Source organism: Gymnogyps californianus, chromosome 15 (assembly GCF_018139145.2).
Source record: "Gymnogyps californianus isolate 813 chromosome 15, ASM1813914v2, whole genome shotgun sequence".
NCBI classification, from domain to species: Eukaryota; Metazoa; Chordata; class Aves; order Accipitriformes; family Cathartidae; genus Gymnogyps; species Gymnogyps californianus.
The window spans coordinates 16,280,926-16,341,873 of record NC_059485.1 but is presented as its reverse complement, the minus strand read 5'-3'; the positions used below and the strand labels follow the sequence as shown (position 1 = coordinate 16,341,873).

General features: G+C 40.4%; 2 protein-coding genes across 2 annotated transcripts in view; one reads left to right on the top strand and one right to left on the bottom strand.

Moving 5' to 3' along the window:
- Positions 1 to 5,269: 5,269 nt before the first annotated feature.
- On the bottom strand, positions 5,270 to 33,030 carry IL20RB (interleukin 20 receptor subunit beta). Its single transcript, XM_050906008.1, has 7 exons — positions 32,982 to 33,030; positions 15,657 to 15,783; positions 14,749 to 14,939; positions 11,803 to 11,927; positions 8,469 to 8,619; positions 8,000 to 8,145; positions 5,270 to 7,401 (listed from the first exon to the last, which is right to left on the bottom strand). Exons 1-7 carry the CDS (start codon positions 33,028 to 33,030, stop codon positions 7,276 to 7,278), a joined length of 915 nt encoding a protein of 304 aa, XP_050761965.1. The 3' UTR covers positions 5,270 to 7,275.
- Positions 33,031 to 59,655: 26,625 nt separating this feature from the next.
- The window catches only part of RBFOX1 (RNA binding fox-1 homolog 1), a 1,343,363-nt gene continuing 1,342,070 nt past the window's right edge, over positions 59,656 to 60,948 (top strand). The window contains exon 1 of the mRNA XM_050906339.1: positions 59,656 to 59,880. Within this exon, the coding sequence (XP_050762296.1) occupies positions 59,656 to 59,880 (225 nt within the window). The remainder of the gene's footprint in view (positions 59,881 to 60,948) is intronic.

Below are 60,948 nucleotides of genomic sequence, written 5' to 3'. Positions count from 1 at the left end.
GCAGAAATTGTACCCTGTAATGCATTTGGGAGAATAGACTTTACCAGAGCAGAGCAGGAGAGGCTACTTCTGTACAGGGATGGCTTTTTGATGGGGCCAGTATGACTTGCAGAGAATGAGCATACATTCTCTCACTGAAGGCATATTCCAAGCCAATGGATCAAGAGCCCCTAGGCTGTGCTCATGATCTCAAGTAGTGTTGCTGGCTTGGAGACAGATGGAAGCAGGGTAGTGATCCTGAAGGTGAGTGCAAAATTTGGCAACCACAGGAAGGCAGGATAGTCAGGTTGGCTCTAGAAGCTGAAGCTGAATTTTACAAAATACTGCATTCAGTCTACACTGAGACAGAAGCTACAGAACACAGCAGATTTATACATACAGCAAGCAGATTTTAAACATTTCGGTACCAAATCTCAATTTGAGCAGGAGTCTTTCCCCCTGGGAAGACAGCAGAAGACAAAGCAACAAAGGTAAAAATGAAGAGATTGATAGTAAAAGCAAAACAGAGAGGAAAAGATATCTCTCCATGGCAAAGCTAGGTAATTGCATAACTGTTCCAAGTGGAAGAGAAAAGGTCAACAGGCAGATGACAGGCTGGTGCACCGAAAGCTTGTGCCTAGCAGGGGACAATATTTCACAGTGCATTGGAAGGAAAATGAATGATTATGCAAAAGTGACTAAGAAAATGCCAAACTGTATGGACAATATGAGAAGCTGAGAAGGCCTGGGTAAGACTATCCCATAATGACACACAGTGTCATGGTGAGAGACATCCTCTAAACTGCAGGACATTAGAGGTAGCACCAAACTCAGCAGAGTGATGGGAACAATGTCAAAACTAACAATGAAGTTGTACCAGATGGCAGAAGAGGGAGTCAAGGCCAGGACTTGGCAAAAAGAGGGAAAATGTTAGCCATCAGCCTGTCTGGACAGCAGCAGGAGGGATGAGATATATGAGCAACCTGGAGGACGAGCAGCACACCACTTAACAGAGTGAAAGCACAGCAGTGAACAACAGATAGGGATTATACAGTGGGAGGTTGGTTTGAAGACCACAATATGTTAAAAAGTATAGAGCTGCAGCTGGTTTGGATCAAAGACCACTTTCACCAGACTATGTGAACTCCCTGCCCTCAGCATGGGGGCAAAATGAAACAGCAATTGTTCAAAGGAAAAATGCAACAAATCTTCTGGGAACTTAAATGGGAATGAAGTTGCAGGATGGAAAAAGTTCAGCAGTAGCATAAGGACTGCCTGCTCAGCTCGGGAGCCTGGGCTTGTTTCCAGGCTCACGGCTGATCGTGAATACTTACTCTTTCCAACCCCTTCCTTGACTGAGTTTTGGATGGGGAAAAGTCCTTTCTATTCTCAGTTTCCTGCAAGGTCTCAGGTAGGGAACACTTCACGTCTCCACTTGGCCTCTAAGGTTGTGTGCATCTTTGAAGAGATGCCCCTTTTCTCCACCATGTGCTCTACTGGTAGTCTCCAAATCATTCAGGTTTCACAGAAGTCTGTTATTCTGCATATGTTAATATAACCCCCATAACACAAAATGGACTGCATAATTTGATATAGGTATAGAGCATTCGGTTAAAATAGTTCTGTCAAATGCGAATTGTAGAATATTTGTGGTTGGAAGCGCTGTCTAGAGGTCTTTTGATCCAACCCCCCACTCCAAGTTAACTTCAAACCTAGATCAAAACTACCAGGCGCCTTGACAAGTTCAGTATTATGCCCAGTATAATGCAAGAGTGCTTCTGTCCAGACGTAAGGAGACATTTTTTCACCATGAGGACAGCCAAGAAGGTGAACAGGTTGCTGAGACAGGTTGTGCAGTTTCCGGTTTTGGAGATTTCCAAGCCCAGGCTGGATAAAGCCCTGAGCAGCCTGGTCTGACACAAGAGCTGGCCCTGCTCTGAGCAGGAGGTTGGACTAGAGACCTCCTGAGGTCTCTTCCAGCCTGGATTATCTTGGCATCATTTGAGGAGCTATGCACCACAGCTAGTATTCAAATCTCCCACCCACACGCAGGAACTCCAGGCTGAATATTGGAGTAATTTATCCATTTTGTTCCTAACAAACAAACATTCCAAGCACATCTGCTTGTGAACGGTAATCCTACGCTTTCAGGCATAAAGATTCAGCATGGGAACCTTCATAAACTCCTTCACAGTAAGCAAAGTTGTTACAAATTTAGTTTGTTTTTCTGCCATTGCTCTAACTTCTCTGAGAGCTTCTTTGATTCGTGATCATTTGTTGGCCCTGTGGACTCCCTGGTAAGCATCCCATTTCTAGGATCTATTATTAGTTTAGATGTTTGTAGGAAGGTGCATCTCAAATTCTTTTTGTCCTGATTTAGTGTATGTTTACATTTAACCAGACGATAGAAACTGTGATCCATCCTTTTTTCGCATTTGGATGACTTCAGGTTTTTGAAGGATGCCTTATTGCTTTTACTATCATCCCTCACCTTGTTATTTCACCATGCCAACGCTTCTCTGCTCTTCCTAAAGTCTTTTTTGACAGGTGGAATGCATTTACTTTAAGCCTCTGCTGTGTCTTTAAATAGGCCTCATGCTCTTGATTCAGATGTCTGATAAAAACACAAAGGATAATGTAAAAATAAAAAAAAAAATTCAAATGCTGATAATGTCCCAAGGGACAATGAACACACAGTTCCTTCAGCTTGCTTGTGGAGGAGGTTGATAAACCCCCTGGAGTCAGTGGCTGGAGGGCCTGTGTCCAAGACCAGCTCTGATACGGTGCACGCATGTCTCCTGGGATCAGACTGCTGTGAGAGGACTGTGAAAATTCTTACCAGGACCTCCCCTCTGTCAGGAACCGCCTTTGAGCTCAAGCCCTGGCTGTTGGTCACTGCCAGAGCCACGCTGTAGCTCCTTCTGTGCCTGGCCGTGTTTGATGCCCTCGTCCTGGCCCACCAGCCTCATCACTGCAGACTTGTCCAGTGATTGGGCCTGAGCCTGGTCATTGCCCCCAGACCTTCTTGCGTGAGGACTGGGGAAAGTGCGCTTGTTGGGAGATGGCAACCCTTCCCACCTTGGAGCCAGCTCACCTCATCTTGCAGAGCCAGCTCACCTCATCTTGCAGAGCCATCAGTCTCCTCCTGGGTCCATGGTGAGGAATGACAGACTGGGGTGGCACAGCAGACCCTGGTGTGGGCAAAGTTAGCCGTTAACATCGTTAAATACAGCCACACCAGGAAAGTTCAGGCTGGCAGTTTCCTCTTTTCTCTATTTTATTCCAGCGCTGAAGATCTATAAAGCAAGTGCAAGCTCCTGTCAAACCTCGCTCTGGGACTGAAGGCTGTAGGGGTGAACAGGATGTCTTCAGGGTAGAATCACTGCCTGCTGGCCTGCACTGCGAGAGTGTGTCCTTGGCTGTTAATGAAGGTCTGAGTTTGATCCCAAGCAAATCATGAACATTAAACTCCTCAGAAGTAGCCATTTCTGTAGTAATGGCTAAATTATAGCCCATACGCTGAACGAAACCAAATTAGGGCTCCATGTGTAGTATTTATTTGGGCAATTTCACTTAACCTTGCCATCTTCTAATTCCTTTTATATCTTGATTTAGTAATTTCTGAAATTTTTTATAGTTCCATTTATTGAGAAGACCACAAGAGACCTGAACTGAGTAATTTTCTGTTTCTGCAGTTTTGTACTTTAATAGCAATAGAATCATCTGTACATAAACTCTTTTTCAACAATAAACATCTTTATCTGTAGTGGTTTAGATGTTTATTATCTTCGTAGCACTTCATTTCCAGGACACAGTACCACCTTCATAAGAAATTGAATCGATTTGTAGTCAAAGTAGTGATTTTGGTTACTTTTTGAATTTGTAAGGAATAAAGGTAACTTTTAAAGAGACAAAACATACTGTAATAATGCAGAAAATACTTAAAATGGTAATTTATCAAATTAAAGATCTCAGTTTGATTGGACAGTGAAATGCTGGACTGTATATTAATATCAGCCCTTAAAAATTGCCAACAGTAGTATACTTCTAAGGAAATACACTTCACAGGAAAAATTAGGCTATATTCCAGCCAATTTGTGTCATGGAACAGATAATTGAATTCCTTGCTTTCTTGTCAACCCAGTAATATCATGTAACTCTTTTTAAATGTTCATGTAATCAACAGTTTTTATGCTGGTATGCATTTAATAGACTGAATAATTTTTTCTTTGAAAACCAGTCTTATCAGCATTTCTTCTGTTCTTCTGTTCCTACAAAGCCTTCAGGAAAAAGTTGGGTTTTTGGAATCGCATCCCACAGGTTACATGCAGCACAGAAACAAAATTAACTAAAAAGGTGATGCAGTTTTGTGCTTTATTTTCATGCAACATTTTTTGAGGAAAGCAAAAAAGAAGTATATTTTGAAAGAAATGGAGCTGCTTACTACCATAACGGAAAGAAACAGAGCAAAGTTCATCAGTACACATTGCTCTTCGCTACGGTTACTTGTCTGGTCCTTCTTTGAAATGTAGTATCATGGTCGTGGGAGCAAAATCAGTTATCAAAGGCAGCCGTTGCCATGACTGCTAAGGCACCATTAACTCTTGCAATGCATGGAAATGAACTAAAGAGAGTGACTGATAGCAGCTGCCTATGCCAATGCCACCGTGCTACTATGTACATGGATGGCAAAGGAATTGCTCTTGTTCTATACCATGATCTTCAGGCTTAACAAAATGCAGCGCATACGTCAAAGCGAGAAGCTTTCCAGGGACTTTCAATCAGCATCTCAAATTTGGCTTCAAGTCTCCACAGATACCAACTGGAATATCCTGATGCAAATTGAATATGATCTTGCTAAGATGGCAGCAGCACTTAAACAATTCCCTTCCATCTCCCTATTGTAAGAATTTTTTTCAGGTGTTTCTTTTGTTTAACATTGCCTGGGCAGTTTTGTACAACTGTTTAGCCACTTTATTGGCAATGATGAAGGGAAAAAAATCTGTTATTGCAAGTAGGAAAGAAACATATGCTTAATATGCAGCTGGAAAATAATAATTTTTAAAGCCCTTCGCATTCAAATTAACAAGCTTTTTTTCCCCACTGCTTTCCTTGGTATCCCTAAACAATTGCTGGCACTGCCATAACGCAACAATGTCGGGGGGAAGAGATAGGAGGAACTGCTAAGGCTTTTCAGACCTATAGCCATGGAATAGACAAGTCCTGTATGGGGACACCCCTGTGGGGCACACTAGAAACCAAGACACTGAACTCATCCAAATCAATGGGAAATAAAAAAAAAGGATAAATGCAAGGCATAGGAGCTCTCTAAACCGGCTTTAGACCAAGGCCTCTGTAATGGGGAGCTATGCACAAGACCTGCTGGGCCCCTCAGCACTTGTCATATCAGCCCATGCACGTGCCCTTCTCCTCTTTGCTCCCAAGTCTTCTCCTTGTCTGGGCCCACCATAGTATGGGTGTTTGCAACTAGGCATTGCTTAATTAACCATCAAAACCCATGAAAATCAACCCTGAGTCTTCAATGCTCAGACTTGCACAGATTTTCTCACCATATAATTAGCTACAGAGTCAGCAGCACCAATTTTACTATTTAATACCAAAGCATGTTATCCTAATATTGTCCAGACAGAAGCTAGCAAGACAGGAATAAAACAAGCAACTGGGCTGCAACACGACAGTGAGGCGCTAGCCGAGGACTGGGGCATGAACAGAGGTATGAATAGTCCTGAGTCACTTCTACTTTTTCACGGTGCTTTGTTGCCACCTGATGGCGCGACACAAGATTGCAAGAATGAAATTTAAAAAGGCGCATTCTTTGAGAGATGTCTTACATTTCATTAGATCCACTGATAGCTTTAAGAAAAAGCTTTTCAGCTCAAAGTCTTTTCATGCCCTGCTAGCACAAGTCTCTGCTCCACAGCTAATAAATTACTTTTCTTCAAAGTGACAGCCATAATTGCAATATATGCAGAACAACTATATTTTATTTGTATTTAGCAGGATTTTCTCTTTGTCTTTTTGCAATTTCCTTCCTTAAGATAATGACAAGATGTCTGGAAGATAATGATGTCATCAGACCTGGAATGGCCACTAACATTGTAATGCTGGGATGCTTGATCCCTCCATCCTGATATTCCCCCACTAGCCACGATAAGCACTCCAGTTGCCCCTCACCCTGGCCCTCCTGACCACAGAAGCAGGTTTGCCTTGTGTGACATAATCAATGTCCTGCTTCAGGTGTGGTGTTGAACCACAGGGATGCCCAGCAGGCACCCTGGACAATCCTGACCACATAATTTGCACACCTTTTTGTCCCCTTTCCCATTTCTCGAGCCTACCTTTCTCTGTCCTTTCCTCAACTTTCTCCACTCCAATCCCCTCTCATTTAAACAATTCACCCCTAATTATCTTTTTCCTAAAGGTCCTAGTTTTCCTTCATGCATATCCAGCTTTCGTATTTTTGACATCCTTGCCTAGGTGATCTTGGCCCTATATAGTATTAACGATGCTGCTGGTCTTGCAAAGCTCTGCTCCCCAAAAGGTTCTCAATGCTCCCTCCAATCATCTTTGAAGTCTGGCTGTTTCTCACATCACTCCCCCCTAAGCACTGCTGAAACCCAGCCATCCCTCACGGGACTGTCTGTAAGTTTTGTTGGCACCATACATTGTTATCTGTCACATGCAGCAAATTATTATGTTGTGTCCAGTCACTGTCAACATCCTTTTCAATGAGTGTAACCTCAGGTCAGGGCCTGCAGCCCTAAAAGCAGTTTTTTCCCTGCTCATTCCAGCTGTTTCAGTCACATAAGCAGCTCTTACTGGCTGCTCAAGTTCTTTTAAAAATACTGAGGCAAAAATACTGAGGCTGAAATGGTTTGGAACTAAGGGACTGGGCTCTACATTTACTGTTCTGGTGAAATCCTGGTGGCTGCAGGGTGGGCTCTGCCTTGGGACCATCGATGTGGCTGACAGAGGTAAAGGGAACATAAGTTAACTCATGTCTGGTCATGGGTATGGATATGAAGGGAAAGTATAGAAACTGGCAGTTGTCACCTGTGACCTTTACTTGCTTTTTATGTAGATGGATGAAGATGCTACAAAGAGGATGAGAAGAGGCCAAATGCTCATCATATGCAACACCTTTGGTTTGCAGCAGCTTTTAGACACAAAGAAAACAATGTTACTTATTGGCACTCTCAGGAAAGTGGCTGGGGCACAATCTGCCAGCTCTGCTTACAAGATCTGTTTCCACAGGCTGTTTTTTTCTGGGGTGGTCTAAAGTGTTTCATGAATCCACAGTCGGAGAACTTCTTCTGAGGGCATCACATGCACCATCAGATCACATTGCTCAGCTTCTTCACTGCCACACAGTATCAGCTGGGTGGGGGGTTCTGATACTTTCTGTAAAACAAATGCACTCACTCAAACACCCTCAGGCTGATGAGCTAGCCTGTCTACTTTTCCTCACAAACGGTTCCTCTCATCCTTCCTGCCACAACTGCCCAGAGACCCAATGCTCAGGAACCCACAGCCACAAAAGCTGCTGCCTGCATTCTCACTTGAACTGGACAGCACATTTAAGCTGCTGACTTAAACATACTCCTCCTGAGTGAGTGAGAAAAGGGGCTGCTTTTGATGATTGGTTTCTCCTCACCAAGGAGTTGAGAAGCTCAGTGCTGGTACCAGGGGACATGGGGCACTGTTGCCAATGACAGCAGCTGTTTTGTTCAGGGAGCAGCTGGTCAGGCAGGGTCAGTCCCTGCCTCCCAAGCTGCTTCCCCAAAAGCACCAGGAGCATCGTCCCTGTTCAGGGCTCTAAGCCGAAGACCGTGACAGCCATGCAGCCAACTCATGTGGGCTGCTTGACCCTGCAGCTCAGCTCATCACACTGGAATGAGGAAGGCTTCCTATGCATGTCTCTGCTTTTTCTGTCTGCCCCATGCTCCTGTGAATACCCAGCACCCTAAAAAACCATAAAGCACAGTAAAAAAAAAGTTACCAGTGTGTCTGGCAGGACAGCAACAGGGCAGCAGGAATACTGAAAGATTTTACTTGTTTTCCAGGTAAGGAAAGGCAGGGTCAAAGCAGCCACAGCAAAGCCAGCAGAGGAGATGAGGGCAGTAACCAGCCACATGGATGTGCCACCTAGAAATAACAGAAGCAGCAAAACTTCTCAGAGAGACTGTGAGGACAAACCACTCAAGGCAGTCAGCCTGCACCCTCTGTGGCTGCTCTTCCCACCCACCCTCGTGAGATCCTTTGTCGGAACACTCCGGGAAAGGATACCAGTGCCAACGTAGGGGGCTGCACTCCTGAGTCTTCCATTTTTACCTCTCCCAAGGAACAAAAGGGCAGCACATTTGCAAACAAGACAGGAGATACTGGGTGGAAACGAAAGGAAGAGCTGCTGGGGTATCCTTCTTGGGCATGACTACACCAGGGGAACGTGAAGGAAGGCTGGCTGTTACCTTGTGCCCTCACGCACTGTGTCTGGCTGAAGCTGCTGCTTCTGTTGATCGCCTCGACGTATGTCTGAGCTTTTACACAATAATCAGGTCCTGCCTCCACGGTGTCCAGGTGAACCACGGAGCTGACCTCTTTCACCACCTTCTGCTGCACCTGCCACAGGCCCAGGAGAGAAAGCATCAGAACACAGGGCAAGGATCTAATTGAGAACAGGAGTCCTAACATGATGCTAGGCCAGACTTTACTGGGAGAAAAGGAAGGAACAGCAGGAGGCATCAGAGAGGACAGTGTGAATGAGAGAGGAAGAAAAGCAGCAAACAAGGAGGCACAGTGGAGTGCAGAATGAGACCACACACGTCTGGAAGGGTAGGAGGGGATGGAAAGAAGGAGCTGTGAACCAGAAGGCATAATTACAATGTTGGGCCACAACACTAGACCATGACCTACTCCCCTGGTGTAAGGGCTTGATGACTAAGGTCTTGACTGATCTGAGTTTTTGCTGGGATACCAAAATCATGCCTGTGCTCGCATGATATGATAGGAGTGCCAGAACCATGCTGTGATAGGGGCGTGAGAGCTGTACCATGACTCTAGAGCACAGAGAGAGGATGGACTGGGCTAGTGAGGAGTGAGTAAATTTTGTGTGTGCAACCGTAACACACTTCAGCAACCCTTAAACAGCATATGAACAACAGTGCATTATTTTCTTGCAGTAAATAAGACTCCATTAACTGCGAGCAAAATGAAGTTGCTATTCCCAGTCTCCCCAGTCATGAGAGGATACAATTAGCTAGTAGCTCCTAATTCTTGCTGTGCTGCAGATGCAAAGCCTGCGCTCACAGAAGGCCTGCGCAGCCTCCAGCATCGCACACATACAGACACCTCCAACAAGCCAGTAGGGCTCTTCCTGGCAGGGTAAGTCCTTATCTCCATCCAAATATCCTTCTCCACAGAAACGTGACCTTGAGGGCCATTAGTTTGAAAAGATTTCAAGGACAAAATCAGGTCAATGACTACCAGCAGAGAACTGGACACGTACTGACCAGCAAGCCTGATGCTTGTGACAGTCCAGTTGGTAGAAATTATTCTGAAGTTTGGAATTAAAGTTTAGGTGATTAATATCATATACTGAAGAAGAGTTAACATTTCATTCATAAAAGGCAATCAGATACAAACCTATATGATTCTTTCTAAGGTGTCAGAAAGCTCATGGACAAGGCTGATCTCGTTTACTTGGATCTCCGAAAGGTAGTCAAGAAGATCTGTTTCAAAAGCCTATTAAGTTAACAGCCATGAGATAAAAAGGCATCGGAGCTCTGAGTGCACTAACCAGGCTGCAATGGCCCTGACCAGCCCTGCCTGGCCTCTCCATCTTCACCCTCCTGTCCATGGCCCAGGAGCCCCATTTAAGCTCAGCCTAGGACCTTCAGTCCCAGTCTAAGCTATGCTGGAGGTGTGCCTGTCTCCAGGATGGACCTTGGACCTATGTTGTATGTAGCTTATCTCCTGGATGGACCCTTGTTAAGTACATTGCAGCCTTGTCCTCCAGCCCTGTCTCTAGTCCTATCTCCTTTTTGCTCCTGGCTGGGGTCTCCTGTACAGACCCTGGGCCTGGTTCATCACTTGCCTTGTCTGGGCTGCTGATGGACCCTGTTACCAGTACCTGGTTCTGCCCACTGTGGTCAGACCCTGTGGGTCTGTGCGTCATTGGGGAGGGCACTGCTTGCACTGAGATCACCCTTGGCTCCTGGCTTGCCTGCTCATAGTGAGCAGCCCTGCTCCTGCTGCTTCCTGATAGAAGAAAGAGTTTTGTATGGTTAAATTGCTAATCCTTTCTCAGAGTGGAAGGAAGTCATGGTGACTTCCCATGCAGATCTGTGCTCACCTCCGTATTGCTACAGATGATCAGGAAGAAAAATGAAAACCAATACATGCTAATGATGCTAAAAAACCACTTCAAAATAATAAAGATGACAGTCAACTGTGAAAAACTGCAGGAGGATCTTCTAATACAATGACAAATGAAATTCAACACAGATAAATGTGAAATGATGCTCATGAGAATTTTTCCCCTTCATTTTTACAGTCAGTGACTGGACCTTAAGTCAAGCATCCCCCCTCAGAAACAGGAACTTGGGGTTCAGGTTTCATGGAATAGTCAGCCTGTGGTAGTCACTCATGTTAACAATTGCTGGGAAAAGAAGAGTGTGAAGACTTGTCTTGTTTTATGGTGCTAACCCACAGTGCTCCTGCACCTTGAACTGTGCAGATTTACTCCCTGTCCACCTTGGTAAAGGCAAAAATAGCTGGAAGGGCTTCCACGGGGAACAACTAAGTAGTCTGGGAGTCCTTGGCCTGGAAAAAGATACACGATATAAAACTATTTGAGTGGTGGGGAAAGTGAGAAGGGAATAACTGTTCTCTCTCTTTCCTCCCCCCCAGCTAAACCAAGATTGACACTGCACAATAGTTAAGCTGCAGAACTCCTGACTACAGGAAGTTGTACATGCTAAAAGTTTACATAGCTTGAAAACCAGAACAGATAAATTAATGGAACAAAAATTCATCAAGGGCTATTAATGATACCATTTCTGGCTCAGGAATTTCCTGCAGCTGTGTCTCTGAAATCTCAGAAAATAATGTAAGTGTAATTACACACAGGCTCTCTCCTTATTATCTTCCTCGGTCATCTCTGTTGCTGACTGGCAGAGAGAAGATACTGGGTTTGATGGTTCCATGGTCTGACTTTATATGGCTGCTTTCACACTTTTAGGTTCTTAGGTGCTATGGAAGCACCAAGTTCCCAGGAGAAAAAAGAAAAAAAAAAGATGTCTAGTGAAAACAGAAGGACCTGAATGGAACATAAATTGTCACTGCTTCAGTATTACCCAGGTGTAAGCAATGCCTTCAACTAAGCAAGTTACAGCTCACTGTCACAGGCAAGCTGTTTTACAAAAAACTCCTGAGAAAACTTTGTCAGCACCTCAGTGTGACACCTTAATCTTGGTTTGAATAAACCAAATGATGTTCAGAGAAGAAAGTCAGCATAAACACCTTCAGTTCCTGACTTGTGGTTTCTTTCAATAGTTGAGGTTCCTTGGGGGACTCCTCTTCCCAGAGAAGGAAATGTGGAAAGAACAGACAAGCTTCTCCATGGGGGGAAGAGCAACCCACTGGTATATGGAGAGGAATATGGCACACACTGACTCCAAGCAGGTCCTCCAGTCTCACAGCAGGAGCTTGGACTGACAAACAGGCCCTGGGCAATGTCTGTATGCTTTCACTCTAAGTATGTGGGCTCTCTGTTATTGCCCAAAACCCGAGGGTAAAACTCACCCTACTCTCCTGGCCCTTCTTCCAATAGAGAACACAGAACTGAAAGGCAGGCCCCATGTCTTCCAGCTCCACTAGTAAATGATACCCATCTGCTATGACCTTCATCAGAGGTGGAGTCAGGGAAGCTGCCAACACAGAGAGAGCACCATTATCACATCAGAGGCGACCCTTAAAAACTGTCTTCCTTCTCCCAGCTAGGAGAGGAAGAGAAGCCGCCCTCATGAGCACAGTAACATTAATCTGGAATAACAGCTGGTTGCGTCAGTGGGGCAGAAACTTCTCTCTGCTCTACCTCCCAGTATGTCTAGATACAGTAGCAGACTTTGAGCAGGAGGAGGACCATGACTGGCATTGAAAACAGGATTTTAGCAATAGCTGAGTTGCACAGAACTTGAAAGGTTTTGAATTTTCTCCAGTGGAGAAAGTGTCTGGCCTGAGGGTCCCGTGTGATCAACAGCAGCAGAACCAGCTGGACGACCAGAAGTTGAGACACCAGATCAGGCCAGTTCTTCTGCTCCTGGGCATTAGCTTAGCACTAACATACAGAACAGGAGCTGTGAAACCACTACTTCTCTATGGGAATTTTGGCAGTTATTCAAGGGTGAAGGAAAAAGCAATATGAGCCTCAGGATAACTCTGGCAGTTCACATGAATCCTGATTTTCTTTTAGTATCTACATGGTTTTAGACAGACCTGGGCTGATGACCTGCTGTGACTTAAGTTTTTGTAAATGTATGCAAGTAAATCTGTAGGTGATTCGCTTCATGCTTACTTTGATATTCAAAGCTTGGTTCGGTCTGGGATTCTGCTGTGAGGAGTATTAATGAAACAATCAGAATCTATCAAGCATGGATGAAACTACACACTGTACATTTGTGAATTGGGAATCAAGGCAGTACAGAGACCATATTTGCACTACTTATCTATGCCATTCTTTACCATTCTGTTGTAGCTGAAACTGGTTTCAACCTCCTTGCTTTCAAGAAAGGACGGAGAGCAATGTATAACCACATACAGAAGAGATGTTCTTAATAGAATTTGCTCTTACATCCAGTGAATTGCCATTAATACTGAGCAATATGAAAACATAAAATCCAAGTATGTTCATGATGAGTGTGCCACGAATGGGAAGCCTGGAAAACTACTTTATACTTTCAAATTAAAAGCTGAGAATCTGTGTAACACGATGTCTCAAAACAAAAAAGTGATAACATCATTTGGAGGTTAAAAACAAATATTGGGCTAATGTATTAACAAATGGACATTGCAAGATGCAACTACTAACCAAAGAGGAGCATTTATGTTTATCTCTGTGCTGGCAGACAGGATACCAACTAACTATTTGAATTTTGATAAATGAAGAAGTAAGACTGACTAAATTACTAGTTTTAGGAAGATCTTTTAAAAGTGTTTTCCATGTGTTATCATACTTTATGTGTATCTACACCTAAGGCTTTGACACTGGAGCTATTTCATCTAGAAGTACTGTGGGCTGTACTGATGCCCTGTCTATGAACCACATACAGAACCTGTGGGCTGTGCTTTGAATTTCTTAGTTCCTCTCAGACTCAATGCCAGGTTTCCTAAGAGATGTGAAAGCAGACAAGGGAAAGTGAGCAGTAAAAATGCATAAGGACAAGAACCTATAGTCACTTTTCTTTCTCCTTTAAACATTTGTCCATATATGCACATTCACATTGCAGCCCGTTGCAAGCTGTATCCTCTGAACTTTCACAGTTTAGCCAGAGGATCGTATTGAGGTCTCTAAGACACAGGACCAAGCTGTCAAATACTTCACTGTACCATGAGAAAGTTGCTGCTTTTCTTTGTGAAGAGAGTCAAGCTGAGGAATGTCCTTCCCGTATCTCTGCCTGACAGCGTGGTCTGTGGCTCGACTCTGTGCAACCATAGTTGCTGGAAAAGGGAAGGATTTTTCATCTAAAGCACTATCTAGAAAACACTTCCACACCAAGAGACACACTCACCAACTTAGCTGGCACTTCTGATGGTGTGGCTTTGACTAAGTGCTCTGTATGAGTGAGGACTGCTCACTCATGAAGTAGTAGTTAACTTCCAATGACTGATGAAGGTTTAAGATTGGGTCAACTCTGGTCTCAAACAGGCAATTTCTTCCCTGGCTAAAACTGATGATCGCTGCCCATCCCAGACTGAGAGTTGCACTCTAACAGTGACCTCAACAGAGGTTTTCCACCACAGTTTTTATTGCTGAAAGCAGTTGACTACATAGCAGAGGTAATTATTCCAGATAAATAGTATGCTAATTTTAGGCTGCAACATGATCCTTGGGTTGAGCTGGGCCTCAAGCTTTGCAGGAGTTGGAAGGATATGGAGGAAATACTCCGCATTGCTAGGACTGCAGTAATGCTACGGTTTCCATTTTTCTTTCCTATTCTGAGGTTACTTCATATATCTGACAACATGGGAGGAGGGAATCGTGTCTGGAAGGGAGCAGGATTTCCAGGACAGCATGAGGCAGATAAGAAGGTGACATGGCTGTTTTCTAGAGTAAGTGCTTCCATAGGATCATGTTCTGGACCCTCAGAAGTGACTAGATGACATGGATTAGACGGGGTATTGACAGCAACCCTGATTGATCAGAACTCTTCGAAATCAGGGGCAAGAGTGGCCAACTTGCAAAAAGAAATGCCTGGAGTCTTCTTACCTATCTTTGAAGCCCTTGAAATTCAAGCCCTGGTAAATTTGGCCCTGCCTCAGGAGGAACTCACGTCCAAGAACACAGCATCGCTGTCTAAGAGTGAAACATCCCAACCCAGCATGAGAGGAGCTGAGAAGCAGGATGTGCTCTGTGTGTTTATGGGCTTTGTGTGACATACACAGTACACAAACATGCATGTGAGCACTCCAACACCAAACTCTGAGAAATTAACACGACCGATGTAGCTTAAGCCAAATAGCAGGACTCACTTGCGATGCGATTGAAGAAACCTTTCAGTGTGCCCCACTCTGATCTTCTAGCACCAACGTCTGCCCTTACACGCAGGTTATAGGCCACAGTGGCTGAGATATCCTCTGTGATGTTACACACTGTAACTGTGATGAGTGAACATTCGCAGATGGGAATCCAGCTTTCATTGGCATACTCTCGTTCATACTCCCTGAGGAGAGAAAAAGAAAGCAGACAGGCAACAGTCTGATAGGAGATATATCTGTGACATAGGCTAAGGCTGCTTGCTAGTTCTTTCCAGCTAAAACCAGTACTGGGATACATTGGGGCTGGAATACCAGGAGTGTATGAAACCAGTATGGGTGTGTTTTAGATCTTATCTAGATAAAATCTCCCAGAGCCAGCTTGTTCATGAGCCAAATGCAGCATGATATTGTAGGAGGTGGGGATTGCCAACGCAGTGTTGATGCATCAAATCCTGCCCACTCACTTGACTTGATCATCCCTGGTAAACTAGTATCACAGTATGACTTTGGAATTCAAGTCATAGCTCAAGATTTATCAGAAACTTCCTGTAATATGTGTTAAATGTTTAAAAGATTAACACTGAATACATATCAAATGTTTTCTCTTTCTTCTTCTAAATAAACTGTTGCTAATCTTCCTAACTTTTGAACTCTTTGGACAGAGGCAGTTTTCATGTGAGCTTAATGCACACCTTGGATTACTCAGGTATCTATTAACCTGTAAACAGTCTCAGAATTGGAGAAAAAGGATTCCCCCCCCTTGTGATCAACAGTGCTGGAGTATCAAATTTCTCTTATGCCTGTGAACTGAATAGTGCTCAAGACATCCAAACAGTGCAGGATTTTAAGTCTAAGTAAACAGTGTTCAAAGAGCAAAGAAGAAGAAAAAAACCAGAAGTTACCCCTGAAACTCAACAGAGTATCTCACAGTTTCTCCCTGGACGATCACAGGACTCCAAGTTAAGAAGTGTTTCATGTTGGTAGAAAGAATAGAGATATTCTGAGGTGCTGGCAACAAAGCATCTTCACCTAAAATTCCCAGCAAAAGAAAAAAAGAAAGAAAGAAAAAAGGTATATGAATGTACTAGGAAAAAAGCTTAGAAGAATAGTGCAAAACTGTATTTTGCATCAGAAATACACTCTTCATTTCACTACTGTCACTTCACTGTTTGAAAGTATTTTACAGAGAAAAAGAAATGACAACCAAAGAGCAAATGACAGAGCAGTTAGGCTGGCACTGCTTACAGAAAGGCAAAGCATGCCTTTTCATTATTTCAGAGTTTTTCATTGTATCAGTAGAACAGTGAGAAAAGGCCAAGCTTTTATAAAGTCATCCAATTTGATTTAATGAAGTCAAGTAACAGACACTCTATTGCACTTTATAGGCTGTTCCAGTGGATGTCATGGTTCAAAATGTGCTATTTCTTTCCAGGCTTGACTGGACACTGTAGAAGATCCTAGCTCTGGTACAGCTTTTTTCATGTTGCAGGATTCTAATAATGTAAGTGCTTGTAGGCTGTAATCAAAGTACCTCTTAATAGAATAAACTTAATCAATAGACTATAAATGAAATTATTACATTACTCTGACATCGTCAAAGCATAAGTATGGGATGGTACCTACAGTGTAGTTAATTTTATCCTATGGCATCTTAATGTAAAATCCTTAGCAGTGTTTGGACCAGAGCACAGAAGGCAGGATTCCCCATGGGCACATCCTGCACTACACTATGGGAACAGACTTCTCTGTTCTGCTACTTTCCAGTCCCAAGAAAATTATGTTCTCTCTGCTCAGCAGGGAATGGTTCCCAAGGAACCACTGGAAGGGAGGAATAGATGGAGCAGTTTCAACCAACCCAGTGGAGCAGTGGTCATTTCAACACTCTCCCAGAAACAAGGTAACTGTTCTGTCACAATACATCTATGTTACCTAAAGATTATTTCCTAACTACTTTTTTCAATTAAATCTATTTCACTTAACAAGTTCTATCTTCCATTAGTCTTTAACTGTCATTAAAAGGGGGTGTCTTCTTTTAAGCTGTGTTTACAAAGTTAACCAGTTAATGTCAGTTGTTCTATGCAGGATCAAAACCAGGTTGACAAGTCCATGAGCAATGTTTTCACGATGATTATTCTTTTAAAGCATTGGAACAACATCAGTCTTCTTTCTGCCCTTAAAATATTCCCTGTATTCACAACTTTATAAAATCACTAATGATGTGGAGAACCTTGATGCCAACACTTTTATGATTCTTTGGCATAAATTATATGGATCTGTTAACATAATGCTTGGCTGTTCTTTAAACTAAAAGTCAGATATCTCTGGGATGAGAAGCTTTCTTCCTTGCCATTTAGACAGTGGAAGAGTCACTGTCTGCCATATCAGCAGTTCTATCACTTCTGGCCAGTTGGGGGTCCATATTAGTGTCAAGGTACTTTTTGTCTTTAAAAAAAAAGTCTTTATTGACCTTCACTCTGCAGCTTAACCACCTATTTGGTCTCTTGTATTCTCCATGCTTCTCAACATTTAGATTGTTTACTACTACTTTTCCTTGTACTCTTGGTTCCCATGTTAATTTTGGGAGTTGGCATACCTAAGTGTGTGAATTACGTAACAGACTTCAGTTACATGATCAGACACTAGTTTTTCCATGTGACTCATGTACACAATGATGTTCCAGGTCTGAACAGGAGTAAACTGCACTGGAGTGTTTCCTAATTTTTAAGTCTTTGACTTTAGTACTTTTTGGATATATTTTTTTTGTATTCAGCAGTACTGAACCCTATCTTATTAAACTGTCTAGAAACCAATTTTAAAAGAAGATGATAGTTCTGAATTGGACTATCTACCTTTTAATGGCCCAAAGATTATTTTATATCTGGCTGAGACCAATCTTCGTTTCCTGGCTATGCTTAGCTTAGTACACTGTTTTCCTGATATGCTGGCAAAACCAGTGACTCTTCTATTGGCACAGTGAGACCTGTCACCTCTCTTCAGCTGAACCACAAAAGTTCGTATACAGACACTAAGGTTTCTTTCTTCCTTTCATTAGGAAAAACTCTGGGCCTAATGTGTATATGTCTATAAAAAAAGTTCACTGATTTAAGTTTCTGTTTGGTATCAATAGATTCAGGATGGGCACAAATTCTGTTACTCATAAGAACTCTTCTCCAAGGAAAATAAGATACATAAAAAGCTAATACTCATCTGTGTTATCTACAGCGCATATTTGCTGATTTTTACGGGGCCACATACCTTATGTGGCAAAGCCATAGCACACAGCAGCTATTCATTCAGTGCCATGGAGTGTTTGCACTTTAGTGTCAGAAAACTAAGTCTCCAGCACTGCAGGTAAGACAGTGGTGGTGGTGGGGTATAGTGTTAGGGACATCTAGTTCACATGAATGGTGCACTAGTTTGGACATCTGCCTTCAGATGAAGGGAACTGCATCCCTAGAGAAAGACACTCTTTACCTTTCATAATCAAAGAATATAGAAACAGATATCTGCGTGGGCATAAGTATACATATATATGTGTGTGTGTGCGTAGCTATTACATGTAAAAATTATAAGATTTTGTGCTTGTAAGGTTAAATAATTAAATTACAAATACACTAAAGTGAAACTTCTGATTCAGCTTTAGCATGTCTCACTTGATTGTATGTAGAGATGTTTGTAACTGCATAACCACGCCCTACTGCAAACACAGCAGACAGCTCTCAGAACTGAATCAAAAAGGTGTAAAGCCAAAACTTGAGATCTTTTCATCCAGTACGCAAATTAAACAGGGTCCCTGAGCAATAAAAGCAATGATGCACTTCCCTGCTTTCTGCCTGGGACCCAGAGCCATGCTGAAACCTGTAGTTTGGAAGAGAGGTTCATGTTCTTCCAAAATACTGTTGATCTAGACATAACATATCCTGTGTCATATCCAAACAAACTATATTCATGGTTTCTCCAATCCATCTGTTGCAACAGCCCACAAAACAATTGTAAGCAAATACATGTGTAACACTGGGAGAAAACACAATTCTAGGTTATATAAACAGGGAAAGCACCGAGTATAAACAGTGAAGTATGTTGTTTCAGTACTAAAATACTCCATTAACTCTAGTCTATGCATTTTGAAGGGAAAAGAAACAACAAGCATACAAAGTGCAGGAGACAACTGGACAGAGAGGCAGGCAGGACCCAGAAGGCTGTTAGCCCGGGGCTGCATACCACTTCCATTTGATTTTGCATTCACAAGCAATATGTAAATAGCCTCACAGGAAAAGCCAAAATACAGTCTTTCAAGCCAGGGTACTGACTCTTACCCTAACGTCTCCAGTCATGCCAAAGAAAAGACATGTCCAGATTTTCTCTGTAAATAGCATTTTTGCCTCCTACCCTATCAGCTGTATATTCCATTTCTTTTGTTACACAAAGAATGGATTTCCATTTAGAATGGTGATAACTTCTCTGGTTTAACATTTTTCTCCTCTTTGCATTAAAGAATCTACAATTAAAAAACCCCAACATTTTCATGATCAAGTCCAGTACATTTGTCTGTCTTACTTTCCAGTTTAAAATGCCTTAAATAAACCCTAATAAAATTCCATTGCTCTGGGATAGATTTTGATACCATTCTTTCTCTGTGAATATAGAACACAATAATATTTCGTTACTACTACTTTATCATTACTTGTTACTTCATCACTACTATCACCACTACTTACTGTTAAATGTAAGTGAACACTGCAAAAATATTAATAAAATTACCTCTTTATTCTTAATAGCCTCTCCTTTCAGGGGCTCAGCAAACAAAAGAAGAAACAGTAACTCCAGAATCAGTGTTGCATAGTGTTCAGAAGTGCTTTACCTCATCTGTGCTTCTTCTGGCATGCCCCTTAAAATTTTATATACAGGGCTGAGAAATCCTTCCTTACTGCTGTGCTAATAAGCATTGTCTTTTAACGTCCAAGCATTGTACCATTTAATATCCTTTTTCTAATCTGGAGGGCAACAATGTCACCAGCTTCTTATATCTTCGAGCATGATCTGCCTTTCCGCATTTAAGGAAATTTCAGTGAAGGGGAATCTGACAAGGGAATTCTGAACTCTAAATATTAGTGACAAGAAAATAGAGTAATGTCTGTAACACCCCAAAAAGCTAAAGGGATTTCTTTGTAAGCTAAATGATGAAAATGAAAGCCATACGTCTTTAACTCCTAGAAACATAGCATTTTAGACAACAATAATAAACAATGCTAAACAATCTCTTTGGCTATAACTCTAACGTGAAGGCTCTGGGAACATCCTCATTTCCTGATTGCACAAACTGACTGCAAAAGGCAAGACCCTAGTACATACCCCCTTGCCTGTTTTTCTCCCCAGCAACCCAGGATACAAAATCTGGACTCCCATGCTAGTCAGGAACACGCTGTCTTCTAATCTGGTGTCTGCTCTGCACAACCGCAGGGCCAGATTTAGACATAAACATTCAATCAAAAAATGTTCTTTGCTCAAAAAGGCGACTAGGACACAAATTTTCATACTTCAGGTCAAGGCCAAGAGAATGGGGGATGCAGTGTAAGTTATCCCACCCCTCTCTCCTACTGTCGGTCACAGTGTAGAAGACAAAATTGGATGAGTATGCAGCTGAGCAAGGCTGGCAGTCACTACACACACAGGCAACATGGCTCCTGTGTGGAAACATCACACAACTGGCTAGGCTTTAAACAAAAATACAGTAAAAATAACCCCAAATTTCTTTAAAGAATAGTTGCCCAGCTTTGCCATCTTTTAAAAAAAAGATTTGTCATAATGTTCCCTATTCCACAGAATAAACTTTCAGAGCATATGAAACTTGATGCTGAGTCAGTGGTTTTCATACCTAGCAACTAAAATCTATAAATAATGAGCCAAAGTATTTTGCTGGCCAAGGAAGCTAAAAAATTATTTTTTCTGAGGCAGAGAACAAAACTGAGCAAGACAACCTAAATTCAGGAGCTAAGATGGCACATTTAGAAAGACAGAACTGAGCAAAATCCGAGCACACTGGCAAGCCACGTTTGTTTTCTAGAGGACTGGCCATCACAAAAACACTGAAGTGTAGTCAGGAGATCTGAGGCCAAACTCCTTCTAGGAGATGTGTTTGGAGCCTAGCATTTACTTGGAGAAGCAGATTACAAATTGCACAATCTCCTTCCAGGGTAAAGGAGACCCTCAGTGAACATTTTTGAGCTCTTAATTACACTTTATACCCTTCCTCTCTGACCTTGCATCCACTCCACAGGCAGGGCACCCCCTGTGCTCAAAGAGATCAGCATTAAAAGAGGACTTGAAAGTTTAGCTTCTCACAGAACAGCAAAAGAGCAGAGACAAATACAGTATTAGTAAGTTAATTTCCTTCAAACTGAAACTCCCCTTTAGATTTCAGAATTGACTTGCAGAACATAGAATTTATGGATTGTCTTTTTCATTTGCTTATTCTAATATTAATTTTAGACAAAGAATTAAAATTCAAGATCACCTGACCTCATATTATTTGGCTTAAGTTTTGTAGAGGCATGTTTAACAAAAGGACAAAAGACTTTTTCTTTCTCACCACCCCTTCGTCTTCTGACTTAAGTCAACTGAAGATATTTTAGCCATTTACCTGTGAGATTTGGTGCAATTAGAGCGCTGAGGAAGAAGCAGAAGAGTTTTAGTGACATTTTGCTCACGCTTGTTGCCTTTTCCCACATTCATACCCTGTCACACAGCTCAGAAATTTCCCTTCCTAGACAGGGAGCCCTATCTGAGCCAGCCATGATGCGAGCGAAGCGGAGACTCCAGGGGAATGTTGCAAACACCGCTCCTCTGCCTGTCTGTGCCAATGCCAAAGACATACATGCATTGTTTGTAAGGGTGTAGTTACAGGGAGTGCCCAGGTAATCTGATGCCAGCATTTCTTTACAGGTTTGTGCAACTGCTCAACTAGACGGCATAACTCTGTTTCACTTAGTTAGCAATTGTATGTATTAAACAAAGACATTATAAGGGGGAAACGGGATTCATTGGATATTTCCATATAGTTTATATAGCTGTAAATGCTCATTTTTCTGCTCAGCCCCCAAACTAGATAAATCCTAATGCTTCCAAGCACCAGGAAAGTTCCCCAGTATTACTAAGGTATGTCTATAATCACAGACCTTGCACAAAGGACTGGTGAAGGACTGTGTGCCTCTGGGCTGGCAGAAGGGAGTTTTGTGCTCCAATTTATCTTCAAATACTATTTTTACAGCAGCTGTGTTGGGTGTGTACTGAGGAGAACATTCTGTTTTCAGATCTGATTTGGTACTGGCACAGGTATCCCAAGGTTTTTCCATCTTCCAAGGTCCATTGCTCTCCACCTCGCTTCTTGAGCGAAGGCAGGCTCTTCAGCTAGATGCAGCTCTGAGACCTTCTTAGAAACCCAAACCGCCTGCTGGCTCCAAGGCTGCAGCAGCAGCTACCTTTGTGCTTGTGAGGCTGGTTTCTTCAGAGGCCAAGGGAAAGACAAAGTTTAGGTGGAAGCTTTTTATGTTCTGCAAAAGGCCATTTAAATTAAATTAAATTCTAACTGTACAGGTAACGGGGAAAAAAGCCAAATCCTCCCACATGCTTTTAGCTCTGATGAAAGTAAGTATTGGAAACCTCTCCTCTAAAGCCTCTTCTTCCTCCTGACAGTTTGTCACCTTAGAAAGAGCTTTTGTCTTCAAAAATTATTTCCTTTCTGATACCTTTTAATAGCAAAGACATGCCTACTGTTTTCAGTGGTGAACTAAAGGGATCTGTCAAAACATGTTTAGTCCATGTTTTCTGAGGAAAGAAAGGATTTTTTTAAATTTATTTATGAAAGAATAAAATTAATATTCAGTTACTCACAGGTCTCCAGATTCTCAAACATGCAGGAACAGCACAAGCAGCTACACCCCAAAGTTTGCTCCTTCCTTCCATCCCTCTTTCTTTCACTTCTTTCCTTTCTTGTTTCCTTCCTTTGCCCTCCCTTTCCTTTCCTCCTTTCTTTGTTCTTTCTGTCCTCTTTCCTCCATCCTTCCTTCAATTCCTTTCTTCCTCCATTCCTCCCTCCCTTCATCCCTTCCTTCCTTCTCCTCCTTCTCTCCATCTTTGGGACACACTGAAAGGCACATGCTTCTGTATGTTTCCCAAACATGGGAATGTTTTCCTTCCATGGTAGAAGGATGTTCTCTGAAAGTATTTCATAGCTTTCAGGTAAACTTTTATCTTCTTGCTCTTCATTATCCCAGTCTCCTACTATTTTTATCAAACATCTGTACTGAGAACCAAAAGGTGGGTATTATGGTGAGTGACTTCATTATTGCTGTGAAATGCATGCAATGTCCAAGAGGAAAACAGATGTGTTTAACAGTATTAGCAATAAGATACTATGCTTTTGCTGGGAAGCAAAATAAGTATTTGCAGAAGAAAGGCAAAATTGAATCATCAGTTGAAAAAAAATTTGTTCTTTTGTTGTACCAAGAAGGTATAAGGCAAACCTGAGTTTTGAACTATCATTCAGTTAGGCCTGGGTAGCATATCTGATTCTTCACTGGTTTATATCTTGTGGTGCCATAAACATGTGGATGTATACACTCTGATTAAATATTCAGACATGAGTTGAGAAGTATCTCAAAACCCACATGATCTGTAATGAATTATGCCTCATACCATTCACTTTATTACTGAAACAGATGCACAGAAAAGCATTCACATAGAGTTTGCAAGAAATTTATTGGGATCAGGTACACAGCTAGATGTTTTCCTTTCCAAAGATTTCTTGCTCTCTGTGAGCCAGTCAGCCTCCTTTTCAAAGGTGGGGAAAATGAATACAGCCCCATATCACAGTTAATCAGTTATGAGCAATAAAAGAGGTAGAGTGAGTCTGCCATAATAATAAGGATTGCAACTGCCTTGAGTTATCAGCAAGACTCTAAAATGAAAATTATAATAATATTATACTGTATTTCCTTCCTTGATTATAGCCACCTAAGGCACAACATAAGCACAGAAATGGATTTGTGGGGCATCTAAAGAAAACTTGGGGTGGAAGCTGAAGGTAGTGCATATACAGGGTTAAGTTGTGCAAAACAGGAGGCTTGGGTAGAAGTGATTATTCAGATTACAGCAACAGTAGAATAAAAGTGACAAAATACCTTCTGAGATTTTCCCTTATTTTGAAATGCTGTATGGAAGTATTTGGCTTGAAAGAGATATAAGTACTCTTTCAATTTTACTGGTTTGCTTTCAGAATTTTATCAGTTTTACAGGTCATTTTGAACTTGATGAAACAAATGTTTTGATAACGTTTCCTTCACAATTATGGTTACATTAATGTTTCTGTGAAATATTTTTATATTAAGCATGTATTTCTAAAGATAAAAGTTATTAAGCATGTATTTCTAAAGATAAACATCTGTCTGATCAACTTTGGTTTGTAATGCTTGCCTTGTATTTCAAGTAATTCAGGCCAGTATTTACGCCAGTAAGCCTGGATGTAGAGACCTGATTCAGTTTTTTCTTGCTCGCAGATTTGTGATCTTGGATAAGCAACCTGATTTTTCATCAGAAAACAGAGCACTGGACTTAGTTAAAGCAACAACTTAAGGAGCTAAGAAAAAACACTGAGAAAAAGATTAAAAATTCACAGAAGTAGTCAGTCAGAACTGGAACCAGATCAGCAAGAAACTACAGGTAATTTCCAATAGTTGCCTACTTTGGAGATATTCTGGATTATTTTTGCTTATACAAATCAATGCAAAATGTTGCAAAACTATTTGGATGGCCAGTTTAGCACAGTTTACCATCAGCATCACAATCATTGGCTCAGGAGATGGACAGAAATGGGATTCTGTTCCATCAAATTTGACTAATATAATTTTGATGATACTCAAAATCTACATCCAGAAAAAAAAGAGACTTTACAGCCCTTTACATGCTGTTTCAAGTCAGCCACCAGCTTAACCTTGCCAGGAAATAGTGGAAATTGATTTATTAATACTTGAGTAGACTTGGCTTTGCAAGTGAAGATCAGCAAAAGAAAAAGACATACTGAGAAACTGTGGAATTTGCCATAGAGTTTTAACAATTTTTGTAGCAGCTCATGAGGAAAAAAGCTGCCACTACTGGGAAAAGGAAAAATTGACTGCCCTAGGGCCTGTGAATATAGTTCTGTTTCTAATATGTGTGACTGAACCCGGGAATTCTAAAATAGGTCATGACATTTGCCAAACATATTTGCAACAATGATCATTCACTTTGTAAAACGGAGGAAATCAGCAGTAATGCAAAAGGTAAGGAAAACATTTCCATTATTTGCTACTATTCTGAAAAAAAAAATTGCTCAAATCCTAGGACATTTACAAACATAAGGCTTGCTGATAGATATGTCAACATTTCCTAAGGGAATACCCAATTTAGAAGGATATCAAAGCAAAATATGTTAATCTGATTGGTTTGTTTACATTCTTAGTAAATCAGAGCAAGTTTAGCTGTGAGGCTAGTTATTATGTGTAACAGATTTGCTAGGTGAGTGGAAATCACAGAACTGGTTAAGAAAGCTTGAGAAAAACCAAGTGTGCTGGGGAAGAAGTAGTTACCAAGTTGACCTATGCAATTAGTTGCAGGAAGAGCTAATATATATGAAATAGGCACTTACTCAGAAACGGGTTTGAAATGTGCGCTGCTAGAACTTGAGAGGGAATTACTGATCACCAAAGAGATAATTGCTAAGAATACTTGCTTTGATTTCCTTATGATAGCAAACATATATGAAGGCCCAGTCGGTATCTTACAAATTCTTTCTGAGGAAAATCCTTTTAAAGATGTGCATCAGGTAAAACAAGAAGTTGACAGACTATTTTCAGTAATGAATGGTCCTGCATCTGGGGACAGACTTTTGGGACTATTGCCACTGTGGTAGCCAAGAATAGTGTTCCAGCAAAAGATATAGAGGGATAGCTTCTATATAACTTGGAGTTTAAGGCAAGTCTTTTCTGTATCTAAAGCAATGATGACAGTGACCTGTTCTCTCTGCTTGGCTTTTTCGGATAAGATGCAAAGTGTGAACTGGAAGGCCTTGTTAAAACTTGCCAAATGAAATAAGTTTAAGGGAAAAAGGGAGGAACACGTGCTTCCAGAGTGCCTTCTGGGTTTGTTGTGACACAGAACTGAACACTCAAGTTGCTACAATGTAAGGAAGCAGAGTGGTCTGGCTAGGAAAGTGTTCCCTTTAGAGAACAGGTCACACTGCCCTGGTGAAGTGTATCATTGATACTGTAGGAAGCCAGATTATTAAGTAGTCTCCTCACCATTTATCAGTAAAAAAGAGACAAGAGGTCGGAGAAATGGACGGAGAAATGCACAGACTGCCACCTTAGTCCTGGAACATACATTTAGGCAAAAAATACATAGCTACACTGGTTCTCATGTGAATTATAGAAAATTATTTGAAATTAATTTATGGCTCTTATCACTTACTGCAAATAAGCAATACTGTGGAAGCCATACCTAATTCAATGTGGGTTGTTCACATGTGGTTATTTACAAGGAAAATGGATTGAAGGAACAGAAAAGAGAAGACCCAGGTGACAATTTTTAAAGAAAGCTTTCAGTCATATTTGACAAGCAAGCGGACAGGGTTTTATGTAACTACCTATCACAGCCTCTATTATACTTAGATATCCTGGTGGATGCCAAAACATTTGAATAACTGATTTACATATGTTTTGTGGTAAGCTTAAGCTGCTAATCTGTGGCAGAACCTAAATAAATGTGAATAGTGTAGAAAGAGGTAATTTATCTGGACCCAATCACCAAGGAAGAAATTCCCTCTGATTAGAAGAAGACTTGAAGCCTTGCAAAAACTGACCAACATGTTTGTAGATTGTCTATCTTGTGCAGACTTCTGCAGGACTTGTTAATGCAGAACATTTGTTTTAAGAATTTACAAACATTGTAAAACCAGTACATGGGATAGCAGGGAGAGGAAAACCATATTTTGGGAAGCAGTGTGTGGCTATCATTCTCAGGATTGGAAACATTTCTAGCAACTGCTCTTATTTCAGCTTCCTCGTAATTCAAAATCAGTTTCTTATTAGAGACATGACTATCTGCAATGCTGTTGAAAAGTAGCTTAAGAGTTAGCTGAGCTGGTTGTGAATACAGTCATTCTGATCCTGCAACTACTTTGTTGGTCAATGCAAAGCTCAGTGTGGACTAACATAGCCGAGCCTCAGCATAAACAAGCTGCTGAGCTTCCTGCTGCTGGTAAATAAGCTATACTGATCTGGCTGAATCAGGTGTCTCTACACTGCACTTCAGTGGCATACCAACTACTGCTGTTGTCTATGAGTTGGGAACAAGGCTGACAGAAGAAAATAAATTACTAGAGGGAGAAGTACTATATTAAAGCACAATTTTAAGTTCTTCAAAGAGAAATTATAGCACTACCTGAAAGAAAGTCCTGGCTGTGGTTAAATCTATAAAACATTTTCAAAGCTCTTTATAGGGAAGAAGTTTGGTCAGGACAGACAATACATCCCTGAAATAGCCCTTTAAATTCAGGAGTCTTGAAGGATAACTTTAGTACATGGCTGGAAAAGCTGCAGTGCTGTGCTGTCACAGCTGCTTATGGGCTTGGGCATACATGTAATATGAGGCTTTCTCCAAACTGGGACACTAATTGCAAATATTGCCTTAAGTGGGAAAACAAAGAATTAAGTGCTCAATGAAATGAGTGGACTCAGGAACAGATAGTTATGTCCTGTTTTCCTGTAATTAGTCAAATAGCAAAACTATCTGTTTTATCCATCCGACTCTCTCCCAAGACTCTCTTCTCTACTCTTTCAATGCTTCCAATTATGTAGGTATTAATTTACTCCTTCCATTGAATGCACAGACAAGTGCAAGAGCTGCTGGTACTCAAAACGACATTAGCTGAATGTCTGATTTTCTCCTTTGGTCTTTCAACAAGCATTTTCTCTACGAGTGTTAGAGACCCAGTATGGGACACAGGATGGACTCTCAGGAGTTTACACATCAGTAGATATGTGTTGACCATTTCTTCTCTCAGGGCTCTGCAGAAGTTTTCCTAAAAACTGCATCAGAAGGAACCTATGTCTTTTAAAATAGAAAAACTGTGAACTATTGTACTGGTTACTAGACCTGGTTGTTCACTCTGTGCTGACAGACAGACCATGGCTTGGATTGTGCTGCTGAATAAGTGATGCCTTATGTTCCTGCCCCTGTGGCTCCTAAGGTCAGGAAGGCAGCTGCTTGTGGTGTTACAGCATGCCAGCTAGAAGAGCTTCATAGCTTCACTATGAAGTAGGAAACAGGGACTTTGAAGGAGCAAGTACCTCTTGCTCATGGTTCAAAGCAAAACCACAAATGAATGATCTCAGCTTCATAAAAGAATGGTGAGATAACTGAGTGAAAAATTAAGGGAAATAATAGTTCTATCTAATCCTTGCAATTTGATTAGTACAATGCACTGCTTTGGTCTGATTCTCAAACAGGTTGGAATTTATTTAATTATTAAGTGTTTTGTCATGATATGCAGAAGAGCTGACTTTCAAGGAAGACCCTCAAAACAAAAATTTATGCTGTTAAAATCCCTGTGGTAATCTATTACAGAAAACAGCTTTTTACCCCTTTACAGATATTACATTACAGTATACAAAAGAATGGGGATAGAAAGAAGGGGAAATTAACTGTGAATCACAGAGAGGGTAACAGCATATGCTAAGTGTTAATGGGGTCAACAAGACAATAAAGGGTCAACAGGATTTAGGAATTGCTTCAGTGGCCACTAAATGTCACTGTTGCTCCACAAAATGGCTGTAGGCACCTTATTTTGTCAAAGATGACTTCTGAAGACCAAAACCCTTTGGAAGCTATAACACACACTTGTGAATGTATTTCTGTTACTTCTGGATGAAACTTATCCCCAACTAATGCAACTAAGAAAGAATATTAATTTTAGAAAAACAGGTACTTTGTTAACACTGTCCACAAGATTAAAAAAGGGAGCCTTTTTTTTTTTTCTTAAAACCCCTTGATTTCTGGTATGTTTTCTAGAATCAAATAGAGCAAATCTAGTGTATTAAAAAAATCCCCCCCCTTCAGTAGAAGAGAAGCAAAATAAGCCAAATTGCAGTATTAAAAGCCTCCTGGAGTTCAGAAATATATGTAAGCATTCGGCTAAGGGACAATTCTTATTATAAATCATGTTTCTTTTCTTACTCATCTCTTTTTTTGAATCTGTGAGCACGAGGAAGTGAATGAGCATAGGCAATATACATAAAATTATTATCTTCAAGTTAGCGGAACTGACCTTAATAAAATTTAAAATACAGTTCTGTCTTATGCTTCTGTTCAAGAAGCCTGCTAATTTTCTTAACATTTGCATGGAAGATAAGTTCAGGCAACCTTCACTTAACTTTGAGCAAAGCTTGAATTTCTAAGAGCCAAAGTGTCAGTTTGCACAGATCATTGGTCTATTTCAAAATAGCCTTAGCCACTTTGAATCATTAATGAAAGGATCACATTTTCTTCTCTGAAGGTACAGGGAACCATGCTGGCACAGAGAAATGTTTTGACATGCTCTCAATAAATTTAGACTAGATACAGACTCTAAAGTTTTATGATTTCTCTGGTCATCTTATGTTTAACATATCTCAGTTCTAAACTACTGCCTTTGATTGCGCCACACCTCTTTCCTATGGTTCAAAATAGAAAGAACCAGAAAGGGGACTCTTATGTACTTCCTTCTAGGTAGCTTCAGCTTTTGTCCCAACAGAAATTATTTTATATGCAGCCAGATTCTCATCTCAAATAATTCCATTGCATTCAATGGTCCAAAAGTGAAATCCCTTCTCATTTTTACTGTTCTGAGTGACAGCAGCAGTTGATTCTGTGAAACTCCAATGTCAAGATGCAGAACTGAAACTACCAGTGTTTTATTTCCCTTTTAAAATTAGGCTAACAACATGGATTTTTAAAAAATGTAATCCTCATCATTATGAATAATCATCTATCTACAGATTATACTGACTTACAAACAGAATTTACATTTTTCTGATGAAAGGCCTCAGGTGATATCTAAGTGAACCTGCTAAAACAATACATGATAAAGAAACATCACTGAATTTATAAAGTTCACTGTTCTAAGGACTTGGAGAAACTATAGACCTTCAAAATGCTTTTACTTGGAAAATTTCTTTTCACAGCTTAAGATGTCTAAAGTGCCTAGACTTCTAGAAATGCAGTAAAACACAGACCAAAATGTATCCTTCTAATGTCTTCCACTGTAATCTATTATCCAAGGCCTTCATGCATACTACATCATCAGAGCAATGCTCTTTGATGACTACTGAGTTCTTTTATAAATTATTCATACATCTTCTTATATCACCTACTGTGGCATCAGCCAGGGACAAACAAATATTACAAACATGGCACCAATAAAAAAGAATGCATAATCAGTCTCTAAAAATTCTTTATATTCTGCCAAGTCCTGCACATCGCTGTAGAATACTAACAGATACTGGATCCCCCTAGTTTGAAGGTTCTCTTTCACAAAAAACATGTTGCTAAATATTATTTGACAAACCGCAGTCCATTTTCTACTTCCATAGATGTGATTGATTCCTTTTGAACACAGAGGTTTGGGGGGGGGTTTTTTGTATTTTAATATTAGATTTAAAAAAAAATCTTACAAACAGTTTAATTCTTGTTACTGATGAATAACAGAGACTTTGAAACACAGGGGGAACAGCAAAGCACACAAAAGCTTGAAGGAAAGAAAAACATGCATGCTGATGCCATTACTACTGCATTTTCACTAGGGTGAATGAATTAAGAGGAAGATAGAGAAATGTGGATGTTGTGAAAAAGTACTCCAGTATGTTGATATTGCTTTATTAGTACAGATTCCATTCTGTATTTCTTTCATCAGAAGGACAGACACTCAAACAGCCTTGGTTCTATACTGTATGTTCATTCCTGGTCTACATGTTGGAACCTGGATATCAGAAGAAATATTCAGTAAAGCTGCAAAGATTTTGGAGAGCAGTTTAGAACTATCTCAAATATTGGAGAAATGGTCTAAAAAAAAAAAGAAAAAATGAAGTAGGGGTGAGTACAAGATAAAGGTCACTATTAGTCAGTTGCACAGCTAGAAGATGGAAAAAATTGATTACTTTGCAGCTCCCCACTAGATCTACACCATCAGTCACCAAAGTGCAAGCAATAATCCTTGACTTGGGGCTACCACAATAAAGCAAGTTCAGGAGTGACACAATTAACAAGGGTCACAGACAAACAATTAGGGATTGCATAGATGTCCTGTCCTGCAGCTACTGAGCCATCTTCATGTCCCAACACAATTTCTGAACACAACTATAGCCATTGTTTGTGTAATAAGCACAAATTCACTGTTCTGGATGTCAACAACATGAGGAGGATTTTCAGGACAGGTCAACGAGAAGAGTCAGAGAATGAAAAATATTACAGGGCAGGAAACAGAGCAGCATTTCCAATGTTTTGTTTAGAAGGGGTTAATGCCCAGATCTCATCCCTTTATTATACCATCGCTGAAGTTTCTTTTCTGCTACCATCTGAGGTAATGAGCACAGTAGATCAGATGACATACAGTAGTTTAGAGTTAACCTTCCTGTGGTAAACACATCTGTTTGAAAATTGTTCCTTCCTTCTTTACCTTTTGAAAATGTAGTACTTTTCTGACTCAAGAGATGGGAATGGATGCTTTCTATCGATTTCTACAATCTAACATGATCTGTTCCTCATTAAGGATTGAGCAGTAAGGTATAGAGATAGGAGAACGTAGACTCATTCATTTATTCCTCTACTGAAGTAACATATGCTATCCTTTGTAGCTCCTACAACCTTCACTTACTAGTGCAAATCATTTCTTGTGCTTTATCTTCATTCTTTTAATTAGCCCAACCTAAGAATTCCCCTGGAATTCATAATCTCTTTCCTATTGCCCTACCTAAGTTAAAGTTGTTCTCAGTAACCCAGAACTTAAATGATTCCTTTTTTTTTTTAAAAGGAAATTAAACTCTGCAGACCCAAACAGCAAAGAAATGAGGCTTGTGAGGAGAACAGAACTGGAGATAAGAGCAAACAAGACTGCAAGGACAGCTTTGATTTGCTCTAAAGCTCTTCTGTAATTGCTGCTCCCCTAGAGTCCCTGCACACATTTTACAAGAGTGTGGGACTAGGTTTGAACGTGTTTGACTACCATACTCCAGCAACAGCAAAAACACTGCCTGTATCACCAGTGCAACCAAGTTCACCAACCTTCCCCCAAAGGTGAACAGATGTTCAGCTCTGCCATGGACAGGTATGCCAGAGACCCCTGGGGTACCCCCCAACTTGCAAACTGCACTGTCAGTATCCTGCAGATCCTAGGGCTTTTATTATCTTCCAAAGGCACAGTATTTTTGAACATCTAAATTGAAACAAAAAAGGTTGTCTGCCTCTTTTCCCCTATAAATAATGTTTTCTTTTAGTTCCTGTTGCTGCTTGTCTTTATGAAAGATTTCATTCTTGGTTTTTCCTTTGATTCATATATGTAATGATGTATAAGCTTGGCTCTTCTTAGCTATTCTTCATTCAGTGAAGACTAAATAAAATGGTGCCAAACCATTAAAACAACTTGAATTTACAAGGTGAGGCACCCCTCTAAATGATCAATGGCTGAGATTTTGATCTACTACCTTTCTTTTCAATATAAAATGACGACTCCATGAATAAATGAAAGGAGTTTCCTTAAAGCTGAAATGCTGCCAGTATACTACAATCATAGAATCCAGGGAGTTTTCTGTAGCAAAGGGTTTTGTGTCACTAAAGCAGACTGTTGTTCTTTCTAAAACCGTAAAGTCTATAAAAGCCCAAGATAGAAATAACTGAAAAACAGTGCAGCTACAAGTGTTAGGAGTCACCTCTCCATTTATAAACATCAGATGACAGATATTTTAGTAGGTCTTAAAAGAAAAACCTGACAGCTGTGCTGTGCTTAACTGAAGTTATATTTTAACTCCATATGGAAATTAGAACAGGTCTGGTGGAAGCTAAAAATGAATAAACAACCCTGTTAGGTTTTGTTTTCTTTAATATTAACTTTTTATCTTTGTTTGTGGTAAAGATGAATATTCTTGCAGTCACAAAAGACCTACTTGTATGTAATTCAGATTTGAACACCTCCAAGAGGAAGGAAGAAACCATGAACTCCAAACTTCAAGCCTCATTAGTGTCATGTGTAATCCTTACTCTGGACATAACAGGCTCATGGCCTTGTTGCATTCAGTGTAGTTATCTATAAAGAGAAGAAGGATGTCAGAAAGCAGAACGAGGAAAACTGTACGGAGTACAACTGAAATTTTATTTTCCCTTAATTGCATAAATTTGTAAATATTCCTTCTCTAAAAAGGCAGCAAACATCGCCAAGTGATCTAGAGTGATCTATACATTGTGTTATCCCTAACATCAGGCATAAATGGCTAAAACAATATGTAGTGTGTAATCTCATTAGTGCTACTGTGAAGCTGACAAATTAATTCCTTTAACACTTTATTCAACTGTGAAATACAACTGTAGGGAATATACTTAAACTGAAGTAAAGCATGTACTAGAAAAGATTTCTGTTTGCAGCGTTGTCTCTGACTAATGAGTCTAAGAAAAGAAGAGTCTAGAAAAGAGGAAAGGAAAGCTAGCTCTCCAGCTATTATCTTCTCCGCAGACTTGACATACACAGGCTCATTATTGCATTATGTTTTATTCAACAAAATCACTTCAATGTTGCAGCTTAAATTGAATTCACTAAAGCATCTTCATCTCTTGCTTAATGTGTCTCAAGTGTCTGCTTGCTGTTTGCATTTTCTTCAGAATTATGGCAGGGAATCTTTGGAAACAGCAAAATTATATGCAATCCACAAAACAATGTGGCTGTAATGGGGTAATCGGCCTTCAGCATAATTAAAGAAACATTCCCTCAAAGTAATTCTGCAAGAGACCTAGAGGCTGTATTGTACAAATCATCCACTTAGTAAAATTCTTTATCTAATTTGCATTTAAAACCTAGTTATGCAAATAGGTTTGCTCAGTGGATCGCAAGAAATGTAATGACTTAAAAAACTACAGTGATTAAACAAACCTGCTTCTTCTCCATAAATCACGGTGTGTAATTCCCTTTTATCTACCTAGAAATATTTCAATTAGTCTGTTACATAAGGTCTTCCGGAAGAGAGGAATTCCTTTGATACATACACATAGTCATGTATGACATCCACTCTGGACATGACAATTCTACTTCTCTGAAGTAAAATAATCCTAAAACATGGGAAAAGGCAAATGCCTTTTGCTTGTCTAATGATTTGTATCAGAGCAGTGGAATTACATTTGCCATTTTGATCTGAAAGCTTGATTCCCAATTTAAACTAAAGCAAATGGCAGTGGAAGGTGATGTGTCAGTGAGAATTAGTAACGCACCATGGAAAAGGCTCATTTTAACAGGGTTCAAGTTCACTTGCAGCAGATGGTAAAGTCCCATTTCTTAGACTAGCTTTAGCCTTGAGTACCAATGCTGGTGTAAGTCTCTAAAAGCAGGACATAAGGTTTGCAAGTTGTATTTGTGTTTTGCTACTGTTCCATAGCTACTAATGCTTCAGTTCACATGACCTTTTCTCAAAACATATTTTGTTTCTTTCATTGTTCATAGTATCTGTACAAACACAGTACTCCTATAGTACTTTAATAGCAGGGATAGTCCACTAAGCCACATCCATCTTTCTCTTGAACACCATTTCAGTACATGATCTACTGCATTTTAGACAAAATAGTGTATGAGGATGAGCAAAGGAGCTATATGAATGTCTCCTTCAGTCAAACTGTTTAATTTATACTAACAAGTAGTCTGTACCTTACTACTCCTGGACACACTATGTTTCAGTCAGAGTATCTCATAGCTAACAAACTCTGGGACTGGAATTTGGGGATTTGTAGCCGTTTAAGCCAGATCTCGAGCTACTTGTTTCAGCTGCCCTGAGACACCGTCTGAACAAATAATTAGTCTCTTCCTTAGAATTATTCAGACACTAGCTGTTAGGTGACCTCAGGTCCAGGCTCAAACTGGGACCCTGTGTCTTAAGCATTGGGAAATCTACCTTCCTTTAAATGTGTCATTGCAGCCACTGCCTCCGCTGTGTTATTGTGCTCGACCCCTTGCTGTTCCTTGACACCATCTTTGAGATGTCTGTCTTTAATAGTCCCAGCCGTAAGGGCATTTACCCAGGAAGTGATGGAGGGAATACCAGGATTTCGGTGTTGCATCTGATGAGTTTACATGCAGTCAGAAAGGATCTGACATATGGGAGTATTTGAGAAGAGAGGATTTTAGTTTCAGTGGAGCTAGATGAGGTTACAAATTGTTAAAAACTTTTAAGACTACTGTTTTGTAGTGATCAAGCACTTGATTGGGTTGCTTTATTGTGATGCTACTGGGAAAAGAGTGTTCCTTTTTCCCTTTGGTTTACCTTCAGAGAATTTCTAAGTTTCTCTGATATTTGTACATTCCCTTTTCCACGCCAGGGTATATACCCTTTATGGTAGTTAGTCTGTAAAACTGAGGTGAAATATCATTATCTACACGTTTTACTAGATTTGCTTTATCTGAGCTTTGATGTCAAGGGAAAATATGGAATAATAAAAAATAACACCAGAACTTATGATAAAATATATGTTAAGTATTAAACTCTCAAACTTGTGGAAGACTACAGCCCCATAATTCCCATCAGTGTTAATTTGCATCACATAACTGTCCCCCAGGCACTATAATTTAGCAGCACATAAAGAACAAAAGTAGAATTCTCTTTTCTCCCCACCTTTCCATTCTCTACCAAGTCTTCAGAGAATGAGTGCTTTCAAAGAAAACCCCAAAAGAGTATGAGGGTTCTCTGGCAGTGCTGGAGGAGGAAGCAAGAAAGAAGCAATGAAAAAAGTGGAAGTGACTCAACCAGATATTAAATCTTGACTTTGGAAACAGGCTAAGAATTCTTATATTTAAATAAGTATAAAATATTAAAGTTCACTTCAGGAGACAGGTCTCTTCCTGTCCTTACTGTGAACTTCTGTCACTCTGTGCCTCTATCCCCATTTATGAGAGGGGGGGTAAATATTTTTAAAGGCTCTGACAAGTATAATGTTTTAGAACTCTCATATGAATTGCCACTGAGTAATATAACAGTATTGACCTGTTTTGCTGTATGAAGTTTTCTGTTCAGTGCAAGTTTCTTACAAACCACCTCCATTCACAAGCGAAACAACTTCATGATAGCAAGCGTTCCCGTACCCCGGGCACCTCGCAAGCCTCGCAGTCCTGTCAGCATGCGGGAGCCACTACCGCTGGCAGCTTCGGCTTCCCAGGCTCCGAACTGCCCGCGGGGACCGCCGGCACGGCCCCGCTCTGGCCCGCCCTTCGGCGAGCCGGCAGCCCGCCGCCCGGTCCCTCCACACGCACCCGGCCCGCCGGCGCCCACAAACCCCCTCACACAGCCCCGCGTACCTCGCAAGCCTCGCGCTCCTCGCGGCAGCGGCAACAGCAGCGGCTCGTCTCGGCTTCCCGCCTTTTAAACCGCCCGCGGCGACCGCCGGCACCGCCCCGCGCTCGCCGCCCAACTCTCGCGAGACCTGCCGCCTGGTCCCTCCACACACGCCGCCCGGGGGCGCGGAAGCCCCTCAGACACTCCGCGGTTACTTCACACGCCTCGCGGTCTTCTCAGTGGGCGTCTTTATTTCAGGGTAGTGCTGCTGGTGTTTTGAGGTGAGGAGGGGAAGAAGTAGAGTTACGAGCTTTCTGCGGGATGAAAAGTTACTCAGCATTTAGTCGTACCTACGAGGGAAGCCTGCAAAAGAAAACACTAGAGAATCTCAGTACAATGCAGAACAGAAACTGTGTTTTGAACATATGGAAATGTAGTTTTTATTCACCCTAAGAACAGCAATCAAATCCTGTATGTTTTCAAAAACAAATGTGTCTGAATTTTTCAGTTCAACTTTGGTATCTAAATTGTAACTGATCGTAAAAATGTCTGTGTGAAAAAGAAAACTTCTGTGTGAAAAGAAAAAACTGTTTCAGCAGAGTGGACAGTGTTCTGTGTGAAAACTTCTGTGTGAAAAAGAAAAATTCTGTGTGAAAAGAAAAATGAAAAGTCTTTCAGCAGAGCAGACAGTGTTCTGCCTTGTGTGTGTTCCTGCGCTTGGATGCTGCAGTGTTGCCTATAATAGAAAAAACGGCCCAAATAACTCGGTGTCTTCAGAGCAGGATTTTGAAAAATAAGAATATGCACAGCCAAACACTGAACAGCAAGAGAGAAATAGGATACAAAATATCTGCAAATTAGCTGGGTGCTATTTATTCCAGGTATTGAATGAGTGAGGAGTCTTGAAAGAAAGTATATGAGAAGTCATTGTCATGAATGGCTGTGTCATCAGCCATGGTCACAGGGACTTGAGTATAATGTGGTTATTTTTCTAGGTCAAGTATTAAACAAAAAATGAGTGTGAAAGCTGCTTTCTTTTTAAATTTTGAAATATTTCAGTATCTCAGAAGCTTTCTCCCTTCTTGTTGAGCTATTTGCCAAGCTTGGTCACAGTTTCAGTCCCCCTGAAATCTAAATGTTTTGACAATTCTGCTATTTGTCAGAGTGTTTCCTAGCTCTAAGATATGTAAATACATTTGTATAGCCACAAGAAATGGCTTTATACAAAAATCAATTAAAAGACTGCTGAAGTTATGTGAAAGGAACATCGGCTATATTTTATTGACTGAGAAAAATGAGATACTGTAGACTATCCCTTCAAATTCCTTGCAACTCCTACAGGATGTGTGAGGGATAGTTGTTGTACAAATGTGAAAGATAGTGTAAGCTCTTTGATTTTTATTTGTTACTGTGTAGTTAAAAAGAGTGTGATTGGGAAGATTTTCTGGTATCCAGGTCCTAGGACTGTCCTCCGATCAAGTTAGATGCTCTGAAAGGAGCAGAACACTGTGTGCCCCTGAGACCTGTGTGTGCTCCCTGGGGTGACATTTCCCTTCCAAAGCGTGGAGCTTCCCACAGGCAGCCAGGCAAGGAGGGAGGGAGGAAGGACAGAGGTGGAGGATCCAGCATGGGGAGATGCCAGAGTGGCAGGCAGACTCCTTGGACTGCAAAACAGGTCCATGACTATGCCTCAGAAGCAATGGAAAGATTTTTCCTATCTGGGAAATACCTTATGGGCTTACTCAATTTGAAAAGCCTGAAAGCTATGGGAGTAGAAGGAAAGACTGAAGTAAAGGATACATCTTCGCAAGAGAAAAATGGGCATCAGAGAATATTATTTTCAAAACCTCATTTATTCTGTTTCAAACCTTCGTGCTGAGTAAAGAGGTAGTAAAGAGATCATTTGTAGTACAGAGCTCGTATACCTCTAGATTAATAGTTTATTTTAATAAATCTATTTTAATAAACCTTTAGTGACTGGTGGCCTTTGGTGTGCTCCCTGCAAAACATGAGGCAGATGCATCTAACAGCATTAGCAATGGTTAATGTTAATATTACTGTGTTCTAAACTTTTTTAAACTTACTCTATCTGTGGAAAATTGCAAATTGCACTATTTTTAATTATAATTTCTTTTAAACAGACCAAACTTAAAGGGGCGACTCTACTGTCACTTTCTCCAATCAGTAACCATTGAGATCAATAAACTCACCTGTGCCAGGATTACCAGTATGGGTGAAATCTGGATTACACCACAGATGTTCCTAAGAAAAATATACAAAATCCTATCATGCACTTTTTAACTACAGTTCAGGTTAGTCCTGGGTTTATTTGTTTTGGGATCAGTGTTTTTCAGGATGTCATCCTAATTCCAAATTATTTCTGTAGTGAATCCAATGTATTCTATTTTTTAATGCAGTTATTGAGTGACAGTAGGTAAATTAACATAATTGGTCTATAGAGTTGACCCACATCACACGTATTGATCTGACTGGAACTGAAGTTTGCCATTTCCTGTTTACCACAGTTCCTCTGGAACAGTCCTGTGGAAAATACTTTTCTTAAAGTTCATGCTATGAAGAAAATAAAACGAATCTCTCTAAGCTGATTTTTCTAGTGTATCTCTCTTTTTCAAGTCTCCAGCCTTTGCAATTCTCTTACTCCACCTTCTCAGACACACGTATTCTTCAGTGATGTGATAGATGGTGTTCTTTCCACAACATGAAACTGTGTGTTTCTGGATCTATTCATCCATTAATTGATTATATTTAGCATTCTTTCATTGGGTTAGTGAGAGCTGGCTACCTGTGTCTGCAAAGGCATAATTTGACAACACTGGAAAAACTACAGTGATAGTCGCTTGAGATAATTTTTCCCTCTTGTCCAAATTGTGTGTGAATTTATTTGGGGTAACTTTAATAATTAAAGTTTTCCTTCAAGAAAAGGTAAAATAAATGAGAAATAACTATTGAAAGAACTATTTTTAATATTAATTCTTCAGGCCAGTTCAGTGAGATGAGAAAATATATAGCTTAACGTAACAGTATAATAGCTGCTGGTTTTATACATTGTTTTATATTCTATAATCCAGCTTTAATTTCTAGAAGTACACTTACCTCGGAGCAATTAAATATTTTTCTTTTAAATTCAGAGTTGAAATGCTTTTGCCTATGTATCTACAAATATGGGTGCCACAACATTTTTTTCCTAAAAAACCCACAAACAGAATACATTGTGAAATGTGTTCATGGAAAACGGTTTCATACTTCCAGAGAAACTGCAGGAACTCAAACTATTAAACCATTTTGGTAGACAAATCAGTCTGCCACTTTCTCCTTGTCCTTACCATGTAAGAGCAATTCAAAGAAACAAACAAACAAAGGAATTTCCTTTGTTTATTTCGTGTTCTTTGATGTGACATATGTTCTCTGTTACCTTAAAAATGTTTCCTGAATGTATTAGAGAAATACATAATTCAAAGGTGAACAAATGTTAGTGAGGTGACAATGGGGCAAATAGCACCATGTTAAAACATCTGATTTCTTCTGGAATGGCTGGTAGCACTACTGGCATAAGCAAAAGGAATAAAAATCATATTGTTCCAACCCTTGATTTTGCTTTCCTTTCTTATCTCAAGATTGCAAGAGATCATGGCAGAGAAGTAGCCAAGTCTGCTTCCACAGTAATAAAATGTTTATATTCTGTGGGGAAGGTATTACACAGGAGGACGTGTCTTGCAAGTACATACAAGAGAACTGGAAAAGGCCCTCTGAAAAAGGATAACGTTTCTTTGAAGGAGTAGCAAAGCTGAGGGAAGAACATCTGTTGGGAATTAGTCACAGTACTGCTGGTTTGTAAAGGAATGAAGCCAGACTTGGCTCAAGATATTGTCGATAGTCAAGAACAGATTGAAAGAGCTATATGCTGCATATAATTCACTATCCTACATACAGTTAAAAAGAAAACCAAGAAACCTGCCCCCCAAAAACCCAGCCCCCGCCCCCCCCCAAAAAAAATTCAAGTGTCAAGCAGAGCTTAAGTTTGAAATGGAGTATCTTACTGAGTTCTACAAAACCTTCTATGAAGAATACTGATGGGTCATTTCTGGGCTATAAATAGGACATATATCAGATTTGCCTTTACACTTGTTACTATCTAAATGTTTACAGTGAAGAATGATCTGGGTAATCCGCAAATCTAACAGCTCACTCATGGAAACTGAGCAGGCTGGACGGGCAAGGAGGCAGGCCAGAAGTACTAGCTAGCTATGCCATCAGCTCTTCTGGCTTCCACTGAAAACTTTGACGAGTTTTTGCAGAATACATAGATTCCACTGATTTGGTACTTTCTTATGAGGAAATAATACTGTTGGAGGTAATATGTGAACAGTCCTAGCCTTTGCTTTTATTCCTTTATTGTCTTACTCAGGCGTTGCCTTTCTTGAAATTGGATTATGTACTGCAGGGAGCAGAGGACATTTGTATTAGAATTACAAACATTCCTGATGCTTAGCTGGGCGTGACAGACCTAATGGGCTAGGTGGCATATGCAAGCCTAACATGCCTACTGAACTTGCAATTTAATTGTGTATTTTGAACTGGCTTACATTAGCATAATACAAATAACAAGTTCTATCCCCACATCTGCTAGCTCCAGATTGGTATACATACTAATTATTTTCTTTAGCTTAAAAAAATTAAAGATATATAAGCCAAGGAAGTTGCAAAAATATTCTAATAGGATGAAGGCATTCTGCTGCTGGCAAGTTCATGTAACTGGCTGTGTTGTACTTGGATGTCAAATGCAGTGAAAAATAGAAAAGTCTTAAACTTTCGTGTCTTTAAGACCTAAAGAGCAGCTCATGAGTCACTCTTACAACTCCTTATTTTTGCAGTGTGCTTCATGTGAAGGAGTCTCATAGTGTACAGTAGAGCAACTTAGGACTGACTAGTTTCACGTGAAACAGAGACTAACTAGCCAGTGCCCTTACGTTGCTGGGCCCTAAGAACAAAATGAGTTACCACATTCAGCAATGGTCTGTGAAACTCCTGAAGAGGTGAGGAATGCCTGATGATATTTGCTTTGAGCTGGGCATAGGAAGGAAGACAAATGAGAAATGAATGGCTCCAGTTACAAGTCTACTACACAAGTCTACTAAGAGCCTACTACAAGAAGAAAGGCTTCAGGGCAGCTTTTCTTATTTGTGTGTCCTGTTCTTCTACTGTGTGTCCTGGCTGTACAAAACCAAAATGTTACTTTGGTTCATGAAGTCCCTGCCATACCCATGTAGTGTTCTGTAGGAAATCTAGGAATAGGACGGCACTGAGTTGGATGTAGGTTTACACATTGGCAAAGGTTTTTTTCCTTTTGTTTGTTTTGTTTTTGTTGGGGTTTTTTTTACAGTTATGTGTCTACTTTGTGTAGGCTTGCGGAGCCTTGTACAACTTTGCAATGCCCTCCTATGGTCAGTCCTGATATACCCAGCAATGATCTGTTTTTCAAAATTCAGCAGTAATAAAAAGTTTTCTGTGGTTTTTGTTGTTGTTGTTGTTGTGGGGTTCTTGTTGTTTTGGTTTTTTTTTTTTGTCCCTGAAACAAAAGGCAGCCTCCTAAAATGTAATAGATATCTTGCTTCCAATTGAACTAGTTTTCTTTCTTCCAGTATACACATACCTGGAACAGGAAATGCAGAATGCTAGATAGGAGCTAATTTAGTATGTAGAAATTGCCACCTCTTTTTAATTAACTATTGATTTGGGGAATTTGTGTACTGAGTTTAATCAAGTGTGATGAGAATAGATAACTTTAGTTTGTTTGAATTTAAGGTATATAAATCTGATGCAGGGCATGTATATCTTAGGAGTGGAACTTCCTGCTAGGAGCAATCAATATCTTCCCTGGAGCCTGGAATTCAAACTGCAACTCCACTTCATTTTACTGGAGTCTCTCAGTTACAAAGTTTTATGTGGCAACAAAGATTTTGACCTTAAAAAAAAATCAGTTTAGCATTACCATCACTGTACGTAACTGGATATGTTCTGGAAATGATGCAGACACTACTTTTCATTGAGAAATGAAAGATGATACTGCCAGTGTTAGCTGAAGCCTGAAGTTTAGCTGTTGAGTGGGGGGAAATTACAGCTGCCTTCAAAGGTGAGAGTTTCTTTGCCTACAGACTATGAACCAGAGTGAGGAAACTATTCTGCTGAGGAAGTAGTTTCCTATAGAAAGATTGGGAGAAAAGGCTTCTCTTACTTTCATTTGAAAATCTCACCAATTATTTCAAGTTAATTATTCTAAAATATTTAAAAGAATCCAATAATAGACTTCATAGGTCTATTTAAAAATGATGCCACAAGAAAACTTCTACCGTCTCATTGCTTTTCTCCACAGTCTCACTGTGAGTACTTTGTCTATATAGCATTAATAAAATGCCTCTTTGCTCTGGTGATACCAGTTATTCCAAGGCCTAATAGGTTACACTATTAAAGTTTCTGATATTCTGAATTTTAATCCTATTAGCTTAGTCCCTGAAGAGTCATCTCCCTCCTTGGTGTGTTCATCCTCCACGTATTTCAAGAAGGTTATTGTTCCCCTCTGTGATTATTTAGTCAAGGTATTACACATTAAGTCTTTAATTGTTTCTTCTGGAGAAATCCCTTTAGCCCAATTTGTGGCTTAAGTATTTGTGCTTATTGACCAAAGTCCATCTTCAGTACAAATGGATGCTTTTACTGCTAGGTAAACAAGCTTTAAATCAACAGGCTAGCTTTCAAATGCTTATACTAAGCTTTTTCTTAGCCCTAACGTTGGCTAGGTTCAGCAACTACCTGATAGTCTCACAATTTTTTGCTTGTTTTTCCATGGTAAAAATCTCAGCTGCTGGCGTTGTGCTCTGTGAGTGGTACCACTGACTACTTTTTTGTTATAGTGTGAAAAGATAAGCCCCTGGAAAAGGACTGCAAGACGATGATTTAATGCCACTAGCTAAAAGAAAAGTATTCTAATTCTTTTCATAGTGGAAGGATTTGGACTTTTGGATAGTCATTTTCCAATATAGTTCTCTGTCTTTTTTCCACCAAAAAAATGAGTATTAAATGTAGTTGACAGTCTGGCCCTCAGCTACTCCTCAAAGTAATAATCAAGTCCATGATATACAACTGAGGTTAATTGTTAAGGAGTGAGTTTTCTGCTTCAGATTTTGAAGCACAAAATGCATTTTGCACTGGCTGGTACAGCTATCAGGACTAACCAGCCTGACTGGAGCTATGGTACTGGTAAAGTGCCTTTAGACTAACAGCATCTGATGTGTCTGGTATCAAACTATGACTATTAAAATCTCTACTAGCTTAATTCTGCAGAACAGGTGCAAGGGAGAAATTCTGCCTTATGCAAGGGACAAACAGGCAAGTTTTTAAGTGGTGTGTAGCGGGGTTAGGAATGTCATAGTTGTTCAGTGTCTATTGGTAGCTCACCCTTTAAATAGAGAGCCATAACTTAACACTGTTGTCACAAATGGGTGTAGAACATGTAGGGGGCAACTTTTTACATGAATGAGAATTAGGCAAATATGTCTTGAAAGTTGAGGGGTGATTTTTTCCTCTTACTCAATCTGTCAGAAATAGATCAGTTTCCAGAGCTGGTGTATGCAGAGCATGCAGCTGTGAATCTGCTTTTATGAGAGAAACAAGAATGAAGGACTGCAACTCCCATTTAAAAAATGCTTTTTCCTTACATTAATATCATTGAATTTGTATAACATATAAAACCAAATAGAAATAGATTGCTGGGGCTGAAAAGAAGCAGCAGGTTGAGCGATGGTTGAGAATTAGCAGTGCGAACTACAATGGCGATTGTTCGTGCTGTGTTACACAGCTAGTATTTGAAATGGTTTAAACCTCTTACTGGTCAGGGTGCCTCATGGCGAGGGACAGATGTGGAAGAAGAGAAGGAACACCCAGTTGTATTACAAAACTTTGGGCTTTAGAAATCTCTTTTCATGACAGGGTGATATGATATACTGCTTGAAATAGCTCTTCTTCAAGTGAGAGATGGGATTAGGTGACCCCAAAGGCTCCTTTTCAACAACCTTTTTGTGTTTTTTTATCAAAATGTCTTAAACTGATACCATTCAAGACACTAATAGTTTTGTATATCTGTAATAAAATAATATTTAAAGATAGGGGAAAAGTAGCAGACCTATCAAAACATTTGATAGAGATAAAATTTAGTTTTTAATATAACCTTACACAGCACTGTTGCCTACGTAGAAAACTGGTTTTTGAGACTTAGATTCTGTTCTTTGCTTTGGTATTTGTCTGGAGTAACTAGCAGGTCAGCCCCTTAACTTATGCCTCAGTTTCTTTACGTACGGATGTCTAGAATAATTGCAGATGGGTTTCAAGAGTCCCCGTGTTTCTATTGATACACAAAAACAGGCATTGTAAAAGTTAGAAGCAAAGAAACTATGTAAGAATGTAAGAAAATCATAGATAAAATACAAGCAGAAATTCACAAAAATTATCCAGAGGTGAATGCATTGTAGTATAATTTGGTGAACTGTATTTGTGCACAACTGTGATATTAAGAGATGGATTTTTATGAATTGAATCACCAGCATACGATGCTGAAATCTTTTCATCTGATCTTGGCAGATCTGCTGGGCCATATCCTTAACAGCACTGAAGGGAGAGTGAAGTTATAGTGGCTATACACATCTATAGTCTCTCAGAACAGATGATCTTTGAGGAAAATCATGCAAGGAGGTGCTATATAGTGAGAGCAAGTATGGTGAGATCTGTCTCTTTCAGCATGTAAACATTATAATTGTATTAAATACTTTAATGAAAAAAACCCTATTTAACTGTAAAAGCTGAAATGTGGAGCATTCATTCTTCATTAAAAGATTTTGAGTAATAGCTTTCAACTTGATACCTAAACTTAATGGTTTCCCTAGGTGGTTCAGAAGTGATCAATCAAAACATAATAGCTAATGCTGTGCATGTGTTATTCTAGCTGCTGTAGAAGCCAGCATTATTATTAAATTTAATGGCTTCTCTCCAGGGCTTCAAATTCTATGGCATTTAATTACTTCCTTGTGTGGTTTGCACCGCAAAGGTACATCTGTTTAAACACTGTTGATAAATAGAGGGGAGACCTTTAAAACTGTGAGATGCAGAGGCTATATCTCAATTTTAAACAGATCATTCAGGTCTGATTAAAATGCAATAAATAAAACTGCCCGTATTGTAGAGCGTGGTGGCAGATGCCAGCACAACATCCTTCTGTGTTGTGAAACCTAGACACTGGTGTCGGTGCTCAGAGCACAGCTGTGGCTCCCTGGGGCCAGGCAGGATTTGGGGGAGAGGTTTTTGGAGGGTCGGGGGGCATTCGTCACTACTCTGGTAGGTGTGCTCATCTACCCAGTTGCTTGTGAGTACGCAAGTGTCATAGCTTTGGACCCCACCACCCAAGTTCGTTAGTTTAAAGCATGATTTGCCAAGTCAGCAAAGATTCTCCTTCCTCTTCTAGATAGGTGGATTCCATCTCTCTCCAATTATCTATAGTCATTGAAGAAGGTCCTATCATCATGGAGTCCAAAGTCCTGGCAATGACACCAGCCACGAAGCCGGGCTTTGATCTGCATGATGCCTCGACCTGCACCCCTCTCTCTGACTAGCAAGGTACAGGAGATCACTCGGGCCACTTTCCCCTGCAGTTGTGCTCCCAGGGCTCTCAAGTCCTGCTTGATCTTGCCCAGGTAACGCTTCACCGTGCCACTGGTGCCCCTCCCGCACTAACTGCCGCGGCACTCCCCTCCGCCGCGGCGCTCCTACTGGCTGCCGCTCCCCGGCGGCCGCTTATATGCGGCTGCCGGCGGGTGGGGCCGGTTGGGGCGGCTGCCGGTGCCGCCTGGCTCTTCGGAGGGCCGCTGCCGGCCGGCCGGCCCGCCCGCCGCCCGCCCGCCCCTCGCTTCCCCGCACGACACCCGAGGGCGCCGGGGATGCGGAAGGCTCCTCACGCCCCCGCTTACCTCCCACGCCTCGGGCTCCTCACGGCGGCGGCACGCGGCAGCTGCCGCTTGGAGCGTCGGCTTCCCGCGGTTTGAAGAACCAATGTAAGTGATAAAAATTACATGTCCAATGAGCTTCTGTCAGTCATAAGGGTAGTTAGCAGTTCCCTGTTTTAATAAAACCACTTTCTTGGAATTGCAGTGTATTCTTGCTCATGGTTAGGTTTATAGGCGTCCCTAGGGTAAAATCAGGATAGCCCCAGTGACTTAATCTGAACTATGTAAAGACTGGCATAATCTAACCCTTTAATGTTTATAATTTCTTGGTCTCTTATCTCCCATGATAGATTTCTTTAGCTTCTTGTAGGACCCATACACTGCCTGGTAGCTTATCTGACTCCTTGTCATTGATGTATAGAATACTACAAGTAGCTTGCTCTACTTGGGGCCTAACTGTAAATTCAATATACTTGCTTTACTGTAGCTGCTAGTTGTGCAGAAGTATGGCAGGTTTTTTTCCCTTTCACTTTCTAAGGATAACAAATAAGGCACTCCTTCCCTTGGTCCTGTTTTTGTAGAGGATGTTAGACTGATTTATTTCCATAAAGGTGAGCATAAGAGATTATAATTCTGTTGCTTAGAAAAATACGTTCTGGAAGTTCAGGGCATTAACTAAATGAAGGCTAGCGATTACCCAGCAACAATACTAGAATGAGAGAGAGGAAAGGAGTGTAAGATGTGAAATGTCTTTGCATTCCAGGTTTGGTTTCTTCCCCTGACCTTCCCACCTTCCACTTCAGTGTGTCTTTAAAAATATTTATTTCACCATAGCTACATTCTGAGCATAACACATCAATGAAATAAGTGATACTAAGAATGAACAATGGGCACTTAAGGGGGTTAGGAGGCTTTTACCTGAAATGCTAGACTCATTTTGAGGCTGATATGAGCAGATATGCATTAATCTTTTCTGTTGCCGTTGGGCAGGTATAATACTACTAACCCACAGCCTGCTTTACATAATAGCAGATAGTCAGTTGTTAGTTGTGGCTCCAAAACCTGTATTGTATGCCTTGGATTAGAAACTGCCTGTAGTACTTTCTTGAAATTTCTGCTCTCTAGTATGAATTGCTTATATAGCACTTAGGCACCTGAGATAATGCATGTATAAACAAAACTAGATAGCAGCCTTGCCTTTGCCATTTGATACCAGCAACAGGAGGAGGCAAATAACCTAGCTATGTTCATTAGGCACTGAATGGGTTTCTGTAATTCTGTCATAAAAGACTTTGATGGATCAGGACATACCTTTCAATCCCATGTAAAGCTGAACCCTCATCAATCATGAGACACTCTCACAAAAGGCAGAGACAGCTTCTTTCTGCTTCATGACTGAAGGAAATGGGATCTCTTCCTTTCAGGGCTGATGCTTGGAGGAATGTGAACTTGCTGAAAACTGGTTGGGATAGTATGCTGTATTTCCACTGGAGAATCTGTGGTAATAATTTACTTGCATTTAAGGCAGTAAGGTTCACCTCCTGCTTTGGATCTTGGTCTTTTTTTGTGGTTCAGGTAGTAATAGACACCCAGAGTTATACTTTATTTTCTTCCTTTGGCCAGGATGAGAAGATTGTTATCTTCTTTTATGGAGGAATGCTGTAGCTCAGTTATTTCTGCTTTTGCTTCCAGGTTGACCTAAACTGATGACCTTTCTTTCAGACTCTGCCAACTATTCACTTGGTTAAACTGGTTATCTTGACATTGTTTAACGCATGTGGTTTTGACCTGACTTTTTTACTCCTGCAGTATAGACAAAGAATATTGCTTTTGACTGAGAGTCCATTTATCATATATGTGGATTATGGTGGTATCTATTGGCCCTAGTTACGATCAAGGTTCTGTTGCATTAAGCTTTTTAAAGCGTGAAGCATGACACCACTCCTTCAGAAAGATACAAAGAAAAGGGATGTGATATACAAGTAAAGCAAGAGCTACAAAGTGTGAGTGGGAAACAAAGCTTTTTAAAGGAGGGTTTGAATGAGGCTATGCTGAAGGGAGAGAGGTAAGGAGGAAGCATTGAAGACAGCAGAGGTTGTAAGATGAAGATGCTACATGGACTGGAAGAATATTCAGATGACAGTCACCATGCCTGAATGGTGGCTGAATGTTACAGCAGTTCCTTTATCTCTTCTAGCCATCTAATTTGTGCCTTTGTCTTCTCCGGCTCCTTTAGTAAGTAGCGTTTCCAGTATTATGATTATAATGTTAGCTTTTGAGCTGACTGTCTCTGAAATCACTGATAACATTTCTCTTGACTTCACTGATCAAGATCTTATTCTAAACTGGAATAGTACTGGAAAGAGGAACAAAACCCCAACGAGTTTAGTGAGAGCCAATTGCTGTGTTTTTCAAGCTGCTTGTTTTTTGATTTGTCAGTCAGTTCCTTGTGCTGCTGTGCTTTACCATTGTTCACAGATGTGCCAGTGAATTTGGGAGATACGTAAAAGTTGCACAGTGATATTTTTTGTTCAAAGACCGAGGAGAAGAGAGCAAAGGGCAGCTTTAAGTCTGAGCTCCTTCAGATACATGCCTTGGTAATACAAATAAGTTTATTTCAATGCATGACAGCTGTTGCTGCCAAAACTCTGAAGTCTGTTCCTAGTGTGAAATCTAATGATGAATTAAATTAAGGCTTTGGAACTGCCAGTACATTATTAGGCCTCAGACACAGATGGTGGGATAGAAAACACTACAAATCAGAAATCTTTAAGGAAAAAAAGAGTTTGTGGAAAATAGTTTTCTTGGTGGTACTACATAGGAAAACCTGACCTTTAAACCTGGAGAAGGCAGGAGATTTCTGTATCCTTACAGAGGTAATAGGCGTGCTAGATAATTTTCCTGTGTGCCTTTTTTTTTTTTTGACAAAAAGCAATCAGACTGAAGTAGACTTTTGACATTTAGAAAGAAGAGTTTCATGAAGCTGATCTCTGCTGGTCCATATTTCTGCATATTCCTACTTATACTCTTTATTCAAAACTTTACAAGGATGCTCAAGTGGAAGGAAAGAGCAAATAAAACTACCTTTCAGTATTTTCTTGCCTCTTTCCTGGTTTGCACTTGCCTGATTGTGGTGGGGGACAATTAGTTGGAAGCTAACTTGAAACAAGTGAGGCAAGCTGTTGTGGTGGAGAAAGCATGTGTTACTTGACTGGAAATGGCACCTATATTAAAAGACAGCAAGGGAGGAGAAAAGGGTGAAGAAAGCAAAACCTAGTTGTCCTCTTGCCTGAGGCTTAGTCATGTGGTAAGACAAGCAGATATGTAATATTAGCTACACCGTCTACTAGGAGCTTGAGTGGAAGGCATTTATTTATTTTATGACCAAGGATGCTGAAGGAAGAACATAATCACTTTCTGTACTGGTTATATTATAAAAACCCCAAGTCTCTAAAACAGATGTAAAGACATATTTCTTCTTTCTCCCATCCTTATTTAGCAACCTGTTTTGCCTCCAGCATGGCATCATCAGGGCCCTGAGAGCACTAATGGACCTTAATTGCACAGAGCAGCCTCAGCTGGCCTCCTCCCACCTGCTGGGTGGTGTACAGAGGATTCTGAGACAGCCTCAATTTGTTGGGATGATATAGAGATTCCAGAAATTTTCCAGTCACAAAAGCTTGCAAGTTCCCTGTAATGTTTAGAGAACACTTGGCATAATATTTCATTTTTTGAGTGTGTTTGAAAGTAACAAGCTTTCTGACTCACATCTTCTATTACTTAGCATTTTTTGGCTGAGGTACTTTTTGCCTGGTTTCTATACTCCAAAAGGTGTTCTGGATGATCTATGCAGGGATGTGTATCTTTGAGGCTGCTGTTATCAAGGACTTGCATTGTAAAGTGTGTTCAGTTTGTCAGCTGGCATTGAGGCCAGTGTGAAACGTGCTGTAGAGGTGTTGTGCCAAGCAGCTTTGTAGCATGACAGTCAGTGCCTGAACTTTCTGTTACATTTAGAAAAACGGGCCTGGCTTCCCTGAATTGGGTTTGGATGGGTTTTGTGGTAACTTGATTTTCCTAGAAGCAACAACTTGCTGAAGAAAAGTGTGAACCAGCTTCAAGCTTTTCATTGGAATTCAAAATGCAAGCTGTATGGGCCTTAAAGTTTGTGAGCCAGCCTGAGATCTGCTGAAAACACTTTCTCTAACAGAAGCTCCTACTCCAAATAGTCAATTAAAAAAGTTAAACTAAAAATTAACCCTTTTAAGAGGGCTTAATGTCTTGTAAAATATAAATAAATGGACTTCTAAGTCTCTGAGTGTATTGAGGGTTGTAAATTACTTCAACTTTTTATTGCTTTCATATATAACGAGATAACATACAGTACATGTTTTGAAATAAGCATGTATTATGTATTTTAATACCATGAACTAGTCTTGTGCAACAGTGAAAATAGTATTTTACACTAATCAGCTTGAGCAGTTATGCCATCAACATACTAAGTTCATCATCCAGTTGTGTTTAACTTAGTCTTGACAGTGGCTGGCAGTTGACCTTAAACCTGAGCACTCTTCAGAATGCCTAGCACATGGCCTGTGCTCCCTTCAAGGACTAAAACAAGGTGAAAATGTTTTGAATACCTTTGGCTGATCTGCACAAAAATGATGAAACCCACCCTTAGCAAACATGTTGTTATAGCTGGAATATGAAGGTTACTTTGAAACTTGTATTACACTGCTATCATTCTGATATATCCAAGTCCAAACTCCTTTTGAATTAGGAAGTCTTTATCAAACCATGAATGGCATATTTTGTGCCCTTGTCCAGTCTTGATTGCACAATAAAAGTACAGGACTAGCCAACACAAATGGCTAGTAGACAAGAATGCTGAGATGCTTCTCAGGTTCTTACTGTATATTTGTTCTATCTTTGTTTTCACATAAGTAGTCCAAATACTTTAAAATACTTCTTTTGCAAGGGAGATACTACAGTTTAATGGCATGTACACTGAAAATTAACTTTGTGCTTAGGTATGTTTAATGTGACCATGTAAGCAATATTCCGTCACAGCCAGGGTCCTTTCAGTAAGCTGACAGCAAAGCACTTAGGCTGGTGCAAATGACTAAGAAAAGCTCTCCTCCAGAGGACTTAAAAGAGCATAAGAGCAAACATAAGCTGTTTGTTATCTAGTTAGGAGTTTTCTGTTTGTGTATGGGTTCAAATTAGTTGGGGGCAATGTTTTCAGGCTTTATGTCTGTAGCTCCATCCTGTGGATTGAGTAGGCCTTTGCTGCGGGGAAGAAAATGATGCTATTCATGCATGTTGCACCAACACTTGTATGGTGCTGTGTAATCCTGCCTGCCAGTCTGTTGCTTAGGGGACTGTAAATCCATGCAGTGGGTTTACAGGGTATAGTTGTGTCAGAATGAATTCTGACCTTCTGATCTGTGTAAGTCTGGGATGCCATTTGAATATGGTTTTGTGTTCTGTTAGCTATAGTATTTTGTTCACCAGTGTATAATATTTTCTTACCAGACTTTTATAATCCTGAGCTTTTGAAACAATAAGTAAGTAGAACCATTTTTTAAAATGTTTCTTCTATACAACAGTTTTTTCAGAAGGAAAGATCTTTTTCAGAAAAATATCCCCCCCCCGTAGTTCTTGCAGTCTTTCAGTAGTGGTTTGTTACTCTCTGGCCATTTAAGATTCTCCTTAAAGCAAAGATAGGAAAGACCTGGGATTTTGATGCTTTCTATGTGATTTCAAATGTGATAGGCTCTCTTTTAATAGATTCTTTTTATAAACTTATTCTGGTTTGTAAGGGTTACACAGATGGAAAGTGATGGGAGGGTAATGCTGATAATGGCATCATCTACTTTGTACTTAGCAGGTATGAATCCAGAGTAGCTCTCCTGATGCAACTAGGTAATTTGAGATGGCTTCTTGTAAAAATTGGAACACTGTTTTCTGGCCTGTGTTTTAATATGAGCCAGTTAAGTGACAATGGTATTACTCTACTCTCCAAAGAGTGACTTTTATTGCAGCAGCTTGAGAATTGGATGTTCAAATACCTCAAAACATTTTAGGTGGTGTTATCTGTTAAATGGAAGACTGAAATTTGATCTGAAAAACTCGGGCAAGACAGTAGGTGACATGTATGGTTCCTACCAGTAACGGCCCGCTTGAATGGATGTTTGACAAGCTTATTCAAAGGGCAGATAGGTTTGGGTGTGCTGAGACTAATGTGAAGGATGGAGAAGGATCATACAATACATCTCATGCTTAATGTAGGCCACAGAAAACAGCAATTGCTTTGATTAAAAATTAATCCCGTTGTTCAGTTAACTACCATATTCTGTCCTATAGGCATATTAGTGACATTAAAACAAACCAGCTCATCCAGCTAAATGCTTACTTTCTCTACTCTGATTCAACATTATTAAGGCTCAAGATTATCAATAATGGGATGCTCAAGACTTGGATGTTAAACATTGTTTGGTCAGAAGTGCATAGTGCTAGCTGGTGGTAGGCAAGATTTTTAGTTAAGAAGAATTTCAAAGTGTTACAGAAAATTATGTGGGAATAATCTACTTGTGAGGGATTTCACATCTGCTGTCTACAGGTGGAGTTCATGGTATGGTAAGGATAATGGAGAAAACTCCCATCCGTACAATGGTTTTGTAGCAAGAAAAGTACCGGGTCAACAAAGGGAAGAACTGTCTTTATAAATGTATTTAATAATAAATAATTTTTTTTGTTTTGACTTAAATTTGAATTGTAGATTTGAAAGTGTCTTTGTTTCTATTCCCCTTTGACTTAAAGGAGATTTGGAAAGTGCATTAAAACACACACATGTATGTATCAGCCATAGTTGTGCATGTCTTGCATAATGATCCTGAAGGCCGGACATTGTCTTGTCACCACCCAGGTATGGTGGCAGCAGGAATGTTATCATGCACAGAATGCAGCCTATAGCTTTGGAGAGAAACTTTAGGGCATAAACATTGGGCTGTTTCTGATCCTCCAGGGCAGACGGTAGAAACAAACCATACCATTTGATCCCAGATTGGAGAACCAAGCCTTTACATTGTCTGTGAATAATCATGCATCTTTAATACTTACTGAAGTCCTGGCACATTTCTGGTAGAGTTTCATGGAGATATTTTGATGTCTGATTGGTTCTGAAGGATTTAAGTCAGCAACATATCCTATTTTGGTTTTTTTGTATGGCCATGGTAGCAGATGTAACTGTTGCATCCTAGTATTCTTCCTAAGCTGCAGTTCTCCGGTTAGGTGCACATAGCATGCAGAGAAGAGGTATCACAATGCTGTTACTGGGAAGGAGGGTTTCTGTAGTTCTGTCTTTTGCCAAATCTTACTTATTACATGTCATCTGCAAGGGGCTATTTTGAAGCTGCCATATTACAGCATGACTCTAGTTCCAAAGTGCTCATGAAAGCTACAGAGGTCTTTGCAAATACCTACAGCCTGTCCCAGTACCTTTTGAAGAACTTTGTGAAGGTTTGGGATCATACCCCTAGAAACCCAAATGTCTCAACAGTTCTAGACAAAGATATCACTTTGGTTTATATGATGACATGTGGCTTGCAATTACATTTTGAAATATAGGCAATACAGAAGCCACCATGTAAAAAGATTATTTCTCTCTCTGCTCCTAGTACAGAGCAGAGTAAGTTTATACGGAAACCTGAAGCTATAAACAATGGAGTCGGTGCCTCCAATGTTTGGCAGTGAACATAAACCAATAATGAAATATTTATAAGCTTTTAGAAGTAATTACAATGATGAGATGCAGAGTTTAATGTGGAAGCAATAGCAAAATAAATGAAAAATTAATTTTCCATGCTTATTGGTTCATTTTCAGACTTATTAAAAAAAACCTTGTATTCCTTGTAGCAATAAGATATGCCAAATTACCTGATTAATGTAAACTTACAATTCTGTTCTCCTCCCACTAAAGTAATTTTACAAGTGGGTAAGTTGTCTGTTGTTCCTTTTCTTTTTTTTATCAGAGCACATACGAAAAGAGATCTGAGGTTTTACTGCTGATTATATTGCCTTTCATTGGCAGGACTGGCATTTTATGTTCTCTTGCAACATGAATAGACTTACAGAGCCTGTGTTTTCACTGCAAAGAAGGCATATGTTAGAGGGCTTTAAATCAGATTAGTCTTACATTGGCTTGCAAACGAAGGTGAGCTAAGGGAATGCAACAAGTATTCCATTAAATTAAACATCATAGTGCTCTGACACAAATGTTGTTCTGAGGTAACTCCCATCATTTTACTCATTAAGGCACTAAAATCTATGAATATACCAAAATTCTATGTTATGGTGGTTGTGAACTGATTGAGCTGAATTGCAAAATCACTTGGGAATGGTCTAACTCTGCTTACGCTGAACTTGCCTGCTTTCAATGGGAGCACAGTTAACAATATAATTTCTTGGCCGATCTGTCCTTGAAACTTGAAATTCACTGACTGTTGTTTTCCTAGAAGAGTCTAACAAAGGGATCATTGCCAAGTTTAAGCTCTGAGAGATTAAGTAGGATGCAAATAATGCATAGGCACCATCCTGGCATTCTACAGGAGATGAAGTTCACTCCCTGAACTGAAACAACTGTCCCTGATATTTCAGTTGCTTACTTGTAAAGTGGATACAATAAAATAAACCTTCTTTACATCTGAGTGTTATAAGACTTAGTCAGCAAGATTTTTTTTCCCTTTCCAACTCTGCCCAAACCCCTATCTATTCCCTGGTTCCTTGCATCCAAATCCCATGGCTCTCAGGTGGCACTTGGTGGAGGCCAGACTTCCCAGCAGGAGACAGCACAGTTCTCATCATGCCTCTGTTGTCCCTAAAATCAGGATTCTTTCACCTGGTGTGCAAAAAGCCAATTAACACACAGAGTTGAGATATTTGCTTATTTCATGTCTGTGCAGAGATGGGTGCTAGGTGGTAACTCCACAAAGCTAGCCCACCCAGTTAACACACAGTGGACACTTCATACTGTTTGGCCATTTGTTATCAGGACAATACTGTTTACATGTAATCTTTCAAGATTCTTATTGGTCCTGGTAGTATTTGGTTTCATTTAAAGGTACAGAGTTTCCTTTTTCTACCACGCATGCACAGAGAGGAAGGGGCTTCTGTGAGTAAGGGGCTTCTAGGTTCGTGGGTATTCTGATTCTAAGTATTCTAATGAGACAGTTTGTTTAAAGGGTAACTTAACTCCACAACACTGCTGAGTCTGTTTCAAAGTTATCTACGTCATGTTGATTAACTACTGTCTGTTTGCATCCTCCTTCAAGATGCACCAGATATACCGGCCTTCAGAACATCCTGAAGTGATTAGCTGTCTTTTTGTAATCCTCTATATACATACAAGATAAGATTACTTTACGTGTGACAGCTTATGTATTACACCTCATGGCTCAGTGTGTTTTGCTGTTGCACAAAAGGTGGAAATGGAGAAGTGCAAGTTTCTTTGCCGAGATTCTAGGCCACACAAACGTGTGCATGTATCTAGAGCATACATAAACAGAGTTGTAGCTGCTATCCCCCATGTTCCTCCCAGCCACTGCTCCCTGTTTGGTTCCAGGTAAGCACTGATGTTATGTTTTCTTCACTGTTAGAGGGGACACTTCTGTGAGAAGGTAAACAAGGGAGAGACAAAGATCAGAGGGAATTTTGGGGTGGTTTTTTGGTAACCCATATCCCAGGATGTGTTTGTATCTGACTGGTGTCTCAATACAGTGCCCTAGGATGCTCAACATGCCTATTGTATTATACTTAGTGTACCTTACAGTCCAAGAAGAGATGCTGACTAGAGTTGGACTGACTGCTGAGAATGGTATTGCATATGATACCTGTGGCAGTCTGGCTGTTCTGTTTTGTTGTTGATATTATTTCATTTTTTAGCAATGATTCCAAGTAGAAATGTCTTGAAAGCAGGTTGTGCAAGAATTCCTGAGGGCTCAAAGCACTTTCACTTAGTTTGGCATACCTTCCTGGTTAATGGCCTCTTAGATTTTAGTGAGTTGTGCTAATTGCTCTATTTGGCTCATGATCATTTTTGTGAAGGGTTCTGTGAGGAACAAACGTGGGACTTCTAAAAATGCTCACTAGGTATAAAGTGACTTCTGTCAAAAGAGGGGAAGGGAGTGAATATGGCCAAGACACTAGTTGTTAAGCTAACTACCTAGTCAAGTCAGAAGGCGAAACAGTAAATCGGGCTGACATTAAGGAAGGGATGTAGCGATACAGAATAATGAAGGCAGCTAGATGTCTGTAGCACTGACTCTTCTCCCAGGTTGATCACTTCATCCTCTTCTGAAATTTATAATGGTCTGAAAGATCTGGACCCTGTTCCTGAAGTGAGCTCCATGCATAAAGCCTGGTGCTCCAACTTAAACTTAGTGTAGGCTAATGTCTTGGAGAACTGCCTGATATCAGGGATCCTTTTAGTGCAACATGCTGTAGAAAAATAAAGTGTAACAACTAACTATTCTTGCCATACGGTATTTGCATGCTAAGTAACAGGAAGCAAAAGCCTGACTAACCTTCTCTCCCCGAATACCAACAGAAATTTTGTTGTCTTGCCATTTCTCCTTTTCTTTGCATGAAAATGTTGACATTTCAAAAACATTTGTTTTTAATTAGAAACAAAAATACAGTATCTGTCCTTGTAAATTTTTGTTTCTCAAAAACAGAAGCTATGCTTCAAAAACAAGGAACTGGATGTTTTATTTTTTTAATTTGGAAGAAGCACACTGCCTATGATCAAGACAGCCTGGAGACACAAGTGTGCAAGGAGCCAGGCAGCTGCCTGGCAAACACACTGGCAGGAATGTGGCTGGATTGGTCATTGAAGCAGCCTGTGTGGCTGCCTGGTTCCACTTCAAACACAAATAAAATACTGGTAGAACTGGCAAGTTCTTGCACAGCACTTGGATTCTATGAAATCAAAGCTTTTGGATGGAGAACTGTTCCAACTGAAATTGATGCAGTTTACTGTACAAGTAAGCTGCCTGAACAGTATGATAGTTAAAACAACATTTTAGTTTCAGGATTTTTTGTCTTTTAGTATTTTAGGTAAGGTTGGGGAGTGTATAGAAAGAATAAACTAAGCAGAAATAGAAAACAGGATTAAAGGACATGGTGGGACAAGAGCGATGGAAAAAGCAGGTATGAGCAGTGAATGAGCACTAGCAAGAAGAAAGCTTCAGACTTCTGCAGCCTGATGACTTGCTGTTTAGAGCTGCACCCTCCAGTATGGGGGAGATGATCTGAACAGTTGCAGAACTCTTTCAAGAGCTCCAAGCCAGAGGGAAATGTTGGAGAGAAGGGCTTGGGGAAGTGTTGGATCACATTGTTAATAAGCAGGGAAAGAGGGTGAAGGCTTTTTCTAAGTCAACAGTTCTGCACAGGGGATGCAACTGTTGTACAAAATCCCAGTTGTTGCTCCCTGCTGCTGTTGGTGAGGATACCGAGTAGTGTTTTAAAGCTTTCCTTTTCTCCTGAGCTGTATGAGTGTACGAACTCATGGATCTGAGAAGTGGGGCATGAGCTGTATTAATCTGTGTTCCTGTGCTCATCTAGAGTGAAACTCCTCCTGTTGTAGCTGCCTGGCTGTGCTCTTGCTGACATCCTCTTGTTTATTGAAGAGGATCAAAATTATCAGCCAAGCAGGTTACTGCTGTAGATGGTTAATCACAAGTGGACATGGTTCAAAAGAGAAGGCCAAGCTGTGGAACTAGACCACTGCCGATTACAAGGCATGTGTTTATCTAGCACCACTTAAAAAGCCTAGCAGTTTTATTTTTCCTCTGCTGAGCCCACTTGGCTTGTGTTCATCCAACTCTGAAAGTATTTACAGCTGTAAGTTAGACTGAGGCAAATGCCCACACCTTTACGACAAGAAGTTTTATTAGTAGATGTTTAATTCTCTAGTTCTGCAGACTTGCACATCTCTGGTCTAACTATCAGAACTGTTCCCTTACACTTCTGCAGATCTGATTGGGGTGTCTCGAATGACTGATGCCTGCCCTCTGTTCATTCTTGAATAATTAACTTAATGTTACTTGCTCAAACTAAAGCCTACTCCATAATGTCGGTGAGATCAGTGTTCGGACACAGATTAACTCCCTCTAACTCTGTCAGCTTCTTGGAAGACATACCTTGTTGAACACTGGGAATACTGGACAGTTTGATTGGATGCATTCATCCACAACTGACTGTTGGGTCACCACTTGTGAAGCTCAGTCCCTAAGCCCCTGACTGGAACATATCTAGATATTATTCAGAGGGCTTCTTAGGGATTTACTTCACTCTGCAAGATATAAGGAACCTCACTTAAATCTCAAGCACTTAAGCAGGAGAAAACAGCACTCAATTACCTCTTTTTTTTTTTTTAAACTCTACTTCATATTGCCTTCTGTATTGGAAGAATGAGGTGAAGCAACATATTGTAGTCTATATGTGAAACCACTAGGTTACTGTTACTTTTTTAAAAAACTCCAGATATTATGCCAATCCTTTGATTATATGTGTTGGTGTTTTTCATAAACTGGCTGAGAGAGCAAAAAGGATCTCCAAACTGTCGTGTTGGGTCGTCTTAATCTCACTTTAATCTCATTGCTACAGCTGTAGGACCGGAACACATTGTGCAAAACTGATGTGACAATGTGGAATATGGATTTACAAGATACAAAGGTAACTTACAAAGTAAAGACACCCTTTTTTAAAAAACCCCAACCTATAATGAAATAATTTTGAAAGAAGCTGTTTGGAATTAAAGCAATTTTTACCTTTTAATGGGTAATCATTCTTGGCATCAATAACAGTATATAACCAAAAAACACTATGTCCCTCAGGGACAGAGGTAAATTTGGATTTAAAGAAGGTGCAGCAAATATTTTGTACTTTAAGGAAAGGTAATTACACTGGATCAGGTAGAACAGAAGTACAAGGGTTTTCGCAATGTAAGCAGCAGAATTGTGCATACAATCAATATAGGGAAGGTTATTACTTTTTATTAGGTGCGGGGGGTGGAATATAGGAAGAAGCTTGTGAGTAGCATGCACTGGAAACTGTCCTCGGGCACAGTGCTACCCAGTGCTCAGGAGAGGGCGGCAGAGAAACAGAAGTGCTATGTGCAATTCCTGCAAAGGCTTCGAAACACCACTTAAATTTTTAAGAGGAGCGAGAGCACATCGGAGCTCTCAGAAGCCAAATCCCCTTCAAAAAGGCAGCTTCATCAGTCTTTTAAAGTCTATAACACTTTAAAAATGTCAAATTCCTGTGACAGCCCAGAAGACGTGGTGAAGCAGCGAGGCAGAGATGGCAAGATGAGAAGGGAGGAGGTGGATGATTCTCAACCTGAGGGAAAGAGGTTGAAGCTGGGGAATGAGGGAGGAAACATTGGGAAGGACAGAGGAGCAGCAGCAGAAGAAATAATGCCTTGTTTAGGCAGAGAAGAGCCCGTGCCCGAAGGAGACGGTGAAGGCAAAAGTGTAAGTAAGGATCTTCAGTGGCCCTGAGCTGGGTAAAGGGGGAAGGGCTGGGAGGTTACCTTTTGAAATTATTTGTCATCCTGAAGTTGGTAATTGGGCATCAAGTAGTGTAGGATGAATGCAATCAAGTGTCCTGTCTCACTGAGATTATAAGAATGTTACTCTTCAGTTTCTTATCTTGGGTACATGCTTTTTAGTGTAGGAGTGTGTATTTTAATCTGGCTCTTGCTGTTAGCTGCTTGCAAAATGTTTGTCAGGGAAGTGATTTTGGGGGGGGGGGATGAGGGGAGAAGGAGTATTAACTGCTAAAGCTTGTTTTTCAGCGCTCTGTCTGTTTAGAAATTGAGTAACAGTTGATACATGGAATTGGACATTTTGGGTTGTTTATCAGTCTGTCCATTCAGACTTTCAACTGCATTTATGTTGTGGAATACTATTTTAAAGCTGGGGGAGAGGGTAGAGCCTCCAGGGAAGTGGAGAGTTGGTGGTTAGAGATCTCATCTGGTGAGAGAGCAAATGTCATCTGTTGAGATTTAGCAAAAAAGAGCTGCTGAACAGTTGTCTATGTAAATATCACTGTTACCAGATCTTTATATGAGGTTAACTTTGTCAGTGTTTTCTGACTGGCTATTTAGCTCAGCTGCTGTGCCTGTCAGCAGGTTTCTGAGGCATAGCAGAAAACTGGGGGGGAGAGGGGGCGAACATATGGATTCCCAGCAAGCTGAAGCTTTTTCTCTGATGGTGCAATTTGGGCCAGGTACTTTTCCTGGACACATACTAGCTGCTTCCCTCAATCAGAAGGGGAGTGGGAAATGTCTTGGGTGCAGATGTTTCCTGTTTAAGTCATTATACAGTGAGAGTATAGTTTCTAGAATTCACTTAGCAGCTGCTGGAAATTTTAGGGTACAGGTTTTATCTAGAAGTTTTCTGAAATGTTTTTTTTTCTCTGGGATTGATTTCCTGAATTGATACTCCTCTTCAAATGAGGAGTCAAGTAAATGCTCCACATTTCAGTAGGATTTACATTTTTAAGTAATTTGAAAGGTAGTTTACTTAGTTAATTCTGGT

Coding starts and splice junctions, on each gene's coding strand:
- IL20RB (XM_050906008.1), bottom strand. CDS start 33,030: ATGGTTTCTTCCTTCCTCTTGGAGGTGTTCAAATCTGAATTACATACA. Junction 14,940..15,656: donor TACTCTGTTGAGTTTCAGGG/GTAACTTCTGGT, acceptor TTCTCTCCTCAG/GGAGTATGAACGAGAGTATG. Junction 7,402..7,999: donor CTGTCCTGCCAGACACACTG/GTAACTTTTTTT, acceptor TTTGTTTTACAG/AAAGTATCAGAACCCCCCAC.